The 72,089-nt window shown below is 45.5% G+C and overlaps 2 protein-coding genes and 1 pseudogene across 2 annotated transcripts; all 3 read right to left on the bottom strand.

Moving 5' to 3' along the window:
• Nucleotides 1–17,492: 17,492 nt before the first annotated feature.
• On the bottom strand, nt 17,493–18,108 carry LOC136543601 (glycine-rich cell wall structural protein 1.0-like). Its single transcript, XM_066535996.1, has 2 exons — nt 17,780–18,108; nt 17,493–17,505 (listed from the first exon to the last, which is right to left on the bottom strand). Exons 1-2 carry the CDS (start codon nt 18,106–18,108, stop codon nt 17,493–17,495), a joined length of 342 nt encoding a protein of 113 aa, XP_066392093.1.
• A 9,665-nt stretch (nt 18,109–27,773) lies between these two features.
• Nucleotides 27,774–28,118, bottom strand: LOC136543600 (uncharacterized). Its single transcript, XM_066535995.1, has one exon. It carries the CDS (start codon nt 28,116–28,118, stop codon nt 27,774–27,776), a length of 345 nt encoding a protein of 114 aa, XP_066392092.1.
• An 11,834-nt stretch (nt 28,119–39,952) lies between these two features.
• LOC136543599 (uncharacterized) lies at nt 39,953–47,753 on the bottom strand (annotated as a pseudogene).
• Nucleotides 47,754–72,089: the final 24,336 nt, after the last annotated feature.

The following is a 72,089-nucleotide window of genomic DNA, read 5'->3' as shown; positions in this document are numbered from 1 at the left end:
TGTCCATCAAGGTAGCAATGAGACTCTCAAAGACATTTTTCTACACGTGCATAGCATCAATGGCATGGGGGACCTCCAAGTCTGGCCAATAAGGCAGATACTGAAAGAAGATCGATTATTTCTTGAAAGGTATGCCTTCGACAGGAGGTGTGCTTCTATCTCTATTCATCCCATCCGGATTCTGCTTTCCATAGACGATGCGTATGTTTTTCACCATTCTGTACATGTGTTCTCTATTATGATGTCTCTCCAGAGGGGGTTCAATCTCTGGGGTGTTGTCATAAAATCTAAAAAATAATTTGCTGTGGTACTTGTGACTTGTCTTTAAGAAGTGTCGATTCCTTAGGTAAACTATCTTCTTGGATGCATCTAGGTACACCCATGTAGTACCATCCAAGCAAACCAAGCATCCCATCTTCCCTTTGATCTGTCTAGACAAAGCAAACAACGCAGGATAATCATTAGTAGTATCAAATATTATTGCTCTACATATGAAGTCCTCCTTTCGGAACACATCTTACATCGGCTCCCCATGCCTCCATAGCCTCTCCATTTCTTGCATCAAAGGCTCGAGGAACACGTCTATATCAATGCCTGGTTGTTTAGGGCCAGAAATAAGAATTGTGAGAAGGTACTTTCTCTTTTGACACAACCATGATGGGATGTTGTACATGGTCAAGATCACTGGCCAAGTGCTGTGGTCGATCATCCTCTTATTAAAGGGATTCATTCCATCGGTGCTCAAGCCAAAACGTACATTCCTTGGGTCATCGCTGAATTCTTTATGCTTCTCATTGAACCTTTGCCACTGACTACAATCAGCCGGGTGTGCAATCTTATCATCATCCACCTTGCGCTCATCATCCCACCATGTCATGAGTTCGGCTTCTTTAGGGTTTAGGAAGATACGTCTCAAGTGGTCGGTCACTAGCAGGTACCACATTACCAAGGTAGGAATTCTTCTCTGCTTTGCATCGTTGCCTAATGGAGTATCCTCTGAGGGCTGAGATTCTTGTACCACCTTTTTTGTACCCTTCTTATTCCTCTTTTTCCCCATAAAGGCTTTGTCCCCACCGTAAAGGTCATTGTTCTTGTACCGGCTGGCCCCACACCGGGGACATTTATCCAGTGACTTGAACGTTTCACCATGGAAAAGTATACAGTGGTTGGGGCATGCATGGATTTTTTCAACCCCCATTGTCAATGGACTTATGACCTTCTTCGCTTGGTATATGTTGGCGGGAACTGAGTTTGGTTGTGGCAGCACCCATGACAGGAGATGCAATAGATCATTGAAACTATAGTCTGACCAGCCATACTTAGCCTTCAGGATGAGTAGCTCAAGCACAAAACATAGCAATGTCCAATGTGTCAGACATCCCTTTTCAACACCATACACAGTCTCCTTCGATGCTTTTGTCACCCTTTCCAAATTTTCTAGACCTTTCGAGCTATTTAGTAAAATCTCTGATCCAAGGGCTCGAATCATGTCCTCCAAATCATCTTCATCCCCGACACGTGCTCCACCATCATTATTGGCACCACCTTCGTCGTTACCATCCCAACCACCGGCATCACCACCTTGTTCATTGTCAAACTCCAAATCCATTCGTGCATCAAGCTCTACTGAATATTGGGACAGGGATTCTAGAGTTTCATCGTTGTATTCCTCCTCATCCTCGTCGTTAACAATAATCGTTTACCATGATGAATCCACACTGTGTAGTCCTCAATAAATCCTCGCATAATCAAATGTGATATGATGATAGTCACATCTGTCCATGCCATACGGTTCTTACAATCTTTATAGGGACAAATAATTGTATCCTTATTCTCTGTCAATGTCATTGCATGCTTCTTTGCAGCTTCAATAAATTTATCCACCTCTTCACGGAAACCTACCTTGAACCTTAACGAACCATACATCCAAGAGTTCCTGTACTCCATCTTTTACAACAACAACAAAACAAACATTAAAGGACTACTTATTCAGATATATAAAAAAATGAATCAAATTAATAATTACTTGAGAATAATTGTATATACTTTAGATATATATGAATATAAATCAAATATAATTACATGAAGCATACAAACACACCATGGTAGAAGAAAAATTATTAATGGCCCATTTATCCATAAATAATTAAAATACATATTTGTTGATTACAATAAACAATTTCAAAGACAACAATTAGCAACAATTATATTTTACCCAATATCTTTCATGCAAACCCTAGTCCAATTTCATCAAACACAAATTTACAAAACCGAAATTAATAAAAAACCAAACCCTAGATCTAGATCTATATGCACTTGAAACATCCATAAAACTAACTAATTGTTCACTAAAATCAAGAAACATGGACCAAATAAGGGTATGATCTTGTTCCCCTCCCTAATTTACCCTAGTACATTCAAAACTTAGGTCTAATTTGCTTCATAAGTAGCTCAAGCACCATAGAAGAGAGAGAAAAGCAAAACTCTAATTACTCACTAACCAACCATTAAAACTTCAAAAAAAGTGTGGAATAACATTTTCTTACCGTCTACAACCTCTCCACCAAAGGATTTAAGACCAAAACCTTCCCCCCTTAGTAGAGCAATTTTTAGGAGGTGCCTAAGGCCTCCCCATCTTTCTTTCACGGGTTGGAGTAAGTGACCCGAGAAGGAAGAAGGTGCTGCAGTCTGCTTTATATGTGGGTCATTTGTAGGGGCGACTGGTGATTGAGCCGCCCCTACAAATCGGAGGTATTTATACGCGGGCATTTGTAGAGGCGGCTCAATCACTAGCCGCCCCTATAAATAGAAATACCAGGGGCGGCTGGTGAGTGAGCCACCCCTACAAATCCGACCCATTTGTAGGGGCGGCTCGTATGACTAGCCACCCCTGCTGTTCCATTTCTAGGGGCGGCTCCATCACTAGCCGTCCCTACAAAAAATTTGCCCCGTTGCTATAAACCATTTTTTACGTAGTGGATGGTGTATCAACTACCCCAGCCATACATACATATCAATGACCAAACACGTTGCACCTTCCATTGAATTGTAAGAGAGAGCACTGGCAAATGATCCCATCACCGTTAACACTCTTTTGACTGAACCGAACGACACCATTGTTTTGACAACATCGAAGAAAGGACTATTACCTAACTATTGAAGAAATACCTAGCTATTGATGTGACCCACTTTGGCCACCTTTGACCCATTTGCAGTGATATATGCTTTATGGTTCGAAATTTGGAACTTATCACACTTAGCTTGATCGAACCCAACGCTTACTACACATTTGCAGTGATATATGCTTTATGGTTTGAAATTTGGAACTTACCAGAGTGTGTTCATCAAAGGTCAATCACTTCATCCAGGACAACTTCTATCAGTGGCTAAAGCTATTCCAAGTGCTGCTCAAGTTGGATACGTACATAGTAACTTGAGTAGTTGAGTTTTCGTTCTAAAGATGCTTTAGTGTTTGTAGTTCCCTCATGTTTGGAATGATTGGATCTTTGCACTCCTAACTACGGGATACAGTAGCTTTGCCGAGTGCCAGGCTTTAAAACACTCGGCAAATGCTTTGCCGAGTGCAACACTCGGCATACAACACACGACATTAATTTGTCGGCAAACAGTAGTTTGCCGAGTGTTTTTTATCGCGCACTCGGCGACTAGTTTGCCAAGTGTCAATAAACACTCGGCAAAAATAAACTCTCGGCAAAAAAATATTGATGGGATGGCACGGTGATGGCGATTTTGCCGAGTGTCAGGACTAAAACACTCAGCAAACTTTCTCAACTTTGCCGAGTGTCAAGCCCAAAATACTCGGCAAAGTTTCTAAACTTTACCGAGTGTCAAGACCAAAACACTCGGCATAGTTTCCAAACTTTGCCGAGTGTCCAGCCCAAAACACTCGGCAAACTTTAGAAACTTTGCCGAGTGTCACGCTCAAAACACTCGGCAAACAAGCGCGCAACGACCAGATTTTGTGGTCACTTTGCCAAGTGTCCATTAAAATACACTCGGCAAACCCAAAACACTCGGCAAAGAAGGTTCCCAGATAACAGAAAATGGCCTCTTCGCCGAGTGTTTTGCCTTGACACTCGGCAACTCCTCTCTTTGCCGAGTGTTACACTCGGCAAAGCGACCAAGACCCCCCTTTTTACTAATCTATCATGTATAACGGACCCCTCTCAATTCACAATAAACCATGACAATTCACAATAAAACATCATCACAGTCATAATTATATGTCACATGCATAATAAACCATCATCATAATTCACAATAAACCATCATCACAAGTCACAATAAACCATCACCACAATTTACAATAAACCATCATCACAAGTCACAACTAAGTCACAATAAGCCACAAATGCAAATGCAATCACTGCGGAGGCCCTTGGAACCTCTGCGACAAATCCGGGTCTTGAGACTGATTATTTGATGTCGCCGATTGATTCTGCACAAAATAGAAGTATTCGAAACAGTGTTAGCTTCCTTTTTAAGTTGCAGAAAAATGATATATAGGTTAGTACTAACAACTCTAGCAATGTTTACTGACAATAAAACATATATATATTTTTGTTAAATTCAACATGATAATAGATTCAATTGCCTTTGCCACATTAACTGAGCCATCTAGATTCAACTGCTGCTGCCAGTTGCAACATGGTGTTAAGCACAGCTTGTTAATTTCGAGCAATTTATATAAAAAAAAACAAATCTACTTGCATCCACTAGCGAGTAGCTAGCTAGTTGGTCCATGAAAAGCAGTAAAATACTTGCAGATTTATATCAAGAAAAGCAGTAAAATACTTGCAGATGTAATGCAGTAGCTAGCTGGTCCACCAGTGAGTAGCTAGCTAGCTGGTCCATGAAAAGCAGTAAAATACTAGCTAGTCCATGAAAAGCAATTTATATAAAAAAACAAATCTACTTGCAGACACAATGAACTATATCAGCAGTAAATTTTTGCATGTGATGAAAACAACAGGCTGCAAGCAACTCCTCCTAGAATGTGGAGCTCATGCTATAGGAGACCAGCACCCACCCTGATGGCGGGAGCCTTGTGGTGTTTGCGACTGTGGATGTGGATGCCATCCAAGTGACAATGAGTGGCGAGGACCCTTCCTACATCCTCCTCCCCCTGGGCTTTGCCATCTTCCCAGCCACCAACCCTTCGCCAGCAGCAACCAGCACAAGCTCCAGCAATGGCGAAAGCAGCCCAGGTAACACAGATGAGCCTGCCAATGGCTGCCTCCTCACTGTCGGCATGTAGGTGCTAGCTAGCGTGGTGCCCTCAGCTAAGCTGAATCTCTCCAGCGTCACTGCAATCAACAGCCATGTCTGCAACGCCATCCACCAGATTACAACCGCACTCAAAGGCCAAGGCGCTGGGGTGAGCGGGTTTGAACTGGTGGCTGCTGCTGGCTCCGACTAGTAGGAAGAGTGGGAACAGAGGAGAACATGTCCATGCAGATCAAAATGCCTTCCAAGTCTGGTTATTTTTGCTAACAAATATATCGCGTGGCCTGTTGAGCCACAATATAGACATCGTCTCCTGGTAAGACGGATGATTGTCGAATTTCAACTAGCCCAAGATTAGGGGTCCATCTCACTACTGATGGATCAAACCAATGGCATTTGAATATAACTGGATTAAGAGGTTTGCAACCATGAAACATGAGTTCGTATATTTCTTCAATTCTTTCATAGTACTCGACCCCATCAAAGCATAGCGTAAAAACTCAGGTATTTGTGGTTCTTCGATTGGGTCGACTCTACTCATGGCTTGTTGTGTGAAAGCGATAGCTATTCATATCATAACCGATAAACGACTTGACCCTATAGGCATAGCCATCGACAACCTGTCTCAACTCGGCACTCATAGACGCATCAATTTGGCCCTGCAAGTTCAAGCAGGGTGGTTCGTTATATTATTCGCATGTACGAGCAACTTGTAATGTCAAACTAAGTAAGAGCTAAATTGGACTGTACCTTCTGTTTGAACCAAGAAATAAAATTGGGCATTCCATTTCCAGCACCCTCTCTGAGAAGGGTCTCAGCTTCTTGCGGGGTAGGTTCTCTTGATTCACACCAGAATTGACGATGAAATTCCCTGTACCAACGAGAAACATGGGAGTTGGACATAGAATAGTGACTACTTGAGAACAAGTTTGTTGTGAACTTACAGCATGTACGGCTCCACTTTGGATAGGTTGGTCAACACATACATCATGATAGTGTGCCACTCTTCATGTTTCAAGGTCTTGTGGGTCGCAACACTTGCACTTCCGAGTTGCCCTCAGAAAATGCTAAGGCTCGATTCATCTTCGCTGGCATTGTAACGAGGGGGTGGATTATGCACGCTAGGAAGGTTGTCAGGATAGTATTTTGTTGTGAAGTTTGACACCTCCTCCAGAATGTATGCCTCTGCAATGGATGCTTCAATTTTGCATTTATTTTTACATTTAGTTCGAAGAACCTTTTGATATCTCTCAATTGAATAGCACCAACGGCCCTGCACAGGCCCCCCATTCATGCTTCATACGGGAGGTGTAGAATCATATGCTGCATCAGATTGAAGAAGCTGGGTGGAAAAATCTTCTCCAACTTACAGAGCAACACAGGCACCATTCTTTCCATTTCTGCAACCACGGTATTAGATAACTCCTTCGCACATAGCTGGTGGAAGAAATTGCTCAACTCCGCTAGCACCTGCCAGACATGCTCAGGGACATAGCCTCGAACCATCATCGGAAGTAGGCTCTCAAGCCATATGTGGTAATCATGACTCTTGAGCCCATTGATTCGCATAGTAGCTAAGTTCACTCCCCTCTTCAGATTCGTTGCATACCCATCAGGGAACATTAACATTTGGAACCATTCTAGTACCTCCCTCCTTTGGGCCCTCGCCAGGATGAAATTGGCCTTAGGCTTTCTCCATGATTTGCCGGCTCTGGGAGGCGCCATGTTCAGCTTTGTTCTATCGCATAACCTCGCTTGATCCACTCTAGCCTTAACATTATCCTTTGTCTTATCAGGAATGTCCATGATTGTACCAAAAATTGCCTCGGCGATATTCTATTCAGTGTGCATTACATCAATGTTATATGGAAGAAGAAGATCATCAAAATAGGGGAGGTTCCACAAGCATGACTTCTGAGTCCAGGCATGTTGCTCGCCATATCCCACAAAACCACCTTCTTGTTTATTGACCACGAGAGCGTCTAACTGAGCACGAACCGCGGCTCCTGTCATCATTTGCGGAGCAGGGTCTTTAACTATGACATCTTTCGTAAAGTTCTTGATGTCTAGTCTGAATGGATGGTCAGGAGGGAGGAATTGTCGATGTTTGTCGAACGAAGAATACTTGCCACCCTTCGTCAACCAAATGAACATCAGAGAAGCCTTGCATACCGGGCATGGGAACTAGGGGAGGACACAACGGTGGGGCGGGGGGGGGGGGGGGGGCTCAAGCCCCCCTACCCATACCAGAGCAGTGGAACCCCTTGTGGAGCCCCCATGAATTTTTAGGCAAAGTTCTATAGTGTAGGGGGGCTGAGACTTAAGATCGAGCAGCAGTGTTGTTCAGCCCCCCTAAAATATTTCCTAGATCCGCCGCTGATGGGAACCTCCCGTGAACACACCAGCAGCAGAAAATCCCATATGTCGGCAAGTCATGTAGGAAGTACTGGTACCAAACATGCATCTTGAAGTTTGTCTTTGTAGCTCGGTCGTATGTCCATACCCCTTCCTCCCAAGTATGGACCAAATCATCAATCAGAGGCTCCATGTACACACTCATATTATTCCCCGGGTGTTCTAGAATTATCAACGACAAGAATATGTTCTGTCGTTGAAAGAGGACGCCAGGGGGGAGATTGAGGGGGATAACGAACATGGGCCAACAGGTGTATGGGGCAGCCACCATTCCATAAGGATTGAACCCATCTGTTGCCAGCGCAACACGTACATTACGAGCCTCTAGAGCTTTCTCACGATGAATCTCATCAAACCTTGTCCAGGCTTCACCATCGGATGGGTGTACCATCTTCTCAGGATTGTATCGATGTCCATTTTTGTGCCATGTCATCTATTTTGCGGATTCCTCGGTCATGTAAAGCCGTTGGATCCTCGGTATGAAAGGAAGGTACCGTAGGATCTTCACGGGGATTGCAAGCTACCTCTTCTGACCATCACCAGAGTCTACCTCTAGGAACCTAGATGATTCACACTTCACATAGTACTTTTCTTCCGCATACTCTTTCCTAAATAAGATGCAACCCTTCGGACAAGCATGTATCTGCTCGTATGGCATCTTAAGTGCACGAAGGAGTTTCTATGCCTCATACATGCTCTTTGGCAAGATGTGACCATTCGGGAGCAGGCTTCCAACAACTGTGAGCATAACATCGAAGGCGTCTCGACTCAAGCTAAACTAGGACTTCACGGCCATTAGGCGTGCAATGGCATCCAGTTGAGAAACCTTGGAATACCTGTGAAGGGGTTGCTGTGTCACAGACAACATGTCATAATACGCCTTTGTGGTAGCCTCTGGCTCCTCCCTACGTCCTTCATCAAAGTGTGCTTCATGATAGTCATTTAGCATGTCTCCTACCCCGACATCCCCATCATATTTTTCGATGCGTTGTCTCACGACCTCGTCTCTCCCACGATCGGCTTCACCATGGTAGATCCACCTGGTATAGTCTGTCATAAATCCATTCTTGCAAAGATGTTTACCCATGACCAGCTTGGTTTGCTGACGCGTGTTTGCACATTTGCTGTAGGGACACCAAGTGACACTAGCTCCTTTAACCCTTGCAAATGCCCGTTCCAAGAAAGCATCGGTCTTGTCAATCCATTCTTCGGTCCACGAACTCTGACTAAAGCGGCCCGTGTACATCCACTCACGGTCATCCATCCTCTATCATATCAGCGAGTAATATAAAAAATCACGTTGCATCTACACGTTCCTATACTATCTAATAGGTGAAGATAGGTCCAAATCCTACCCGAGGATGTATAGATGTGGTTAGTTTCCATGCTCTACTCCTATCTAAGACAGAATTTCGGTAGCACCTCCTCGCTGTTCTCTAGATACACGTCCTGGAAGGGAGATTATGTATCCGGAGAATAACAGGGAGATGCTGCCGAAACTCTATCACGGATCGGAGTAGAGCATGGAAACTAACCGCATCTACACATCGTCGGGCTGTCCAAAAAACGTGGACAATTCGAAATAGATACGGTTATAGATATGCAAAGATCTGTATATTTCCAACCGTATCTCTTTCGAATGGGAGACGCCTAGCTAGGTTACGTGATATACGAACATGATACAGAAAGAAGGGTCTTTTATGCCTCACTTTGCTGTCCTACAAAGTGACAAGTCGAGGACGTTGCAATAGCTTCTCCTGCAATAAAAGGAACATAATAGTGTCAAATCTAAATTTCGGCAGCACCTCCCCTGCACGGGGAGGTTTCCAAAACCTGCAACAAATAAAATGGCACGATGGCCGACAACCACATACACTCGGCAACATACGGCACGATGGCCGACAATCAAATACACTCGGCAACTGAATACAGTGATTCAAATCAACAAGATTAAATTTGATGGGCTTGATGCATAAATGTAGACTTTATAGATTACATAATTAAAATTATACAACTTTGTTTCACAATATGGTATAGGTTGTGGTCTTATAGTGCAGTTTTTCTTATCCTGTGGAAATTTTCCTGATTGTGAGTACTCGTATATCTAGCTTGGTTGTTGACTTGTCAGAACCAATGCTGAAGTCCTTTCTCAACTGTGTGCATAAATGGTTATTGAACTAATGCTCTTCCAGTGCATAAATAAAGCACTCTACATACTGAGAAAGCATGATGCACTTTCAAAGCAATACAGAGACATTTGCACCATGACAGTAAGAGTGTTTACTGAAACATAAAGCTTGAATATGCCTTTTTTTCAAAGCTCATGACTAAACCTGTATAGCAATATTGGCCATGAAGTAACAGAATCTCTACTATGCCACTTTCACACAACATGCAGTAAAGTAACTTTTGAATTACAGCAGTATTCAGAAGAAAAAAAACAGATAATATTCAAGCAGCAACATACGAACTAAAAAGGAACAGACAAGATCTGCACAAGCAAGCAGCAGCAGCAGCTCAATCTCACCTGATGCATAACAAACAGGTGGTTGATTTTGAAAGGGCCAAATGCATCGGGACAAATGTTTACTTGAGCAGCTACTTATAACTAAAGAGTAAATTTCGGGGACCAATAAACAATTACAAAACAATTACTTGAGCACCTTAGTGGACCAAATAGCTAGCCAACCTAATGTAGAACGGATGCACGCACAGGAACTAATTTAATACTCCAAAGATTATTCAATGATAGCTTTAGTAATTCACGGCAGCAGGAACCATGCTCTCTGACAATCAAAATCAACTGACTAAAAGACAGGCACGGATGGAGGGGCTGCTCTCCAACCAGATGTAGAATGGATGCACGCACAGGAACCAAGAAGGCCACACACGGCCAGGAGCAAGCACAGCTCGGTGCACGCACTCATGGTGCAGAAGCGCTCGGTGCTAGTTTGCAGCTACAGATACTGCTCGGCCAGGTGCGCACGGCTGCCAGAGAAATCAAGCAGGGTCTCCTCTGCTCGATGCCTACCTGCAGTGCGGATCGAAGAGAGGGAGAGAGGAATCGAACTAGAAAGCAAGCAACAAACAAAGAGAAAATGAAATCGAACACGAACTGCTGTACGCCACAGTCCAGGACCGAGCCTACAGGGCGCGACCAACAAGAGGTGCTCCACGCCACGCACAGGAAATTGGGGGGGGGGGGGGGGGGGGGGGGGGGGGGGAGGCGAGGGGGACACTCCGGCGGCTGACGCTGGGAGGCAGGGGCGCCGGGTGGCCAGGCCGCCGTGCGGCGGCGGGAGGGGCGTCGCGCCGGGATGGCGGGGGCTGGCGGCAGCGGCACAGGAAGGCCGGGATGCCGCGCCGGTGGTGGCGTGCGGTGCGGCGTGTGTGTGAAGGGCCGGGCGTGGCGGGGCGCGGTGGGGCGGGGGTGGCGGCGTGCGGTGCGGTGCGGTGGCGGGGCACGGTGGGGCGGGGAGGCGCCGGGGCGGCGTGCGGTGCGGCGTGTTGTGTGCGCGAGGGTGAGGGCCAGGGGTGCGGGCCACTGGGGGCATATGAAGGAGTATGCCGAGTGCTAAGATTGGCGGCACTCGGCAAAGTATATATATGCCGAGTGCCAAGATCTGGGGCACTCAGCATTGTTTTTTTTATTTTCATTACGGCCCGATACTGTACAGTGGGGCCGGGTTGACGAGGTTGTCGAGTGTCCCCTATATAACACTCGGCAACTATTCTTTTCACCGAGTGTTAGGTATAAAACACTCGGCAAAAAAGTTTATATTTCATGCTCCACCGTCCTCCTTCATAGCGTGTTGTACTAAATTTGTTACAATGTAATTTAAAAATACCTTATCAAATTCACTCAACAATGTATATTTGATTTTTCTACTAATATTAATCCATTATTTCATGCAGTTATAGCTCAAATTCAATTTATATCAATTAAAATTCTATAATTGTGGTTAATAAATTAAAATTATCAAAAGGATCCAAAAAAATTACCAAAATTTGACGTGAACCAATCTATGTTGTCTATTGCCTATACAAAAACTTTTGAAGTCAAACCCCAATTCGACCGTCACTTTGACTCCAAATCTTACCGGATCCTTCTCCAAAATCTTACCGGATCCTTCTCAACGCTACGATTCTTCTTCGGAGATGCTTCGGTTTATAAAGGTCGTACGTGACAAATTGTGCGAAAACCTTCTCAATTTTTTTTCCACAGTCTCCACGTATGATATCATGAGATTTTGACAAATCTCGTGATTTTCAGACTTCGTTTGCTTTTTTTAGAATTTAAAAACCATTCAGCCACACGTTCGTGGTCGTATTTCCTGAACAAAATGTTCGAAAATTCTTTTCATTTCCTGAGTAAGGCCCAAAAATTGACTCAATAACATGAATATGATTTCTCCACTCAATTTATTCTATTATTTGAATCACTTGCAGTTCAAATTTGACTTAAACAAAAAAAAATCCACTAAATGCAATAAATTAATTAAATATAGCAAACAGATCGAGAAATATGCTAAATTTTAACATGTAGTACCACATGTTGTATGTGGAGAGTAGAAAAAGTTTGGAGGGCAGGAGAGAAAAAAAATTATTATTTTGCCGAGTGCCAATAAAAAACACTCGGAACACTCGACAAAAATATCAGTTTACCGAGTATCAATAAAAACACTCGGCAAACCTTGTCTTTGCCGTGTGTCTCTAACGGACACTCGGTAAAGTTATAACGGCAGGGCGGCGCACCCAACGGCCGTCACATGGCCGCCGCACGCCCAGCGCACGTGCCTCTACTTTGCCGAGTGTCTGTGTTTGCCGAGTGTTTTGTACTAGACACTCGGCAAAGTTTTATTTTGCCGAGTGCTATATGTTTGCCGAGTGTTTAATTAAAAACACTCGGTAAATAGTATGTTTGCCGAGTGCCCGATGGAATGCACTCAGCAAACCCTCAGGCACTCGGCAATTCTCCTCCAGTAGTATTTAGAGTACCTCAATGTGATCTTACGGCATATGGCCAACACTAGGGGGGTCATCACGCCACTTGACTATCATGGCTGGACCATCGGGTGTTGCTCTACATGTGTGATGTTGTCGTCATCTTCTTGACACTAGTTAATTACAGCAAGACCTCCAACTTATAAAGGACACCCTCAGGTTTGACGGCACTTCGGGGCTAGCTGGATAGCTATTTATAAGATGTGTGTGTATAAATGTGTGTCCATATATAGGCATCCGACAATATAACCTGTTTGAAATTAAACAATGGACATTGCATAGCCATTTATAAGGTCGTAGTATATTAAAACAAGGGTGAAAATTAATGATATAGTGGGTCGAAACATTGATGTCAAATCTTTTATCTGAAGATGATGAAGAAGCACAGATAATTGGCTGGATGGTGAACCATTTTAAAGCGTAGGTACCACATATCAGAATGATTGAATGCAATGGATGCTTTGTAGGTGCCGCTAAACCTTTATATATTTGATACTGGCATCGTGTGCCCCTACTCGACCAAGAGGTGACAAATACACAACAGAGAAGAATAGAATAGAAGTGCACACTAGTGAAAATGTAGACATTAATCTTCTTCCTCCTTAGTCATGGAAGGCATCGGGAAAAAGCCTACCACTGTCTCATCTCATGTGCTGTTGTTCCACTGGCTTATTTCATCATGGACACTGAGCAGAGGGTGTTGGATAGATGGAAGCATGTCGACCTTGCGTGGAAAAGACTGCACGTGTGTGCTCGAGGGAGATGGAGCATGCATGATCATTGAGGCCATGAGCAGATGGTGTTGGCTCGAAAAGATTAGAGCACTCAGGCTTATACAATCCTGCTGAACAGCAGTGAATAGCCCTTGATCTAATCATCTGGGATACCGGCCAGTTGTTAACTGTGTGGATTCAGAACAGCGTGCGGCATGTGTGTTAACCACAAATATCAATGTGCATTCTGTAGTGACTGCAAAACCAATACAAAGCAATAGCAGAGCTAGAGCTAGAGCATGTTCCAATTTAGTTGTCACCTGTTAGTGTCATGGCCTCTCTTCGGTTGCACCAACGACTCGACTTCGCTATCGCCAAGGATGCCGTACAATGTACTCTCTTCATACTGAAAAAACTTGTCAATTGAGGATTCAGATTTTCTCCCACAAAACATACATCATTGTAGTACTTATTAGACACTTGGTAGGATCCACATGTGCATCAAATCAGCCCTTCTCCAATCATAGCCTTCGTAGCATTTGGAAACTAAAATACTCCAGCACTTAATTAACAGGAGCATCCATGGTCAGTTCACACATCTTTCAATCTGTCAAAGTATCCTAAAACATCAAGATTTTTAGGATGAAGGTAATACGCATTGTGGGTGAGGTGAGCAAAAGGGCAATGACTCCAGCTCCAGCTTTAGCCGCTGCCTTTCCAACCATTCATCATTCGCAACATTGGCAGCCCGGGTCAGTGCCGAACAATGACCGAGGTCGATAGCCGATCATCCAAAGAAATAAGAGCTGCTCAATGGTCCCGGCTGACTTTTAATTTCAAAAACCATTGCTGAGCTACGCCACAATGTCATGTCAGGTCATATTGTAATTGAAGTACCACAAGTAGAGTCAGTGGCAATACTGAAATTCGATAAGAACTTAGCTGCAAATACATTTACCAGAACTGTGCGCACATAACTGAACTCCTGCACTCTGAAAAGTTTCATTGTGTCCACGTCCTTTTCCAATTTACTAATGTCTTCAAAATTGATTGTGTTCCAAAGAAATTTTATAAGGAAGCCCTTCTATGAGGCATTATTGGATCTAGAATTGAAAGAAGTCCCAAGCTAAACCCATTTAAAGTAGCTTGTGGTACTTTGTAGTTTGTACATACAGATGCATGTGTGTATGCATGCAGCAATATGATCTGTTGCCATTGAAGACAAATAATGGAAACTGCATAGCTATTTATAAGAGTGTCCATTAATCTGGCGAAGAAAATTGATTCTATAAATGGGGGAACCTTGTGACAAATCTTTATATCTCAAACTAAAGGACAGATATTTTTGCTGGAGGTTGGAACCATTTCAGATCGTAGTTACGACATATGACCACCACTGAATGCCGTGGATATGCTTTAATTTGTGAGTACCATTGCACCTTGATACTGGCATTGTATGCCCGTACACGGTCGAAAGCTACTATATATACACTGGAGTGGAGAAGAATGAAAGTGCATAGTGAAAACATAGACACAAATCATCCTCCATAGGAAAGGAAGGTGTCAGGAAATAGACTACCACTGAAAAGACTCCTTATGCCGCTTTATCACTTCCATCTGCCACCTTGGGCAAGTCTTAATGGACAGTGACCATAAGATGTTGGATCAATGCAAACTGTCTAAATCTCTCGATACAAGATCACACGAGTTGAACAAGGGCCTTGGGGGCATGACCGGATACTCTAGCTAAGAGGTGGAGCTACACGTCAGTCAACGTGGGCTGGGCCTGTACCTCCCCTGTTGAGATTAAGAAAAAATAGCGATTTAATGATTCATCAGCAATGCCCAGCTATGATTAGATGAGAGACCCATGTAAAACTTGAGTCTGCAGGCCCAAAAGTTACAACTTGCAAGGTCTGCTCTGCTTGTCTCCTGACTTCTGTCATTCCGATTGAGGATCTACAGCAACAAGCAATTGCTCACCACGGCATACAATTGCCCAACGCCTCACCTTGCTACGGTCACTGTGTGTCGACGTCATCGCTCTCTGACTGGCTTGGAGCTCTTAGGTTGCCCTGCATGCTGGCCTGCTCTCCACATCTCCAGTCTCATGGTCCCCAATCCGATCCATCCTGGTGAGTGGTGATCTGGTTTACTAGTCTTCTGGGCACTCACGGTCTGCAGGCATCAAGATTCAAAATTGTTTGTTTGCTTGTTTTGTAGTAATTTTGTTCTTTGCTTCCAAATTTCCTATTTCTGAATGCTAAATCGATTAAGACGGTATATCTAGAGAATAGATGTGACTCTTATCCCAAATTTCCTAGTCCATCTGTTTTTTTTTTGTTTTACATATAATGAGTACATTTGCGTATAGGAGAAATTGTATGGTATACAGTTACGAAGATATAACTTTTGAATTCCTTGATCTAAAGGAAAGAAGAGTGGTCTTGTAAAAAAATATTATTGTTCTAGTTGTATGGGTCATAAGCTCACTTTATTTTGCTGTGTGCTTGTCTAATAGTATGGTCGCTTCTAATGTATTATACTAATATGTGAATTGTGATCGAATTATTGTTAATCATATCTATGTAATGCCACCTAGAACACTTCCACCAATTATATTATGCCTTACATGGACTTCTGTACATGTTGATTCATATTAGGCAAAATTGACATTTCCCTGCTCAGGCTTACACAACTCTTTTGAGTATTTCAAAGAATTGAGTAGTCTGTGGCCATCATCAGGGACACCAGCCGAGTATTTTTCATGTTTTGAATCCTAGAACCCAGGTGCATCTTCTCCCAATCCATGATATTATGTACAAGGAGATTCGGTGATGTATTTCTCTAGTGCTTTTGCTGGTTCGGTGTTGAATGCATATGGGTGATTTAGACACATAGATGCACCTGATCTTTAGTAGGATGGCAAAAAGGAAGCCTACATATATAAGGAATTTGAGCCTTGGCTATTGAATCAAAGGCTCCACCATTTTTCCTTTTTAAAAGGAGATCCTACAACTCTCATCTTTACTAGTTAGGTCATGCATGCCCATTTTTGTTTCCACGTCTTTAGTGATTTGTACAAAACATCCAATTACTCTCACATTGGTTTCGATCCTCGGTACTCGCGATCGCACACCATGGTCTTCGATCGGTGATGGTCCCTTAATCTTTCTCCCTTTACCTCACTCTCTCTGGCTTTTCATCACAGGTCAGATCGCAGGCCGGATCATGTGTGGTGGCACCAGATCTGGTGGTGGTTGCACTACCGGAAAACTGGACTTTGCCGAGTGCTTTTTATCGGGGCACTCGGCAAAGCAATATTTTGCCGAGTGCCGCACTCGGCAAAATAAAGCACTCGGCAAAGGTGGATTTGCTGAGTGCCAAGCACTCGGTAAAGCCTGGCTCTCGGCAAAACTGGGCTTTGCCGAGTGCCGCGGCACTCGGCAAAGATCCCACTCGGCAAAAGGTGGCCGGCCCGTGACGGCGGCCACCTGCCGTCAGATTTTGCCGAGTGCCTAACGGCTGGCACTCAGCAAAGTTTTTTTTAAAAAAAACTTATTTTGCCGAGTGCCAGCCCAAGGCACTCGGCAATTTTTTTTATTTTTAAAAACTTATTTTGCCGAGTGCCAGCCCCAGGCACTCGGCAAATTTTTTTTAAATTTTTTAAAAACATATTTTGCCGAGTGCCTCCTGGGCCGGCACTCAGCAAATCCCACTTTGCCGAGTGCCCTGCATGGCACTCGGCAATATATTTTTTTTATTTTGGGCCCAAATTTTTTTTCTGGGGCCTTGTGACAGTATTTCAAACTCTATTTTAAAATTTGGGGCAATTTTGACTTTTTTTTGATATATTTCATTAGTTTATTTTGTTTCGTCGAATTTTTCGGGATATTTCAAATTTGAACCGCAGGTACATGGAATAATGGACTTTGGTCATCCAAAAATTGATACTCATGATATTTAGGGTATGTTTAGGCCGTATCCAGGAACTCAACGAGATGCTCGACATGTTACGTCAACGAGATGCTCGAGATTTCATGTGAGTTCCTGGATACGGCCTAAACATACCCTAAATATCATGAGTATCAATTTTTGGATGACCAAAGTCCATTATTCCATGTACCTGCAGTTCAAATTTGAAATATCCCAAAAAATTCAACGAAATGAAATAAACTAGTGAAATATATCAAAAAAGTCAAAATTGCCCCAAATTTTAAAATAGAGTTTGAAATACTGTCACAAGGCCCCAGAAAAAAATTTGGGCCCAAAATAAAAAAAATTGCCGAGTGCCGTGCGGGGCACTCGGCAAAGTGGGCTTTGCCGAGTGCCGGCCCAGGGGGCACTCGGCAAAGTTGAAAAAAAACACTAAAACCCCACCGGCCCAATCCCCGCGCGACCCAACCCCCGCGCCCCCAGCCACCCGCCCGCCCCAGCCGCCGCCGCGCCCACCCCCGCCGCTGCCGCGCCCTCGCCGGCGAATCACCGCCGCCGGCAAGCCCCGCCCTCGCGCCCGCGTGCGCCCGCGCCCACCGCCGGCCGCGCCCGCGCCCTTCGCCGGCCTCGCCCGCGACCGCGCCCGTCGCCGGCCACGCTGGCCGCGCCCACCCCCGTTGCCGGCCGTGCCCCGCCCCCAGCCGTCGGCCGCGACCCATCCCGACAGCTCCCCGCAGCCCGACCCCTCTCGCCTCGGCCGCCCAGAGGTGGCTGGCTGGTGCCGGCCGGCCATTTCCGGTAGCGGCGGCCGTGTCCCGGCCGTCCCTTCTCTGGCCGCGCCGCCCGTAGGAGCAGGGGAGGTAGGAGGAGCAGGGGAGGAGGGAGAGAAGGGAAGGGGAGAAGAGGAGGAAGAGAAGAGGAGGAAGAAGGGAGAAGGGAGGAGGAAGAAGGAAGAAGGAAGAAGGGAGGGAGGAGAGGAGAAGGGAGGAGGAAGAAGGAGATGGGAGGTGGAGAGGAGAAGGGAGGAGGAAGAAGGGAGGAGGAGCCCTGGCCGCTGTCCATGCCTCGTTAGCGGTGGTGCCGTGCCCTTGGCGCCCCGCTCCCGACTTCGCCCACTGTCGATGAGCACACTAGGTTCACCCTTCCCTTTCTATTCAAATAGTGCAATGGATGTCGGCCATCGAGCCCTTGTTAGTAGTAATAGTTGTTGTATGTGGTTTTTGGCCATCGAGCCATTGTTTGTGGATGTTGGCCTTCGTGCCGATCTTTTTTGCAGGTTTTTGAAACCTCCCCGTGAAGGGGAGGTTCTGCTGAAATTTTCAATTGTCACTAATGTATTGCCTTTTTATGCAGGAGGAAGCCCCGGCGGAGGAACCTCAGTGACCCCGATTGTCTTCATCAGCGTTGCAGGTCTGCCTGCACCGCGTCGCAGCACCACTGCACCGACTCGCCACAGCCCCGCTAGCCTGACCTCACCGGCACCCTAGGTATAACCCCTCTATCCGTATCATGGTCTTAGGTCGCTGATCCCAGTTAGGCGTCTCCCGTCCGAAAGAGATATGGTCAGAGTTATGCAGGTATTTGCATATCTGCGAGCGTTTCTGTTTTGGATTGTCCATGTTTTTTGGATAGCCCGCGGATACGTAGATGGGTTAGTTTCCATGGTCCGCTCCAGTTCGAGACGGTGTTTCGACATCACCCCCATGTTGTTCTCCGGATACACACTCTCCCTTGCAGGACGTGTATCGGGAGAACAGCGGGGAGGTGCTGCCAAAATTCCGTCTCGGATAGGAGCGGAGCATGGAAACTAACCTCATCTACGGATCCACGGGTGGGATTAGGACCTATCCTCACCTATTAGAGAGTAGGGACACCGCGTAGATACAATTGATGGTGACTCATATGTGCTGATACGTCTGTTAAAGGATGGAGGACTGTGAGTGGATGTACACGCTCCGAAGAGACGAGCACGATTACGACTTGCTGTTTATAGTCAAGGTCGAAGAATTCTTACAGCATGCATTTGGCGAGAGTGCTAGAGGCCATTCTCTAGTGGTTTGTCCGTGCAACGGTTGTGACAACAGAAGAAGGAAAGATAGGTTAACCATGGGTAAACATATTATGCAGTTTGGATTTACTCCAAGCTACCACCAGTGGATCCACCATGGTGAAGCCGATCGTATCAAGGAGGAGGTGGTGAGACCACGGCTCGAGGCTTTCGATGATGATGCCGGGGTAGAAGACATGCTGGATGACACGCACCAAGCTCAGTTCGCTGAAGGACGTGACAAGGAGGAGATGGAGGCTGTCACAGATGCCTTCTACCTGATGTTGGACTCGGCACAGAGACCCCTTCATGATCATACTAATGTTTCTCAGCTGGATGCCATTGGTCGCATAATGGGGTTGAAGGCCGAGTTAAACCTAAGTCGAGAAGGCTTTGACAAGATGGTGGCCATGTGGAGCGATATGCTACCGAAGACACACATTATGCCGAAGAACTTGTACGAGTCAGAGAAGCTCCTTCTTGCACTTAAGATGCCGTATGACAAGATACATGTGTGTCCGAAGGGGTGCGTCCTATTTAGGAAAGAACACGCGGATGCAAAGTACTGCCCGAAGTGTAAATCCTCTAGGTATGTGGAGGTAGACTCAGGCGATGGCCAGAAGAGGCAGCTTAAGATCCCCATGAGAGTCCTACGACACCTTCCATTCCTGCCGAGGCTCCAACGGCTATTCATGACCAAGGAATCCGTGAAATAGATGACATGGCACAAAAACGGCACATGGTACAATCCTGAGAAGATGGTACATCCATCCGATTCTGATGCATGGAAGTACTTCAATTCGCGACATCCTCTCAAAGCAGAGGAGGCTCGTAATGTATGTGTCGCGCTGGCAACAGATGGTTTCAATCCATATGGCATGATGGCTGCACCATACACATGTTGGCCCGTGTTCGTCATCCCCCTGAATCTCCTCCCCGGCGTCTCGTTTCAATGGCATACCATGTTCCTGTCGTTGATAATCCCTGAACACCCGGGGAGTAATATGGGTGTCTTCATGGAGCCTGTGATAGATGAGTTGATCGATGCTTGGGGTCAAAGGGGTGTGGACATACGACCGAGCTACGAAGACTAGCTTCAAAATGCACGTCTGGTACCACTACTCCCTGCACGACTTCCTGGCGTACGGGTTAATGTGCGCCTGGTGTGTTCAGGGGAAGTTCCCATGCCCAATATGCAAGAAAGCTGTGAGGTTCATATGGTTGAAGAAGGGTGGCAAGTATTCGTCGTTCGACAAATATCGTCAATTCCTCCCTCTTGACCATCCATTCAGAGAAGACATCAAGAGCTTTACAAAAGGTGTCAAAGTGACGGACCCTAGACCGCGCTTGAGGACTGGGGCGGAGGTTCATGCTCAGATAGATGCTCTCGTGCCCAACGAAGATGGTGGTTTCGTGGGATATGGTTCCGTGGCTCAGATCACAATCTGAGCACTGAGCCCCTTGAGACAGAGGTGATCATGAGGCTGGGGCAAGGCAGGAAGCACGGGCAGTTGTGGATTGCAGATGGCGCCGACTCCTCGAGCTCTGCACCCTCTCTCTCCGACGTGAGGGCACGGAGCACGGCCAGAAGCCTTCCCATACGTGCACGACCTACTCCAACACTGTCGCGGGTCGACGAACTTCAGGTAATTCCGGTTTCACTCGTCGTACATTGAACGTTACACACATTGATCAGATTTGTAATACTGAAACATGTGATTGAAACACTGCAGGCCGAGCTGGCAGAGACAAGGGAGACACAAGCGCACCTGACCGCAGAGCTGGAGGCCACGAAGAAGCAGATGGCGGACATGTATCAGATCATGCAAACCATCGGGCAAGCATCGGGTGTCCAAGTGCAGTTGCCAGCTCCAGCTCCGGTTCGACACTTCACTCCTATGAGTATGAAAGTTTAATGCATTCGTGCCGTTGGGATTGTCGGCCTTCGTGCCGTTGTGATTTTCGGCCTTCGTGCCGTTGGGATTGTCGGCCTTTGTGCCGTTGTGATTGTCGGCCTTCGTGCCGTTGTTTCTTACAGGTTGGAAACCTCTTCGTGCAGGGGAGGTGCTGCCGAAATTTTCAATTTTGAGTCTAACACATGCAATCTCTTCTCTTTTGTGCAGCCTCCGTCGGCGGGTTCAAACAATCCCGCTACCGTGTCACTGGTGGCTGATCGCGTCAACCCTTCGCCGCAGTTCGGTCCTTCACCACAGTCCGGGGGGCCACACCTGCAGTCTCCGTCGCCGCAGTACGGATGTTGAACTTTGTGATGTTGAACTTGTAATAATAAACTTGTGATGTTGAACTTTGGTGCATTTGTGATGGATTTATTAAATATGCGTGTGCCTGTTACAATGGAATGTAAAAAAAATGCAATTCTCGGGGTCTTTGCCGAGTGCCATGGGCAAGTCACTCGGCAAAGATTTTTCAAAAAAAAATATATAATTTCTTTGCCGAGTGCCTTGCCGCGGCACTCGGCAAAGTATTTTTTTTAAAAAAATCAGAAATTCTTTGCCGAGTGCCTAAACAGGGGCACTCGGCAAAGAAATTATTTTTTTAAAAAAACTTTGCCGAGTGCCTGGGCAGGGGCACTCGGCAAAGTACCTTTTTAAAAAAATAATTTTTTTTTGCCGAGTGCTGGGTCGGGCACTCGGCAAAATAACCGTTAATGGCCGGCGCTGCAACGACCGAAAATATTTTGCCGAGTGCCGCCCCAAGCACTCGGCAATTTTTTTTTATTTTGCCGAGTGCCTGGATAAAAAGCCCTCGGCAAAGACCCTTTGCCGAGAAAAATTTTGCCGAGCGGACTTTGCCAAGTGCAAAGGGCTCCTTGCCGAGTGTAAAAACATTCGGCAAAGCCGCGGCCTCCAGTAGTGTTGGGCCTGAGGTGGCATGGCTGGGGATGTAGCGTAGGCGGCCTATATGATGGCAACAACCTCTACTGTGGTAATGGTGATATCCATGATTACGTGGGTGGGTTCCAAAATCCATGCAGCAAGTCTATGATGAGAGTTCGAGAGGGAAACGAACAAGATCCGTCGTGGATGGGCTTGGCGAAGGCGATGGGCAGCGGTGTGTTTAGCGATGGGCCAGCAGCCTGGCTGCATGATTTTTTATTTATTTTTTAACTGATTACTAGAGGCTGGTATTGGTGACCACCTCTGTTGTTTACCATTAACAGATGCCCTTCTAAAAATCTTTAATATACTAGAGGCTCTTCTGAAAGACTTTAATAGATAGTAGTGTGCAATGGATGCTTTGTGAGTGCCACTGCACCTTTATATATTTGATACTAGCATTGTGTGCCCCTAGTCGATTACAGGCAAACATATGTACAATGGAGAAGAATGAAATTGCAGACTAGTGAAAACGTAGACAAAAATCTTTATCCATAGGATTGGAAGGTGTTGGGAAATAGCCTACCACTAAGATGACTCATCTGTTGTTGTTCCGATCGCATCTTACATTGTAGGATGATCTTTATCACCTGTGAGCAGAGGGTGTTGGATCTATCAAACACTGTCTACCTTCCCGAGACAAGACCACACAAATCCGAACTGCCATCCAGGAGATGATCCCATACTCAAGCTTACCACAGCTCTCTCCTGAACAGTTTCCATGCAAGCATTGACTAGTCCATGGTCATCATTTGGGGCACTGGCCATTTGGTAACTTTGTATTCAGAACCGTGCTTGGTGGGTTAACCACATCTATCAACATATAGTCTGCAGTGGATGCAAAACCAATGCAACTCAGGTACACAGCAGATTGTACAGCTATAGCATATAGCATGTCAAATACTACTCGTACCAGCGGCAGCACTGGTACACGAGTGGTTCTAATTTGATTGTAATATTTGTACTACAACTTTTTTAAAACGAGGAGGAGGGAGCATATATACTTCTTCATTTTTTCCTGGTGATTGCCCTCGTGCTACCTTTGATCAGTCCATGCCTCCACCTATTATGTGTGGAACATTTATTTTCTGCTCTATACAAAGGTCATTTTATTTTCTCCATCAGAATATTTTTTTCTTTTTACCAAAACAACAAAGGGCCCTCTATGTAATTAGAGATCGAAAGAACAGGAATGTAGGAGGTGGTGTAATACACCGGCCTGTTAGAAACCTGTATAGTTGTGTATTTGGTTCATTTGTGGTTGTAATTGGTCAATTTATAATCTTTATCGTTCCAAATTTACCATTTTCATGTTGACCCTTTTACATTAAGCAAGAACAAAAATGTAAGAAAAATTGTTCTATATGTATGCGAGATTGTTACACGTAAGAAGCTACGCCCTTGTCAATAAAGTACTTTTTTTATTTATAAAGTATATGGAAAACTTTTATTATTTAATAAGTGTAAGTTAAATTAGTGGGCAACTCAATCGAAGACTCTAGCTTTTCTAAGAAACAAAACAGGAAGAGTTATAGGCCTATGCCACTCGTCTAATTTATGAGCTTTGTGTCGTGGGGTCGAAATCGCGGCAAGCATGTTGTTCGAGTCGGTGTCAGAGTACGGGATCTCCGGTTGCTCGGGTGGACTCAGGAACACAAGAATCACGCAGAGAAGACGCAACGGTTTATCCTGGTTTGAGCCAATTCGGTCCCTACGTCCAGTAGCTGTTGATCCTTATACTCAAGAGCACCCAAAATCTAGGGGGTTACAATAGAGTGTAAAGGCAGAAGATTTGGTAGGGGGGTTAGCTCGGTGCTAATCCTAAGGTTGCCTCGCCTCCGGTGGAGTCTCCCCCTCGTCGGAGAGGAAGGAGACAGCAGGATGCAGTGGAGGAGGGGTTCTCGGTGCACTCTCTGGGTTGCCTTGCTCTCGGTGCAGAGTGGAGGCAGATAGAATGGAATGTGCTGTCTAGTGATTGAATTGGGATCCTCTCCCCTCTAGGTCCGACCTTATCCCTTATATAACGATATAGGTCGGGTACAAGGCGGTTTGGGGGTTTTAGTCTATGGTCTACGTGCACCGGAGTCTAGGAGGGGCTTGCAGCGATGAGCCGTGGACCGTCGAGGTGTCTTGGAGACAAAGAAGCCTGGGTGTCGTCCGGCTACTCTGTTCTAACACTCTATGTGTCAGGGGGTGTTGGCTTGGACCGGCCTCCCCCGGGTGAGACCTTCTAGAGTCTTCTTGGTGGCGTAGGAGGTCCGCTCCGAGGGCTGACGCGCGGGCCCAGAAGTCCTCGAGGCCCCGGAGGCCGCGGGAAGCTTTGTCTTCTTATGTCACGCCCTGGACGTGACCCTATTAGAGGAGCAATTGGCAGGGGCACGCCTTAGGAGCGGCGCCAGGGAGCCCACGGGCATCGGAAGCCTAGGGCTTGTCTTCTTATGCTTGGGCCTTGGCTGGCATCATTAGCCAGGCAGGAGCCAAGGGCCAGGCCTGGTGGTGCCATAGATCGGAAGCTGCGGTCGAGTCAGGCTTGGCTGGGTCTCTTTGCCAGAGGGTGCGCGCGAGCGTGCCAGATGGGCGTAGCCCATGAGCCCCCGGGCGATCCTGAAGGGGTCGGTCGGGGAGTCTTCTTAGTTCAGGAACCATTGCACCCGAGGCTAACATACTTGTATGTTAGGATCTCATTAGGAGCCCCCGAGCCCTTCGTGGCCTCACCTGGCTTGATGGCGACGAAGGGTTAAATTCGATCTTCTAGTGACCCGACCCTCCTTGGCGGGGATGGCTTCTGCTGGCGAGCATGTTGTGTCCTGCTTGGGTCCTTCTTCTCTAGTGTGATGGATGGTGCTCGGCTATCGACGCTGAGAAAAGATGATGTTAATCCCTTCGCAAGTCCATATCGCATGGGTCTTCGACTTGAGCGAGAGTTCAGTAGACTCGTCTGGGAGTCACCGACTATAGGTCCGGGGGCGCCCTCCTTTCTGACCGAAGCCTACCGTGGGTCAGGTGATCAAGAGCGCTGGGCTCTGGCTCAGGGCCATCTGATCATCCAGAGCTCCACGCCCTTCTAAGGGCTACGATAACAAGTCCTAGTCCTCTCAACCTGGCCTTCTGGGGCTGACCCTCTACAGCCATAGATCGGGGAAGTGGGAGGTGCCGAGGCTCGGACAGAGGCCCTCATTTGTCCTGCTACTCAGTGACTCCCGACCCAACTCTAGGGAGTTGGTTGTTTTTTTGGGGATGCGCCACCTAAGAGCCCGTTGATCGAGGGGTTGGGCTGCTCTATCTGGGTAGTGGCATAGCCCTCGTGGTTGTTGTGGGGCCTCCTTGCCAGCAAAGGGGGTGGCTTCTAGGTGTGTCCCATCCGCTGAAGCCTTGCATATGGGCCATCGTGCTTGGTGGAGGAGTTATGATGCGCGCATGCCCCCGTGCCGTCCCGTCTCAACTAAGAGATGGGACGTCGGGGCCATGTGGAGCTGATCCAGTGCAGGAGGAGCTACGACACTTGGTGCGCATGGATTCAAGCCGTCGATGATAGCTGGTGGGCCTAGGGGGAGGTGGATCCCCCTAAGTCCTACGAGGAGGCATGCACGGAGTGGGTGGTGCGCGCGGTGGAAAGTGGAGCGGGGACTTGACTCATCGTCAGCAGTTCCCTGACTCTGCCTTTAGTGCATGACCGTGATCACACAACCGCCCGGAGGCATGCTGCGGGGATTGAAGGGACACCTAGCTAGTTCCCCAGGGTCCTTTATAGCCACTGATGGCTAATCGGAGGGCCCGGAGCTGCTCACAGCGCACCACCTTTGGATATAAAGGGAGGCCCCCAGGGGATGCAGTGTCTTTAATCCCTTCCTCCACCCCCTCTCTTCTTCTTCCTCAGTTCCATCTTCTTTGGTGGCGATGGCGGTGGCGATGAAGTGCGTCGCTTCCCTTCGAGTGATCTTGGTGTTGTCCACCGGGCGACTGCATCTTCAAGGGTGGAAGGACTCCAACGAGGCAGCCCCCACAACTACATGAGGTGGTAGGAGATACTCCGTGATGCTGCGCGTATCCCACTTCATGTAGGGTGGGGGGCTACCGATCTTCTCTAGTCTTCATCCACAGCGGGGTCAATGAATCCCCCGGAGGCCCTCGGCCTAGGAGCCTAGTGGCGCAAGTCCCACAGAAGGGGTCAGGATGACATCTTGTTGGGCATCCTCCTACGGAACCCCTACACACGCGCCTGAAGTAGGTCTGGGGAGGCAGGCCTTCTCTGGTGTGGTAGGTCTGTAGATGTTTTTGCCACTGTATACTATTAATCGGGTCATTCCCAATCAATGAAATGAAATTACTTTCATGTGTAATCCCATCTTGCTCTTGAGTCGTGCTCAGAGACTTGATCCCTCGTTGGGCTAGGCTGTTATGATGATGGCCTCATTGGCCAAGATCGCTGCGCCCGTTCTGCTAGCGGGTAAGTCCATGAGAACCCCAGGTTTATGGTTGTTCTGTGCCACGGTCATGTCCCCTAGAGGGGAGATCCTCGGCTTGCCGACCAAGCCACTCGTATAGTTCCTAAGCCCATCTATCAGTACTCGGGGACTCACTGCTTCCCTTGTTGGGTCACCATGAGCTTCTTAGGCCAGTACTCAGACATCATTCATCAAAATGGTCGGGGCGCTCCTGGGCGCCCTGGCTACAGTCGCGTGGGCTCACCTCCTGAACGTCCCTCACACTTTTAGTTGCTTCGAGCGACCTTGAAGCCCAGTGGGCCAGCCTTGAACCCTCAGCAATGCCCCTTCCAGGGGCCCCCGGACCGACATGCGGTGGGGTGGAATGATCCAATGAAGGATTGGGAGATAGGAAGATAGCTACAAAGAAAATGGAATGGACACAAGAGAGGGGAAAGAGGACATAGCTGGTAACGCGATGGCTGAGGCCACTCCGTTAGTGCCTTATCGATCTTTCGTCTGCTCCTCCTGCTCCGTCCGTCCAGTCCTCGCCTTGCTCAGGGGCCTTCCGCAGCGGTCCTCCTGCAGAAAAGGTCAGCAAGTGGTTAGCTTAGTCGATCTTTCAGTGTGGCCGAGCCATTGCTGGGATGGCTCGGGTCAAGGAAGACAGTGAATAGAGTAGACAGAGGTAAATGAAGCAAGAGGGTTGGGGGGTCGGGACTTATCTTGGTTTTTGCTATTGGAGAGGTAGGCCGGCGAGGGAGGTTGGTAGGCAGGCCATGGCTTGGGAGGTGTCACTTCTAGGCGGATGGCTCGGCGATGGCCTTCCCTCATGGGGAAAGGTTGGAACTCACCTAGATTAGGTTAGCCGCTTCTAGGGAGCCAAGCGCCTGGATGGAGGGGCCAGCCGAGCCACCCCTGCCGCTAGAGGTCTTGACCGCCTTGTCGATGCTCGGTCGGTCAAGCACCACCACCATCTTAGATGCTTCCTCCATCGGCGCCCTTCTTGCGTTGCGGCTAGGGCCATCGGGAGCATAGGGGCAATGAGTGTGGTTGCTTGGGTGATGCAGTCTTGCTCATAGTAGTTGGCCTACTCGAAGCTACCCTCAATGGTGATGACCCCCTTCGGGCTGGGCATCTTGAGCTTGAGGTAAGTGTAGTTGGGGATGACCATGAACTTGGCGAAGCACGGTCGACCGAGGAGGGTGTGGTAGACACTGGCGAAGTTGACGACCTCGAAGGAGAGTGGCTCCTTGCAGAAGTTGTCTAGCTGGCCGAAGGTGACATTGAGCCAGATGCGCCCGAGAGGTATGGCTTGCTTCCTCGGCATTATCTCGTAGAATGGCACCTTGCTAGGGCGTAGGCTGCTCCGAGGGATGCCCATCTTGTCGAGGGTGCTGGCATAGAGCATGTTGAGGCTACTGCCCTCATCCATCAGCACCTTAGTGAGGCACGTGGTGCCCACGATCGGGCTAACAACGAGTGGGTAGCGCCCCAGATGGGGGACGTGATTGTGATGGTCTTCTTGGTCGAAGGTGATGGTCGTATGGGACCACCGGAGCCATGTCGAGGCAGCGAGGGTGTGGATGGTGTTCACCTCCTGCTCGGTGATGCAGCGCTGCCGGTGGGACTCATGCACCTAGGAGCCCCCAAAGATCATGAGACAGCGCTCGGCCTTGGGGAACCCGTTGTCTTCCTCTTGGGCACTGTACGCTAGGTCGCTGGCCATCGAGGAAGGCTTCTAGGCCTTGCCCTATTGGCCGAGGGTGCTACGTATGTAGCCCTTCATGGTGGCGCAGTCCTTGAGGAGGTGTTTCGCATGTCGCCTATGGAATGGGTACGGGGACTCGAGCTCCTTCTCAAAGTGTTCTAGTCATGCAGTGCGCCCACGGGGCTGAGGTCTGGTGGCACGTCAGCCGCATTGACCATCTCCTCCCTGTGGCACTTCTAGTCCTTGTTCTGCTTGTCATGGTGTCGCTGGGATAAGGTGGGGTCATCGGCGCCGTCGCCACCACTAATGTGGCCGGTAGCCTTGGCTTTCTCGCTGAAGTTGGCCTAGATGGCTTTCTTACTGGTGGCATACTAGGTGGCAATGTCTAGGAGCTCCAGCATCATGCATGGGGTCTCATGGCCAAGCGCGTCGATGAGTGCCTCACGTGTCATGCCGCAGATGAAGGCATTGATCACGTCGGCATCGATGATGTTCGGGAGCTCATTGCACTTCTTAGAGAAGCATTGAATGTACTCCCAAAGGGTCTCATCGACCTTGTGCTTGTAGTTGCAGAGATCCCAGGAGTTCCTTGGGTAGGTGTAGGTACCCTAAAAGTGGCTGATGAAGACCGCACAGAGATCGCCCTAGCAACGGATGCTACTGGGCTCGAGCTGCTCGAGCCAAGCTTTGGTTGAGCTTGACAGAAGCAGAGGAAGGTACTGGATGGTGAAGTCATTGTTTGACCCCCCCGGCCTTCATGGCGAGGTGGTAGTCCTCTAGCCAATTGTCCGGGTTGGTTTCGCCGTCGTACATGGAGATGTGCGTCGGCGGCTAGAAATGCCTAGGGTAGGGGACCGCCCGCATTGCTGCCCCGAACGCCATGGGGCCAAAGTGATCAGGGATGGGGCCCTCGCCCTATCGCTCAGGGGTACAGGACTATGCCCGAGCGTGGTGCCTAGCCTCGATGGTGTCACGGACGTAACGATCATTGCCGATCTAGTGCCGCGTGGGGGGACGTCCATGAAGAAAGGTCATGCCTTCTCTCCTGTCGAGGCTTGGCGCCCTGGATCTAAGGCCGTTCGGAGCTATTGCTGGAGGTGTCACCACTTCTCCCCACTGCCTATGGGGTGTGAGCATTGGAGCACCCCCCTGTTGGCAGTGGCCGTCCTCTAGGATGGCTAGGAGAGCGCGACACGATGCCAGGAGGTTGAACTCTCGGCCTACTGCTTGAGGGCAATGCGGAGGAGCCGCTTCACCTTGTTTAGCTACTCATTGGTCTTCGGGTCTGGCGTGTCGGAGATGTCTTCCAGGCGGCAAGCGGCGGCCGCCATGTTGTAAGCCACGCAGGGGAAGCAAAGGCTGTTGGGAGCCCATGTGCGGGCACCATCATCATTGCTGAGATGGTGGACGACTTGCTGTCACGCAAAGTCCTACCTTTAGCACTCGAGGTCTGCCTCAGCGTCCTCCAAGTCCACCTGCCAAGCATGCAAGCGGTCTGCCTTCTCAAAAAAGTAGGCCACACGGCTGTGGGCACTCTAGTCTAGCGGCGTGAGCCCGGGCACCTCCTCAGCAAGATCATCGCCATCGACGTGGTAGCACATGCGTAGCGGGGCATCGTAGTCGATGTTGTCGGAGTCATACTCTGGTCCGTTCCCCGAGAGGACCTCGAGGAAGGCGCGGAGTGAGGAGACATCAGTCCCTGCTACGCTGGAGACGATGATGCTCCGCGGCGCCTCAGGACTGATGAGGTGCTCTAGCTCCAGCTGGAGGGATGCTGTCGTGTCCTATATCCCGAACGACAAGTCTGGGAGGTAGTACCAGAAGCGATCAGGCGGTGGGAGCACCTCACCAGTGGTGATCTGGTGGATGTAGAACATCTGGCATTGGTTTGACACGGTGGGGTTCAGGCCTAGGCCACGCTGGATCTGATGGGCTAGAACCTCGAGATCTGCTCCCAAGAGCCTAGGCGAAGGGGGGGGGACACCGGGGGCTCATTGCCCGCTGGCGCAGCCCATGGAGTGCACGAAGCTCACTGTAGCAGTCGGCAATGTAGGCTAGGCTCCCAAAGTTGAGGACCTAGCCTAGAGCAAAGGCATCGGCCGTGATAGAGAACTTGCCAGGGAAGCGCTCCTTGCTTCGGCGACCGTAGAGCCAGAATCGCACTTGACGCTGCCCCCTACCTGGTGCACCAGCAGTCGCGATGTCAAAGCTACGACAAGCATGTTGTTTGAGTCAGTGTCAGAGTACGGGGTCTCTGGTGGCTTGGGTGGACTCAAGAACACAAGAATCATGTAGAGAAGACGCAACGATTTATATTGGTTCATGCCAATTCGGTCCCTACGTCCAACAGCTGATGATCCTTATACTCAAGAGCACCCAAAATCTGGGGGTTATAACAGAGTGTAAAGGAAGAAGATTTGGTAGGGGGGGTTAGCTCGATGCTAATCCTAAGGTTGCCTCGCTGTCGGTGGAGTCTCCCCCTCGTCGGAGTGGAAGCAGATGGTGGGATGCGGTGGAGGAGGGGCTCTCGGTGCCCCTCTCCGGGTTGCCTTGCTCTCGGTGCAGAGCGGAGGCAGATGGAATGGGCTGTCTGGTGATCCAATTGGGATCCACTCCCCTCTAGGTCTAACCTTATCCCTTATATAACGAGATAGGTCGGGTACAAGGTGGTTTAGGGGTTCTAGTCTATTGTCTACGTGCGCCGAGGTCCAGGAAGGGCTTGTAGCGGTGTGCCGTAGACCGTCGAGGTGTCTTGGAGCCGAAGAAGCCTTGGTGTTGTCTGGCTGCTCTGTTCTGACACTCTGCGTGTCAGGGGGTGTCGGCTTAGACCGACCTCCCCCGGGTGAGACCTTCTGGAGTCTTCTTGGTGGCGAAGGAGGTTGGCTCCGGGGGCTGACTCGTGGGCCCGGAAGCCCTCGAGCCCCTAGAGGCCGTGGGAAGCTTTGTCTTCTTGTGTCATGCACCGGACATGACCCTGTTGAAGGAGTAGTTGGCAGGGGCACACCTTGGGAGCGGCGCCAGGGAGCCCCCGAGCATCGGTAGCTTAGGGCTTGTCTTCTTGTGCCCGGGCCTTGGCTGGCATCATTAGTCGGGCAGGAGCCAAGGGCTGGGCCTAGTGGTGCCGTTGATCAGGAACCCAAGGCTCAGGGGAGCCCCGAGCCCTAGGCAGAAACTGCGATTGAGTCAGGCTCGGCTGGGTCTCTTTGCTAGAGGGTGCGCGCGAGCGTGTCCGATGAGCATAGCCCCCGAGCCCCGGCCGATCCTGAAGGGGTCGGTCAGGGGGTCTTCTTCGTTCAGGAACCATCGGACCCGAGGCTTAACATACCTGTATGTTAGGATCTCATCACTTTGTTACTGTGGTTGGGAGGAACCGGTGGTTCTCCCAAAAGAAAAATTCGTAACTATTGACACTAAACATAAAATTAATTATTCAGGGGTAGTTTAGCAATTCTCTTCTTCCTAATAGAGTTAGGGTTCCCATACAGTTATCCAATTGACTCGCAGACTCACGAATAGGAATTCCCGAATAACAAATGTCTCGGTCAATAGGAGTTCATTGCTGCTCAATTCGCTGAGGAGTTCGCTCCTGCTCGTCTCGATCGCTGCCACCCACTTCCACGTAAATTGCCACCGCTCGCCTTCCTAGATTTCACCGTTGCCTGCTTCCTCGGGGGGTCACCGTCTTCCCATGGCAACCGCAGGAGCTCGCCCTTCTGATTCGTTCACCCAGAACGGCTGTGGAGACTTGGGCTGCTCCAAATCAGTGGCTGCCGTGTAGAGTGCAAGGGAGGAGTGGCAGACTTCACCGTAGCTCGCCTCCCAGGGGTCGCCTTCTTCCCACAGCTTCCTGTAGGAGCTCGCCTGCCCAGCACGGCTCTGGTATTCTCAAGACGCCCCAAAATAGGACCTGGAGCTCACTAAAGTGTTGTGTTAAAAAATTTCTATCTTCCTCTTATTGCCAGCCGTGTAAAAAATTTATGGTTAACCCACTACACTGGCGTGCATGGTTTTAGTTACATTACTTTTTTACCAGGTTGCTTGACCAATCATCAAGCATGATATCTTTCCATAGAGTGGAAATCCTCTTTGCGCTTGACTCCAAGACCTTCTATTCATCACCTCAACGAGGCATCGTTACTCCTCTTGCTCAAGAAGGACAACCAACAACCCTGTGGAGTTGGGAGACTGTTGCCCCATCAGCATCTTCCGTAGGAAAAAATTTCTCCAAGGCCCTCACCAACTATCTGGCGCTGAACTTAATGATTAGGTCGGGCCTCACCAGAGTGTGTTCATCAAAGGTCAATCACTTCATCAAGGATAACTTCTGTCGGTGGTTAAATATATTCCAAGTGGTTTCCTAGGCTCTTGCTCAAGTTGGATACATACATACAACTGAGGCCTTCAACATAGAGCACCGACAATGTGCTGGAAAAGGTAGCATTAAACATTTAATGCTCGTACAGAACTTGGACATAGCCATTGTGGAGAGGCACCATAAGCAAAAGTCACTTAGAGTGCACCTTAGCCTTGCGGTCGACCGCAAGCCAATAAAAACATAATTGAAGATCTAGAAGCACAGGAGAAAGAGAGGAGATGGGCAGATGGCCAGCGCTGTAGATGCAGAACATCAGTCTTTTCTTTTTTTACTTGTGTGTGGACCCATGCTTAAGGCTAGCCATTGCAGCCATGAACATAACTGTGGTGAATTGACACGTACAAGGGCCCATCTTATTGTCAGAGTGAACCATAAACATTGTGCATGCCCTTAGTGACTTGAGTTTTTCTATCTTAAGATAATTCAGTTCTTGTAGTTCCTTCATGTTTGGCATGATTGGATCTCCGCGCTCCTCACTACTTCCAGCACTAAGATTCTCATGAACCGTACCCCTAGTAGTTGTATTCGTCATTGTCGTGGTTTTTGTTAGGGAGATCCCCTCTCAACATTGCTCTTCCTACTTATCTTGGAGTATCTCAATGTGCTCTTAGGCCATATGGCCAACACTAGGGGATCATCACGCCACCTGACTATCATGGGATGGACCGTCGGGTGTTCCACTACATGCATGGTGCTGTCATCATCTTCTTGACACTAGTTAATTGCAGCGAGACCTCCAAATTATCAAGGAGATCGTCAAGTGGTTTGGGGGCCCTTCGGGGCTCGCTGGCTAGCCATTTATAAGATGTGTGTGTATAAATGTGTGTGCGTATAGGCATGTGGCAATATAACCTGTTTGACATTGAAGATAAATAATGGACACTGCATAGCCATTTGTTAGATAACTACATTAAAACGAGGGGTGAAAATTAATGATATAGTGCAAAACATCGATGTCAAATATTTGTCTAAAGATGGTGAAGAAGAAGCACATATATTTGGCTGGACGATGGAACCATTTCGAATCGTAGGTACCACGTATCAGCATGATTGAATTTCAAAATGTATGAAATTAAAACACATATATATTTGGAACTTTAAACGACTTCAAATAAAAAAATTAACTGCAAAGTTGTAGATTGTATTGACAACTACGGCTTTGGTATAGACCATGTGAACATGTAAGGTTGTTTAGATATTTTTTGAAGTTTTAAATCTCGAAATCTATGAGATTAAAGCAATATTTTGGAACTCTACATAGTTTTAAATAAAAAACTTCTCAACTATAAAGTTGTAAACCCCATCAGGATCTATAATTTTGATATAAAGTTTGTCTTCATCTAAGTTCGTATAAAAAGTTATGAATTATTTTTGAATGAAACTATTTTTAGAGACGGGCATCTTAAGGTGTCCACCTCTAAAGTGTCCACCTCTAAAAATCAATTTTTAGAGACGGACGCTTAGAATGGTCGTCTCTTTTAATACTGATTTCAGAGATGGACATCTGAAAATGCCCACCTCTGAAATTCGATTAACAGAGACAACCGTCCTAAAATGACCGCCTCTGTAAATCGATGACTTCCATCTCTGTAAATAATATTTAGAGGCTGGCATTTGCCTAGAGGCTGCGTGGCCACCTATGGAGACGGTCTCTAGATGTGCTCACCTTTGTGAATTAGGGAGGCTATCTACTAAAATGGTTTTTTGTGGTAGTGTTTGTGCTCAACTCCAAGACCTTTCCTCACCTCAACGAGAGTGTGCTCATTCATCCAAGGTCAATCACTTATTCTAGGACAACTTCAGTTAAAGCTTTTCCAAATGGTTTCAATTCCTAGGCTCCTACTCAAGTTTGATACGTACATACAACCGAGCTCTTCGACTTAGGCTCCTACTCCTTCTTGAGATGCTTTAGTTCTTGGAGTTCCCTTGCGTTTTGCATGATTAGAATCTTTGTGCTCCTCTCTGCCTCCGGCACTAAGATTATCATAAACTATACCCCTTGTTGTCTTATTTGTCATTGTCATGGAATTTGTTAGGGAGATCCTCTCTCAACGTTGCTCTTCCTACTTATCATGGAGTACCTCAATGTGATCTTATGGCATATGGGCAACACTAGGGGGTCATCATGCCACTTGACTGTCATGGGATGGACCATGGGGTGTTCCTTGTCGTCTTTTTGACACTAGTTAATTAGAGCAGTACCTTCAACTCACCAAGGATATTCTCAAGTGGTTTGAGGACACTTCGGGGCAGGCTGCTAGCCATTTATAAGATGAGTGTATAAATGTGTGTGCGTATATGCATGTGGCAATATAACCTATTTATTTGACACTGAAGATAAATAGTGGAGATTGCAATGCCATTTATAAGATTGTGGTACACTACACCGATGTTGAAAATTAATGGTATAATGGGTCACAATGTTGATGTCAAATCTTCATCTGAAGATGAAGAAGAAGCACAGATATTTGGCTGGACGATGAACCATTTTAAATCGTAGCTAGGTACCACGTATCAGCATGATTGAATGCAATGGATGCTATTCAAGTGCCGCTAGACCTATATATATTTGATACTGGCATTGTTGTGCACCTACTCGATCAATAGCTGACATATATACATGGGCGAAGAATAGAATATAAGTGTACACTAGTGAAAACGTAGACACAAATCTTCTTCCTCCAATGGAAGGTGTTGGGAAAAAGCCTTCCACTGTCTCATCTCATGTGCTATTGTTCTACTGGCTTCTTTCATCGTGGGCAGGTCTTAATGGACAGTGAGCAGAGGGTGTTCAATCGGTGGGAGGTTGTTGACCTTACCCAAAACTAGATTCACGAGTCTACCTGACGGAAATGGACACTTGTTGGCTCGAAAAGACTAGAGCACTCAGGCTTATATACAATCCTGCTGAACTGCCATGCAGTCTGTGGTGACTGAAAAACCTATGCAATGCAACTCTCTAATAGAACCTATTAGCACACACAGCAGTAGCAGAGCTAGAGCATGTCAAATACTACTGTAGCCACTTTGGAAGGCCACGACACTGTACCCAAAAAAAATAGTCAACAATCACATTTTTTCGTCAGCTTGGTTTAGTAGGCACTTCGTTAACAGAAGGATTAGTCAACAGTTGATGTCTGCTTGAACTGCAGTAGCAGAGCATACTATGAGTAGAAGGTGCAGTACAGGTACATGAGGATTATCTACAGACAGCGTGCCAATTTAGTTGTCACCTGTTAGTGTCATGGCCTCTTCGGTTACACCAACAACTCGACTTCAATATCGCCAAGGATGCCACACAATGTACTCCTCATACTAAAAGAACTTGTCATTTACGGATTCAGATTTTCTCCCACAAAACACGTCATTGTAGTACTTAGACACTTAGGAGGAACCATATTACATTAAATAAAAGCCTTCTCTCATCTAATCATAGCCTTCGTAGCCTTTGGAAACACTTAATCAATTGGAGCATCCATGGTCATTTCACACATGTTTCAATCTGTCAAAATATCCGAAAACATCAAGATTTTTAGGATGAAGGTAATACGCGTTGCAGGTGAGATGAGCAAAAGGGCCAATGACTCCACTTCTAGCTTTAGCCGCCGCCATTCCAACCATTCATCATTCACAACATTGGCAGCCTGGGTCAGTCTGCCGAACTATAACCGAGTTCGACAGCCGATCAGCCGAAGAAATAAGAGCTGCAATGGCCCCGGCTGCCTTTTCAAAAACCGACTGAAGGCTGGAGGTTAATATAATAGATGTTGCAGAGCTACGCCACAATGTCATGTCACATTTCATAATACTTGCATCTTGTAATTGAAGTACCACAAGTAGAGTTCAGTGGCAGTACTGAAATTCGATAATAACTTGGCAGCAAATACATTTACCATAACTGTGTGCACATAGCTGAACTACTGTCACCACAGCGGCTCAGCTAACCATTCTGAATAGGCCAATGAGTGGTGTCTAGCTGGCTTCAAACTACCAAGGTCGCTGTTGATTCTACTTTGATGATTGCCGCCATGCTAGTAGGTCAATGGTGTCGCCAATTAGTTTATTTGTATTCACAACCGCATGAGCTCAGGGTGCGTTTGGCTTGGTAATCAGGCGATTACCGTCCAGGCTTTGTAATGTTAAAACCTCTACATCCTTAATGAAAAACGTGCCTCGGCATGGTCGCTAAAAAAATAACTGAACTGCTGCACTCTGAAAAGTTTCATTATGTCCACGTCCTTTTCCAATTTACTAAATATCTTCAAAATTGATTCTGTTCCAAGAAAATTTCTAGGGCTAGCGCCTTTATGAGGTATTTTTGGATAAAAATTCAATGTCGCAAGATAAACCCATTTAAAGTTGCTTGTGTGTTTGCATGAAGCAATATAATCTATTGGTATTGAAGATAAATAATGGAGATTGCATAGCCATTTATAAGAGTGTCCATTATTCTGGCAAAGAAAATTGATGCTATAGTGGGGGCACCTTATGACAAATCTTTATCACAAAATGAAGGACATATATTTTCTTAAGGTTGGAACCATTTCAAATCATAGTTACGACATATCAGCACGACTGAATGCAGTGGATATGCTTTAATTTGTGAGTGCCACTGCACCTTGATACTGGCATTGTATGCCAATACCCGATCAAAAGCTAACACTATGTAAAAAAAGCACATCACAGACGTGCATTTAGGCACATCACGGACGCGCCTCGGCACATCTGCCATAACACATATGTAATAAGGCTTATTACAGACGCACAAAAAGCGCATCTATAACAAGCACATACTACAAACGCGTGTTACCAACACGCAACTGTGACAAACGAATACACGTCTGTGATAAGCGCTTAATAGAGACATGTGAGTATCTACACGCGTCTGCACTAAGCTCTTACTGGAGACGCGTGTTGCCGACATGCGTTCGTGACAAGATTAAGACACGTTTGTGTGAAGAACCATAGTGCAGACGAGTGTCTATTATACGCGTCTGTTGTAAGGATCCTACTACAGAAGACATTTGTAAACGCGTCTGTGTGAAGAATCATAGTGCCAACGTGTGTTCAGTACACACGTCTGTGGTAAGGATACCACTGCAGACGATATTTGTAAACGCGTCTGTAGTATGTAGCATACTACATACTCGTATTCTCTACACGCGTCTGTAGTATTTTTGTTACCACAGACTGGTCTAGGCTACAGACACGTCTGTAGCCTAGACCTGTCTGTAGCCCACACAGCACAGATATACACAGATCTCACATAAATGACACACATATATATATACACACACAAGATCACAACTGTTTATCTCAAAACTTAATTTGTTCATCACACACAGTTCACAGATTGTTCGTCACCAGGATATTCACATGTATCTCACAGCTCTAAACACATTTCACAGATTGGGCACAAAGCAGCTAACTATAGGACAGATCGAATGAACATATATACCAGGCACTTCATCATGGTGTTGTACCTGCACAAAGAAACTCGCCTTTTTCATCGATGATCTGCTACACAATAAACGAGGCAAGCTTCTCTCTAATGTCCTCAAAGTTGATTGGAGTGGACTGCACTTCAAAATCCTAAAACAGAGAAAGGTAGTCATAAGATGAAGTTGCATATGTGTATAGCCATCATCTATAAAATGAAGCTGCACAACAAAAGATGACAATATATATATATATATATATATATATATATATATATATATATATATATATATATATATATATATATATATATATGACAGTAGCAGTACAAAAAATTACTAGTAAATATATATAAGCCAGCCATAGTCTACAAAAGGATCATAGCAGATCATAGCAGCAGATCACAACAGTAGCTTCATCTTGTTCCAGATCACAACGGCAGTTTCAAAATTTGACAACAACAATATATATGACAATAAGAGAGGATCAAGGCATTCCAAGTAGATCACAGCAGCTGAGCACTAATCAATACATATATATTTGCAGTTGTACCTGAGGATCATTCAAATTGGCCTATGCCATCGCCTGCATCAAGTTGTGGGCTGCAAAGAACCCACATGTGTGGTCAAGACCTTGCTGCTGGCACTGCGAACATAGGAAACACATGGTTAATAATTGAATTGACAAAAATACTTTACAACCAGAAGTGAAGCACTACTTACTGGAATTTTGGTTGTATGGGTGAACTTCAATTTTTTCCGCCCTTTCTTTGGCTTAGGTTGGCAATTGCCAAAAGCCCTACACATACATGAGTTGTTATCAAAAATTTCTTGACTTCCAATAACATAATTAAGAAAGAAATACATGGGTCAGTAGTTGTTTAGACAATACTCACTCGTCTATCACAGATTTATAGGACTCAAATTTAACTTCTTGCTTCTATTGGAGTCAAGGTATATCACCTTCTGCCACTTTTGAACGATGATGACAGCAATCCAGTGCTCACCATAGTAATGTGCAAACATCACAAAAATTTTCTTGGTATATTTCCTTAGGCAATATTCAAGATACCCCACGCTATAACGTCTATCAGTGTTCAGTCTTTATTGACACTGGATTTGAATCAATAATGCCAACAGGCACATCTTTGGCCCTAGCTTCTACAATTAGGCATCTAGGAATAAAGAAGCATACACAAAAGCAATTTAGCAAGCAAATATATGAAGAGCATCCCTAGTTAAAAATGAAAAAGCCCAGAAAATAGATGAAATTGTACTTATAGTGTCAACACGTGAAAAAGTTCTATATCCAATCCATCAAGTTTGAAGAGGTCAGACAAGTCTTCTAATCCCACAGTGAAAAACTCAGTGTCTGCATCATGCAAAAAATGTTGTTTCTTGAACACAGCAACCATCCTAGCTGTCCTCTTCTCTTCACATTCTTTCATATACCAAGCATGAAGAGCAACACACCCAGGTTCTACCTTCTCAAGCTCCATTTCTGATAGGAATCGCTCTCCAAATTTGAAATTGGGGTTGGCCTGTGTCCATACCGAACTCCTAGGGGCACTTTTAGACGATTTGGTGGGTTTCTCCACCTTCTGCTGCTTGGCACTCACCTGCTACTCCAGTTTGCTATCACTCTTGTCTACTCTAGGCTGTTTCAGTGGGTTAGCAGGAGCAGTTATGGACTTAGCCTGCTTTGGCTTTGTTGGTGGGTTAGCTGTAGCAGTTGTGGACTTAGGCTACTCCGGTGCTTCATCAGTCTCCTTTGAAGCACTCTTTTCTATAGTAGTGCCACTCTTTGGCTTGTCAACAGTTGCACTCTTAGAGGCACTCTTCGCCTTCTCATCGCCTATCACAAAGTCCTTTAGATTGCTTTTGGAGTTCACAGGTAGTGGAGGTCTTGATAACTTTGGAGAAGAGAAAACCTTTGGTGATACCACAACCTGGCCTCTACTCCACTGGACTCTCTTGTATAGAGCTTGCCCAAGAGTTCTTATCCTACCACTTGGGCACGGACTTAGCAGTCTATCCTCATGTTCTGGATGTACATAATCAATATGTACAACGGCATAATGTTCTATTACTGGTTTTGAACATGGTTCAGTTTGCTGTGGGAACACCCGACCCCTTGCTACCTCCATCTGATAACCCCCAGGGTTGATTACTAGGCTACATGGTGTTGGCTCTGTTAGAAGGTCCAAAGTATCTAGATCTTGAGTTGCCTCAAGTTCGTCGATGTAGTCTCTTTTGACTACATCTGATGCTGAGGCACAGCTGCTCTTTCGACCACCTACTGGGCTAGGGGTGTTGGAAGGCGACCTCAAAAACACTCCTTGGTCATGCAGCATGGCCATGATATCATGTGTGACCTTCTTGGTAACTTCTTCTATCACTTGGCTTCTAACTTTTTCTTTGATGGCTTCCACATCCACATCACTTGTTGATTGCTTCCTCTTTTTGTACATGCCGATGAAGTTCGGCCAATGCTTCCAACCACTGTATCTAGACACACCACGCACACGGCCTATCTGTTCTAGGTGGCCCAAGACCTCTATGAGCACATCCTTTTCCCTAACCAGAGTGAGCCCTGAAGACTCAAGGGCTCCTTGCTTCTCTATAATTTGCTTAGATATACTTTCAGCTGAATCTTTCAACCAATTAATCTCAACACTTCCTTCTGACTTTACCAAAGTACTACATGCATGCAGCCAATTCCTTGGGCAGCCACTTAGAAACTAGTCCCAAGGATTACTGATGCCTTGGATGGCTAACTTCCTATCCTCCTGCTCCCACTTTGTGGTTTTCCATTCATACCCTGCTATCCCTAGGCAGTGGTCATGCAAGTTCCTCTCCCGAAGCTTCTTGTACTTCTCACTTCTTGTCTTTGCTTCTTCGTTGTCCTTCAGTTTCACAAACGCTACCCAATCTTCTTTTCAGAATGTATGTGTGCTTCACCATGGAATCCAACCCTTTGTTGAAGAAATTGTGTGTAATGTCACTTTTGTGGGTTCTCCAATTCTTGGCTACCATCTGCATTATCTTCTTACATGCGATAGCCTTCAGTTCTTCTAGAAACTACAACCAAGGCTGGACACACTCATCAAATATAGTCATCTTGTCTTGTTCACTTAGTGAATTGAATGAAGGCAGGACCAAGGAGATCCATTGTCTAGCAATCAGATCAACTAGACTCCTCATTCTTATCTGGGCCCTCTTCTCTCTAGGAATCCCAGTCGAAGTGAGCTCCATGACAACTAGCTCATCCTCTAGCCACCGGGTGGCTGTCCTCTTTCTTCTCCGGGGTTGACGAGGAGGTTCAGGTTGTTGTGCCTCTGCATTAGCATCTCTCTCTTCATCCTCTGTAGTAGCATCTCCCTCTTGGTCCCTTGTATCTGCATCTCTCTCTTCCTCCTCTTCATTAGCATCTCTGTTGTGTCCCTCCTCTCCACTATTAGTTGGTTCTTTGTCTTCATATAATGATGATGTCGTAGATGCATGATCCGACACCTATCAAACAAAGGTGAGTAAGGTTGTTAGTGAACATCATAGAGCACTACCATCTAATAGTAAGTAGTGTTAGTATATCACAAAGCTACATCTTACCATTCTGATAGGTCACTAACAGTAGTCAACAGCTAGCAGTGCAGACTCCATTTTGAGCACCGCATATTCATGTATGACACAAGTACAGTGAAAACAACACCAAAAATAGTGTAGGCAAAGTTTGAAATGTCATGAGATCATGTACAATTCATAATAAACAGTATTATAAGCGGTTTTTCTAATGACAACACACCTACAACTATTGTTCATCTATAAAGAAAATAAGCAGCTGTTTACACCAAAATTTGGAATGAGAGTCACAGGGACCCAGAAGCTCCTAGGATCGTATCATCAAGGGATCAATTGAGGGCAGATCAGAAATAGTTGATTCAGATGCAAAATCTAGGAATCAGCTTTCTTCGGACAGCGCCAGCAGATAACGACAGAGGCTACGCTCGACGCTAGGACGAAAACATGTTGGACTCTACAAAAAGGGAAAGATTAGAGTCCAAGTTATCTTAAATTAGGAATGTTTTCATTTTATGCCAAAGGTTGTAACAAATCATGCTCGAGTAGGATTCATGTTTAGGCTCCGGGTATAAATACCAAACCCCAGCTATTGTAAAAATCAATCAATCAATCAAATACAAGTCAATTACTTTTTTCGGCTCTGGCCACCCCTTAGGAGTAGGAGTAGAGTAGATCTCGGTGAGTTCTTCGGCAAGTATGGCTGCATCGATCCGGTCGACCTCCGCTGCTTGTTGTAAGTACCGTCATGGTTTATACCTCTGTTCGTATGGCTGCATCGATCCGGTCGACCACCACTGTGGCTCTGGTATAAGCTAGTTATCGACTCTTGCCTAATTCAAGTATGGCCTATGTTATTCTGCCTCACACCCCACTACTTGAATTGGATCAAGGTCAAGTTATCGGCTCTATCTTAGAGTGACAGTCTTTAGTACATTCATTAAGTTACCAATATTGCTTATTGCTTTCATTGTTTATCTAATTACAGCAATATCACTCTGCCCGATTGAGATTGATCTAGATCGAGCTTATATCTTGTTTAACTCATCGTTTGCTAATCTAGAACTGATCTAATCTACATCTTAAGCGATGAGTTATGTTTTTATCGGCTGTTTTGCATCAATCTTAATCGTGCATAGCGTGCGGTTAAGGCATGTTCGATCTTGAGTAGATCTATCAGTTAGCGAGAACCGTTTCATGGCCCGTCATCACGGCTTGTGGGATTCTGCCTCTCACCCCACTGTTGGCACCGTGGAGTGGAGATCGTTGGTTGATAGACCCATTCCTGAGAAGACATGACTTTAACTGTGCGATATGCCTGAATCGGCTATTTAGCCGATATCGAATGCTTTTACAAATAGTTCACATCACGAGATCGTTGAAGTAGAGATAAGTTGAAAGATGTGTTAGCCCCATGATCTTGTTATTGTATTATGGCCTGCATGATTCTGCCTCATGCCCCACTGATATTAGTAATGAGTTAGGGTCGTCGAGTCTATTGTTGTTTCTACGGCCTGCATGATTCTGCCTCATGCCCCACTAGTCATGGCGATAGATGAGATCTAACATGTTCATTAGATTTATCTTTATTAAATGATTAAGTGATGTTGAATTATTTCTTTATATAAAAAGGAGTTCGGTTACTCGTAATCATTGGCTCAGTATGGACCGATCATCATTGATATCTTATTGCCATTGATTAATATTTGTTTAAATGATGTTTATCCTGAATGATAACCGATTCTCTTCACACGACCCCATGAGCTCTAACTGACTTATTCTTATGAATATACTAGAATCGGCTATTTAGCCGATTTCCTTTCATATCGGCTCTCATAGCCGTACATTCGGGACTGTCCGGCAACACCGGCAAGTTCCGCCCTCAGTTACTGATGAACTTTCTCTCCTTGTCAATTGCAGGGTCAAATTGACTGGCATGCCTTAGGAGGATTGCGCAGGATCGACCACCCCTGCGCTGAAGCTAGACGGATCTGCTCCATCGAGCGGACCCTTCCGGCTTGCTGCGTGTGTCCTTGGCATGGAACGAAATTCTGTGTTGACACACGTTTCTGGCATGCTCGGTGGACACCACAATGGTCATGGCGGTTCACAACAACGATAGCATCCTTATGGTACATTATGAAGACCTGCCTGATGAAGATAAGGATACCATCAAGAAAGCTACGGAAGAATTTTAGAAGAAGTGTTTGTTGTCCTACACCAAAACACAGCACAATTATTTAGAAATTTCCACTACCAAGAGTTTTACTACATGGGTAGAAAGATACGGTCAAAGCTGAAGACAGGCGTTTCTTTACGAAAGCCATAGACAAGTCTGTTCGTGATGCCATATCAAGCCACAATGAAGCTTTCATTGATGCGTTTCACAACACCATGAAAGAGGTGATTCATGGAATTCGAGTTTGTTAGGTTGGATCGACTTGTTATAATATTCCAGATCCATCGACTCAAGGGACTAATCAAGTCAGTACCAGCCATCAAGAAGCAGCACTAGCTGGTAATGGTGATGTCCAAACACTTCAAGGTTCATCTGAACAAACTCTGGGTACTGCTACAAATCAGATACAGTACAATCCTAGACCATCAGTACAGCATATGCAGCAGCCGGTGGGGCAAAGTCAAAACCAAATGATCAATTTTGGCACATCAGGCCACATACCGTCGTCGGCTCAGAAGATAGCACCATCAATTCAAAGGATCCGTAGAGATATAGATCCTTATGTCTATAATTAGAGACTTCAAGCAGCAAGCCAGCAAAGGACCCAATAGATTGAGATTCCACAAGGCTATCACTATGGCACGGATTATAACACCCTCCACATGATACCAAATCCAGGATATCAAGGCACGTGGGATTTCAATCCACAGATGGGTCAGCAAGTACCGAGAAATCCAAATCTGCAAGCTGACGAGTTGCTGCTCAAGGTGACCGAGATGATGAAGAATTAGTTTGGTCTGAAGCCAAAAGGAATGACTTTTTTGTACAAACACCCATATCTAGAATGGTATGATTTGGTCGCCCTTCCTACAAATTACAGGCTCCTAGAATTTGCCAAGTTCACTAGTCAAGACGGTACAAGCACAATAGAACATGTCAGTCAGTATCTTACACAATTGGGCAAAGCGTCAGTTGAGGATGCCCATCGAGTTTGTTTCTTCTCCTTGTCCCTGTCAGGGCTAGCCTTTACTTGGTTCTCGTCACTACCAGTCAACTCCATTGCCAATTGGGCTGACCTGGAGAAGAAGTTTCATACATATTTTTAGACTGGGACTGGAGAGAAGAAAATAACTGATTTGACAACCATAAGATAGAGGACTAATGAATCGGGCACTGAATTTCTTCAAAGATTCTGAGAGACTAAGAATATGTGTTTCTCGTTGAGCTTGGCCGATGATCAACTAGCTGCTTTATCCGTCCAAGGAATGCTGCTGATGTGGAAAGAGAAACAGCTAGGACAGGAATTTCACAACTTGGGTCAATTGGCTCAATGAGTGGCAGCACTTAATAGCCAATTCTAGAGCATACACAGAGATACCTGATTCTAGAAGAGTACCTCAGTGACCGAAGCTTACGATCCATATTCAGTCGATGACGGCTATGAAGATGAAGAAGAGGTTGCTGTAGCTGAATGGAATTAGGGCAAGAAGACAGTGATGGTGCCAAATCCTTGGGGAAGAGGAGTTAAGGAGAGCTATGACTTTGATGTCACAAAATCAGACAAGCTCTTTGACTTCTTACTTGAGAAGGGCCAAATCAAATTGTCGGACGATCATGTTATGTTACCCCCTGATTAGTTGAAGAACAAGAAGTTCTGCAAATTCCATTACGCTACTTCTCATTCCACTAATGAATGCAGAATCTTCAGGCAGCATATACAGAGAGCTATTCAGCAAGGGAGGCTTAAATTTGATACACCACAGAAGATGAAAGTCGATGATAATCCTTTCCCAGGAGATCAGAACATGGTTGATGTTGGGCTGTTCAAAGGAAAAACCAAGGTCCTAACATCGACCAAATCGAGAGAAGCTAGGACTGTCGATCCTGAAATGCAAATATCGACTGATGAGTACAGAGAGATTAGAAGATGTCATGCTGAATAAAAGAGCCGATACGAGCAGAGGAAGACGTCAAAGCTGCGGTTCACATCTCGGATTCTGTTGAATAAATGGCAGTGGCAGAAGGAAAAGGATTATCAATGTTGGTTAAAAGATTAAGCATACCAGCATCAATTAGAAGAAGAGAGGTATGAAAGGGAATAAGCTGAATTACATTGGAATTGTCCCTTCTTTAGGCATTGCTGGAATGAAGGTTTGAAGTTGCCTACTAGACACGACTGTCCAGAATGTAGCAATCAATATCTGGAGTATAGGCAATCTCGAACCAACTGCCGGTCTATCAATTCTCAAGATGCATATCATCATACCAACATGGATCGGCGCTTAAAAAACAAAAGTGTTTGTGATTGGTTGGGAAAAAGAGTCATTGGACATGACTGGGCTGATCATGAAGAGGAAGGCACTGAAAGAAGATACACGTGATAGGAAGGCCAGTGGTGCCCAGGAGATTTGACGAGAAGCCAAAAGAGGAGGGTGTAGCGCCTAAGGAACAGAGAGATGGAAGAGGCTCAGGCACCCGGTAAAACTCAAGTATGGTGTACCAAGCAGATAGCTGATAAGAGGCAACCATCGGCTAATATCCAAATGGCTTTTCTGTTACCACCTGAATTTGGAGCTCTGACAGATCAGGAAGTTTATCTAGACTTCAACAAGTCAGAGTATGAAGAGATGGTTGCCAAGTTAACGGTTGTGCAACAAGCAATATTTGATAAGCCAGTCAAGCATCGGCACTTAAAGGCTTTATATATGAAAGGTTTTGTTGATGGGAAGCCAATGAACAAGATGTTGGTGGATGGAGGTGCTTCTATCAATCTTATGCCATACACCACTTTCTGTAAGCTTGGCAAGGGACCAGGAGATTTGCTTGAGACCAACATGATGCTTAGAGACTTCGGAGGAAATACATCCAAGACCCGGGGGGCAATAAACGTCGAACTGACAATTGGGAGTAAAACTCTGCTCACCACGTTCTTTGTCATTGGTGGGAAAGGATCATACAGTTTACTCCTCAGTCATGATTGGATTGCTGCATACCGTCGACCATGCATCAGTGTTTGATTCAATGGCATGGAGATGATGTCGAACTGGTTCATGCTGATGAATCCGTAAGCATCGCAATAGTCGATCTAGTCTTTTGGGAACTAGGAGATTTCGAGTGTTTTTCTGGCAAGTCATGGGAAGGAGGCTTCATTAAGATCAGCAATGAAAGCCAACAGCCGATGCAAGCAATTGGCTCTGAGAGTTTATTTTAGTAAAAAAAGGTTACGACTTCATATCGGCCATTAGAATAAAGGAAAACAAGTATTAGTTATGAGGTTTAGGCCAATGTATGAATGCTAGATAAGGTGGCGAATTCAGAGTTAATGGATTTGAAGAAGTCATGTTTCACTTAACAGGATGTTCGACCTGGGTTGATTGCTCATTCGACTTTTGATGTGAAAGTTTCTATGGTACGTTATCCTGACACCCGGGCAACATTCGATAGCCGATTCATTCTCGGCTCTAATAGCCGATAACAAAGGAGTATCGCCTCTAGTTCAAAAAATAAAAATCTTCAAAAATAGTAAAAGCCGATACAATATGTATCGCCTATAGAGCAAAAACAAAAGATAGAAATAGTCATACACAAGAGCATTGTATCGAGGTGCATCCATGGAAAGAACATGAGTCTTTGTTCATCAGGGTTACCCTAAGTACAAGCTAATCAAAGACCTTGTTCACCACATCCCGCGTGGATGTGATGTCCACTATGGCCTCAGCTGCCATGATGAATTCTTCGAGTAGGTCTTCGTGCTCCTCAGGGCCATCACCAATCAGGAAACCAACCTCCATAGTATGAAGATCGTGCCCGGTCTAGACTTGCGTTGCAGTTAGAGCCACTGATGCACCGTGGTGAACGCCGTGAAGGGCAACCTCCTGGATACGGGCCAGGATATCTTGGAGACGAATGTTGAAGGAGGAACCCCGAGCATTGACAGCGTCCACGACTGTGTTCACCGCCAGTTGGAGAGATTCCAACTATGCTGTCAGGGCTAACAATCACAAAACAAGAAAAATATCAAAATAAGAGTAATAAAAAAATCAGAGTAAGAGGCCTTCATGGAATTCATCTTACCCACCACCATGGTGTCTGATTCAGCCAGTCGCACTCGGACGGTGCTGGCCTCCTCCTCGGCCGCATGAAGGGTAGCCTAAGAAACCCCGAGGCGAATCTCCAATTGGCCGTTCTCCCAAGTCACCTCAGAATAACAATTCTAGGCCATCCTCCACTCATGAAGGTAACGCCGGGCGTCATCTCCATTATAGGAGTCAGAGGAATCCGACGATGAAGCTAGGATGGAAGATGCAGCGTCAGAAGGCCCACCGGCCCTTGAGAGGGGATGAAGGCTGTCATTCACAACAAACCTACAGGCGAGTCAGAACTATTCATCATCATGAACAAGAAATGTTGATCTCACCTCATGCGTCAAAGACGCTAGTTGATTGGCATACTCTCCTCTGGGAATTCCTCCGCCGCACGCTTACCTCGGTTATCTTCGCCGGCCATGGAAGAATGATTGGATCTATGAAAGGGAGAAAGAGAAGCACTATAGGGTTTCGACAGGCGGAGAAGAGCAGAGAAATAGTTGTGAGTAAGGATGTATTCGAGGCCAAAACCACCAACCGGTATTTGAAGACCTGAAGCGAAGGGATGGGTGCCTCGGGATGTGTAAAAGGCAACAACAATTAATGGAAGGCGAAGCGCCACTTCACTAATGCCAATGGAAATACAACACTGAGCAACTAAAAGGCAGGAAATCGAAGGGTTCTCTTAATAAAAGCCGTGTTTTCAGACTTGGTTAAACCAAGGGCCTAGATCGGCTATATCAAATCGGCTCTTTAGCCGAAGAAGGAAGCATGAGTAAACAACGGAGATTATGATCGGTTCTACACAAGATCCGCGATGACATGCAGATCTCGAGTCTAGGGCACCATGGGTCACTCTTGGTATTTCTAGTCAAATGACATCAGCTCCCATAGATTATTGACTTCTCCAGCTGATCTAGAAATGCTCTCAAAGACACACTTATGACGACCAAAAAGCGAGACAGCCGGTATGGTCGCCAAATCAGGGGAAACCTTATCGGCTCAGGCATTGCGTGCCTGGTACATTTTGGAGACGTTGGGAGGAGGTGAAGGATTCAGCAGATCAATAGGGAATATTTGAAGGAATATTAACCAAACGTTTGGATTAATACTCAACAACCAATTTGCTCGACTGACAGCTCTAATGGCCGATACCAGAAAGGTATCGCTGCTTGTGTGAAAATAGACTCAGAAGAGTAAAAGCCGGTACAATGTGTATCATCCATGGGGGAAAAGCAAGCATAAAAAAAGTAATGTGCATGGTGCCAAGACAGGAAAATTATCTGCTAAATATCACCTATTACAAACTACGGGCTGAGGAAAACCTTGCCTACTATGTCATCGGCCAAGGTATTAAAAGCTACAGAATTGGCGGCACTCATGAAATCCTCAACCAAGCGCTCCTGCTCCCCAGGGTATGCTATGTCTGGAAAACCATGGGGAAGAAGCTAAAGATTTTGGCCTGAACGGGCTTGGGCGACAGCCAACGCTGTGGCAGCGCTATGACAAATGCCCGGGAGAGCAACCTCCCTGACACGATTTGGGATGTCATGCAAACGAACCACCGGAACAGCGCCCCTTGCATTGACAAATCCCGCCGCATGATCCATAGCTGATCGAAGGCTCTCTAGTTGGGCGGATAGATCTAAAAGATTCAAAGGGGAGGTGATCAGAGTCTCAGAGACAAAATTGAAAAGAAGCAGAGGTTATGACAAGTATCTCACCCACAATTCTGGCCTCGGCCTTGGCCAACCTATCCTCCACCGAATCGACCGCAGGAGGTGATTGGCATCGAACCATGGCTAGGGCTGACTCTGCGAGGGATAAACACTCAGCGAGACTTTGGCCATGTCGATCAATGGAGGCAAGCAGATTGTCATTATCAATTCGCCTCATCTAATGGCAAGGGGGCTGGCGGCAAGCCGTCGATGAGGAAGGCCCTGAAGGCCGAATGGAGTCGGCCCTATTCCCTGAGGTAGCGGAGGCATCATGGGATATACCCTCCTGACGATGAAGGCGCTAACACGATGATGCAGACCCAATGAAGACCTTCTTAGGAAACCTCTTGCTGTTCTCCATGATCTCTAACCTACGGAAAAGCGGGAACTATGCTAAGGGTGCAGAAGGTTTGAGGCAAAGTGAGTTATCCTTAGATCAACTACCGAGGCCCGTTTATATGGCCCAGGAAGGCGAGAAGATAGATTTCGCTAGGGATGTGAGGTTGGAATCAGAAATAGAAGCGGAACGGCACTCCGGAAGTTCAGGAGACGGATAACGAAGAATTAACAGATTCAGACTTATTGCTTCCTCAAATTACAAAAGATCTGAAAAAGATTCGGAGATTTTACCAGAGATCAGCCTATCTAATTTATTTTGGATTGAAGGGAGTCTGGGCCCCAACAAGGCTAAAGTCCATCGCGAGGCGAGTTGATGTTGGCCCATTACTAACATTATGCCCAAGGAGAGAGGAAATCGCCTGCCTAAACATAAATTCAACCGATTTTTCGATAAATCAGAAAACTATGGGGAAGAAGCCTGTGGCTTTCCCAGTGGGCATTCAGTGGAGTAAACAAGGGGAAGGTGTCCACACATTTTAGCCCTTGCAAACACTAGGATAGCTTTGCGAGCATGGAGAGAAGACTCAGGTGATATCACAAGAATTCTCCTAACTGCAATAGTTGATCCTCTTGCTCGACAGGACGCTAGAATGAGCGACACAATCGCCCTATGCACAAGAATTCTCCTAACCGCTCAAGATCTACATAGCAAAAGGACAAACCACGGAGGATCCAGCGGGATTGAAAACACCTGAGGAGGCAGATAGAAGTGGAACATGGCTGAATCATTGAGTTTGCTCTCACCAAGGTCGGATAGCCATTTTTATAGCCGGCTTCGAAGGATGAATCCAAAACGCCCATGAAGCAATAATGCTCTAAAAAAGTTTTGAAGCATGGGCTCATGAGTTGATATGGACGATGATGAATAGTAGACCCCATATCAAGAGTCCTTGCCCGTGGCTACGGGCCTATTGGGAGCACGGACATGGTAATTTTGGAACAAAATTTCTTTTGTCCCAGAATTTGGGGGCATGTGTTTACACCAAAATTTGGAAGGAGAGTCACAGGGACCCAGAAGCTCCCAGGATCGTATCATCAAGGGATCAGTTGTGGGTGGATCAGAAACAGTTGATTCAAATGCAAAATCTTGGAAACAACTTTCTTCGGACAGCGCCAGCAGATAACGACAGAGGCTACGCTCGACGCCAGGATGAAAACATGTTGGACTCTACAAAAAGAGAAAGATTAGAGTCTAAGTTATCTTAAATTAGGAATGTTTTCATTTTTATGCCAAAGGTTGTAACAAATCGTGCTCGAGTAGGATTCATGTTTAGGCTCCGGGTATAAATACCAAACCTCGGCTATTGTAAAAATCAATCAATCAATCAAATACAAGTCAATCACTTTTTTTGGCTCCGACCACCCCTTAGGAGTAGGAGTAGAGTAGATCTTGGTGAGTTCTTCGGCAAGTATGGCTGCCTCAATCCGGTCGACCTCCACTGCTTGTTGTAAGTACTATCATGGTTTATACCTCTGTTCATATGGCTGCATCGATCCGGTCGACCCTCACTGTGGCTCTGGTATAAGCTAGTTATTGACTCTTGCCTAATTCAAGTATGGCATGTGTGATTCTGCCTCACACCCCACTGCTTGAATTGGATCAAGGTCAAGTTATCGGCTCTATCTTAGAGTGGCAGTCTTTGGTAGATTCATTAAGTTACCGATATTGCTTATTGCTTTCATTGTTTATCTAATTACAGCAATATCACTCTATCCGATTGAGATTGATCAGGATCGGCCTTATATCTTGTTTCACTCATCGTTTGCTAATCTAGAACTAATCTAATCTACATCTTAAGCCATGAGTTATGTTTTTATCGGCTGTTTTGCGTCAATCTTAATCGTGCATAGCGTGCAGTTAAGGCATGTTCGATCTTGAGTAGATCTATCGGTTAGCGAGAGCCGTTTCGTGGCCCATCATCATGGCCTATGGGATTCTGCCTCTCACCCCACTGTTGGCACCATGGAGTGGGGATAGTTAGTTGATAGACCCGTTCCTGAGAAGACATGACTTTAACTGTGCGATATGGCTGAATTGGCTATTTAGCCGATATCGAATGCTTTCACGAACAGTTCACATCAAGAGATCATTGAAGTAGAGATAAGTTGAAAGATGTGTTAGCCCCATGATCTTGTTATTGTATTATGACCTGCATGATTCTGCCTCATGCCCCACTAATATTAGTAAAGACTTAGGGTCGTTGAGTCTATTGTTGTTTCTACGGCCTACATGATTCTGCCTCATGCCCCACTGGTCATGGCGATAGATGAGATCTAATATGTTCATTAGATTTATCTTTATTAAATGATTAAGTGATGTTGAATTGTTTCTTTATATAAAAAGGAGTTTGGTTACTCATAATCATTGGCTCAGTATGGATCGATCATCATTGATATCTTATTGCCATTGATTAATATTCGTTTAAATGATGTTTATCCTGAATGATAACCGATTCTCTTCACACGACCCCATGAGCTCTAACTGACTTATTCTCATGAATATACTGAAATCGGCTATTAGCCAATTTCCTTTCATATCGGCTCTCACAGCCGTACATTCGGGACTCTCCGGCAACATCGGCAAGTTTTGCCCTTAATTACTGATGAACTTTCTCTCCTTGTCAATTGTAGGGTCAAATTGACTGGCATGCCTCGAGAGGATTGCATAGGATCGACCACCCCTGCATTGAAGCTAGGCGGATCTTCTCTATCGAGCGGACCCTTCCGGCTTGCTGCGTGTGTCCTCGGCACGGAATGAAATTCTGTGTTGATAGCAGCATAAGTTGTAGCCCATTATGTAGCTATAGAAAAGTAGTTGCACTAGAATTCAGTGGCTGCCTATGACAACACATATAGATAACAACATTGTAGCAGTCAGTTGTTCAAAGTTAGGCTAGTACTAGAATAGAACATTTGATGTTTTCAAGTCTAGAGGAAGTGTTCAACATCTACAGTTCAGCTAACTTCAGTCTAGTACAAGTGTTCGGCAAACATGAGGGATGATAGAACACTCATAGAGGTATGGATCAACACATGTAATTAGATCAGGGACAGAACATCTAAATTCATTTACAGGCAAACCAAAAGATTGAAGTGTTCAACATCTACATATCTATATTTCTTTAGTGATCTTTTAGAGATCAGATCACTAAAGAAATTCCATGTTAGAAGAATCTAGACTAAGCTAGCAGTGAAGAAATTTCATTTACTAGTTCCACAATACACAGACTAAGCAGAGAGCACACATCAAGCACAACTAAGCAGAGAGAACACAACAAGATAAGATCCAAGCAAGCATAAACTAAGATATTTCCATTCAGCGAGACAACCAACCATCAATCAATTAACTAGAAAAGAACAAAGAAAAGCGGGAAAGAAGACTGTACCTACGGCGGCAAGCTTGGCGTGGTGGTGGGGGCATGAAACGGTTGTGTCCAAGCAGGCGAAGACCTCACTTGGTGGTGGTAGTGCCTTGGCGCTGGCGCTGGTGACTAGCAGCAGCAGCCCTAGCCCCAGTAGGTACCAGCAGGCAAAGGCCTCGAGGAGGTTGGTGAGGAGGCCACCATCAGGAGTGCTTGAGGAGGGGATCCTGGACCACCACCGGCCACCAGTAGCCACCGGTAGACTTGACGAGCGCCTCCTTGCCACGAATGCTTGGACAGCGGGCGGATGCGGCTGTGGTGGAACCCTAGAATGCGGGGAGCGGACAAGGGCGAAGAGGGCAGAGGCACGAAGATGCGGCGGTGGTAGGGGTGGGGAGCGGACAGTAGAACCCTAGGATGCAAGAAGTTGGATGTGAATGGACTTGGGGAATGCGGGCTAAAGGATAAGAAATTTGAAAAAAAAGGTGGGCAAAAGGAAATTTCTTACTATAGACGCGTGTGGCAAAGACACGTCTGTAGCAATAAAAAAGGTCCCGCATGCCAGAAGGGCCCTACCTATCAGAGTCGTGCCTCCCCCTAAATATGCCTCCCCTATCTCTATCCCTATCACGCATACCTCCCCTGTCTCTGTCCCTCTCCGGCCAATAGGTGAGCGTTGCGGCAGCAGCAGCGGTAGAGTCAAGCTCTCTCTCCGATTCTATCTCTCTGCCTCACTCTCTGTCTCCGCCTCCCTCTCTCTCCACCTCACTCTCTGTCTTTGCCTCCCTCTATCTCCACCTCTACCACTAAAAGGCCGGTGAGTTAGGGTTGTGGTGACCATCGCCGGGGCGCCGGAGTTGGCTAATTTGATGGCGGAGTCAAGCTTGCATTTGTCTTGGGGTCCACTTCAACCGGCCATGGTGGCAGTGCCTACGATGGCCTTGGCCTGCCAGTGCCGTACCGCATATAGCCTCTGGCCCATCAACCACCGGTGGAATGCTAGTGCCAGCTAAAGGTATGTAGGTGGATCTCGTGGAGTGACAGCCAACCAAGCTGTAGATACTATAGATGTAGGTTTGCTAGGGTAAGTCTCGCTCCCCAATTTGCTTTTTTGATTAAATCTCCTATTTGCTTCAAATATGATGCTTTTTTGATGTTGCAGATGACAAAAAATTATGGCTTCTATCGTTGGATCGATGAGGAATCATTTGAATTCATGAAGGAGTTGCTGTGGGACCTGCGGGGTGCTGTGTGGAGTTTGAAGAGGGAGAGAAATTAGGCTATTGTTGAAGACCAAGACAGTGAAATGCAGCATGGTTAGGAGGTTCACAAGATGAACTAGTTCCTACAAAAGGAGCTCCTAAAGAAAGATTCAGAGCTTGAAGCTAAAGAGAGGGAGTTGCAGAGTGAGATGGTGAAGAAGGTTGAGGAGTTGGAAGCAAAGGACAAGGAGCTGGAAGCATTGCAAGCATGGTTGAGGAAGAATAATGGATGCAGTAATTTCTATGTATGTTTGTGTATTTTTGTTTCGAGCATGTTGTTTACCATTGTGTGTAATGTTAGGATGGCATGATGGCCTCCAAATCTATGGTTGATAATTGCTAATGAATGTAATGTTCTGTGGAACCTCTTCATTTGCTATGTGTAATATGAAGATGATAATGTCCTATTGCTAATTAATGTAATGTTATGTAGAACCTCTTACTTTATTCACAAAAGATGATGATCCTATTAATGTTAATGATGTTGGAAAGAGTTTGCATCAAACTGCAACACGAATGAACCATGCATCAGATTGCAATTTGAATGCATTTATTCACACTAGAATTTCTGCTATAGATGTGTGTTCTTAAAAACCGTCTATACTAATTGATTACTACAGACCCATGTAGGTTAGACACGTCTGTAGTAAATACTTAGTACAGACGCGTGTTCCCAAGACACGTCTATAGTAATTTAAAAAAAGCCGCAAAAAATTGTGTCCCACCTAGGGATCGAACTTGAGACATATAGAGCCAGAAGTAAGTGTGTTTCCATTTTGCTAAGTAAGGAGTTCGAACAAGAAGTGGTTTTAATTGGTAAAATAGGGTCCGTGTCAATTAAATTGATTGAAGATTGATGAACAAGTGTGATTTCACTTTTTAATCTCTGGCTAAAACTTGTAACTAGTCTTTCTCCCTCATACTAACTTCAAATTTGATGATTTTTCCCCTAAAATTTTGTAAAATCATGCTCTACCCATTTATTATGTTCTTGCAGCTATTATTTTTTATCATATTTTCATGTCATTGTGTTTTATCAATTCAAAATTTGAATTTTAAGAAATGGTAACTTCAAACAACATTTTGAAGTAGTAAATGAATTCACCTAAAAAAGTCATCAACAACAAAGTTGTACAATTGATCAAGATCTACAACTTTTATTTTGGCCATTTCTTCATCCGAGAAAGTGGTAGTAACATAGGAGAGATATGTAAAATTTGTGAACAATATTACTATCACTTTCTCGAATGAACAAATGACCAAAATAAAAGTTGTACATCTTGATGAGTTGTACAACTTTCATGTTCATGTGTTTTTTATATGAAATCATTTGGTATTTCAAAATGTTGTTTGAATTTGCCATTTCTTGGAATTCAAAATTTGAATAGTTCAAATAGAGTCACATGAAAAGATGACCAAAATAAAGTTGTAGATCTTGATGATCTCTACAACTTTCATGTTCATGACTTTTTCATCTGAAATCATTTGGCGTTTCAAAATCTTGTTTGAAGTTCCCATTTTTTGAAATTCAAATTTTGAATTATTAAAACAAAGTCACATGAAAAGTTTTCCAAAACAAAAGTTGTAGATCTTGATGAGTTCTACAACTTTGATGTTTACACATTTCCATTTTAGATCATTTACTGTACTAAAATTCTATTCAAAGATTTGAAATTGAATTTATCAATTTAACTACTACAGGCGCGTGTAGTAAAGGCGCGTCTGGAGTGTTTGTTACTTCTGACATGTGTAGTAAAGACGCATCTGTACTAGTGCATCCCTTCAGATTCAGATCTGAACTGGCGCGTCCCTCCATTAATAACTACTGCCACCCCGCCGCCCACTACTCACACTTGCCCTTCCCCTCGCTCACATCGCCACCCTCACACTCCACGCGCTGCGCATCCGTTCGTCTCCGTCGCCACCGCTGCCCTCCATCCCTCTCGTCTCCTCTCCACCAACACTGCCATTGGAGATGACGAGGCTCGAGAGGCACCACTGTCGAAGGGACCTAGGGACTGGGCGGTTCGTCCCTTCCTCCATGGCCGCGCCCTCGTCACCAGTGGCGGTGAAGGTGGAGGTGGAGGACATCCCAGTGCGCCCGCCGAGGTTCAAGAAGAGGTGTGGGACGGCTTCTGGGAAGAAGGTCGTGTCCGCCTGATCAGAGGCGGTGAAGAAGAAGGGCATGCACTCTTCCTCGTCGGCGATGAGTTCAGTGGCGGTGAAGCTGGCGGAGGTGAGGAGGAAGGAGAAGGAGCCGGCGAGGAGGAAGGAGAAGGAGCCAGCAGTCATGCTAGAGGTGGGCATCTCATCGGATAGTGAACCACTGGTGGGAAAGTGCAGCCACTGTTTCGACGGCTATGGGAAGACATGCCGTCGTTGGAGGCGCACCGGCTTCAAGTCCACGGTTCAAGCTCCAACCCTGGCGAGGTAAGCTCCAACCATGGCCTGCTTATTTAGGGTTTGAATCCCCATTCATGATCAATGCTTGACATGATATGCTTCCCTCTATATGCCTGTGTTTGTGTTTAAATTAGTTTTAGTTAACTAAAAGTTAGTATTTGGCATGATATGTTTCCTGCATTTTCTATTTCAGCATTGTCATACCATTCTCTGATGCATCCTTCATCACTAAAGGCTATTTACATTTGTTAGCAATTTCTAGTGTGACCTATGTTTGCACATGCTATCTGAATGTTTTAGTTAACTAAATGTTAATTCAGGCTTCAGTTATCTTATTCTAGAGTGTGAATAGATCACTGCTTTTAGTGTGAATAGAGCATTGTCAGTTACAACTGCATGTGTACCCTATATGGCCGTGTACAGGCTGGACTGCTGGAGTGTGAATTTTGTCAGTTTAGAAAATAGCCTATGTATATATATGCCTATGTTTGTGTTTAAATTTGTTTGAATTTGTTTTAGTTAACTGTAAGTTAGTGTTTGGCATATGTTTCCTGCATTTTGATGAGGAATTGCTGGTTGTTGGTTGAGCGATGCTCTCGTGGTCATTGTGGGGCTAGAATTGTGTTTGGTGGGACTGGAATTGTGTTTGGTTGATAAGTGAACTTGCCTGAGTCAATTGTAACTGTACTTGAGAATTTAATCAAAGTTATCAGTGTTTCATGTTTACTGAACACTTTTAGAAAAAATAGTTTAGGCTTGAGTTATCTTAGTTCAAAAAATAGCATTGTCAAGAATTTACTATCTTCAATTTTCAACAGTCTAACATATGAACCTTCAGTTAAGTAGAATGTGCTATCTGTCAAGCTTTGCAACAACAGTAATCAGTTTTAGTTTTAGTTTTAGTTTCAGACTTTCACTTTCATTTTTGTTTCAGCGCATGGCTACTGTCGGTGCAAAAACGTGTCGATGCGCCTGGCACACAGCAAGCCAAAATGATATGGAGATCTATCTGGCTTCAACGCAGGACCAGTCGATCCTACAAATTTTTAAGGGCGTGCTAGTCAATTTGACCTGTAATTGACAAGGAGAGAAAGTTTATCAGTAATTTAGGGTGAAACATACCGATTTTGCCCAGACAGTTCCAAGTATGCTGCTTTGGGAGCAGCGAGACGAGAAAATCGACTAAATAGCTGATACGAGAAGAAATCGGCTGTTAAGAATTGTAACGCTCGTGGGTCATGATTGATTTTATAGTAATGAATACAATGCATCTAGTTCTAATGATCCTTTCCCTTAAGCTATTAACATGTATGCATCAAAGATGCATCACTGGCTATATCAGATTTGATCAATACGTGGTGTAGAACTAATGAATTTGGTGAAAAGGGATATGCCACGCAAAGAATCAACTGTTTGATATAGACAGATCTATGAACCATCTAGATCTAACCTATTATGGTCATGAGCGGCCTTGGAACCCTTACAGAATAGATGATCACTAATGGTTAATGATGATGAACACAAATGATACTGTTGATGAAGATGTTCACTAATGGTTACTGTTTATGCTATTCATTATTCATGTTTACCTGATCATGTGTTTATGGGCTTGTGATAAACTTGTTGCTACTTAATTGCTAAAATCATGACTCATTAAAAGCTAATCACAGTTGAACCAGTGTCAGCCTTTTGAGCCTCATGAACCCCATGTTATATTTGTTGAGTACGACATGTACTTACGCTTGCTTTACTTTTTAAATCTTTGGAAAAATCCCGGATGGATACCAGATTGCTAGAGTTTAGAGAAATTAGGCTTGTGATCAACCACTCAGTTGCCCCTGTGGAATTAGAGTCTTTACCCGAAGAACGGAGTTGTCTTTCCACTATTTGTTATCTAAGGTTATGTCCTTTATACTAAGTATGTTATATATTAAGCATTGTCTATTGATATTATCTTTATTTGTAGCTATATGTGAGATTTGACTTTCTAGGCTCACATATGGTGTGTATCTGGTTTTGTCCTTAAAACCGGGTGCTACAGAAATCTTCCCAACAACTACAACAACAACAAAGCCTTTAAGTCCCAAACAAGTTGGGGTAGGCTAGAGTTGAAACCCAGCAGAAGCAATCAAGGTTCAAGCACGTGAATAGCTATTTTCCAAGCACTCCTATCTAAGGCTAAGTCTTTGGGTATATTCCATCCTTTCAAGTCTCCTATTATTGCCTCTACCCAAGTCAACTTCGGTCTTCCTCTGCCTCTCTTCACGTTACTATCCTGGCTTAGGATTTCACTACGCACCAGTGCCTCTGGAGATCTCCATTGGACATGTCCAAACCATCTCAACTGGTGTTGGAAAAGCTTTTCGTCAATTGGTGCTACCCCTAATATATCATGTATATCATCGTTCCAAACTCGACCCCTTCTAGTATGACCGCAAATCCAATGCAACATACGCATTTCTGCGACACTTATCTATTGAACATGTCATCTTTTCGTAGGCCAACATTCTACACCATACAACATAGCAGGTCTAATCGTCGTCCTATAAAACTTGCCTTTTAGCTTGTGTGGTACCCTTTTGTCACATAGGACACCAGATGCTTGGCACCACTTCATCCACCCTGCTTTGATTCTATGGCTAACATCTTCATCAATATCCTCATCTCTCTATAGCATTGATCCTAAATATCGAAAGGTATCCTTCCTAGGCACTACTTGACCTTCCAAACTAATATCTTCCTCCTCTCGAGTAGTAGTGCCGAAGTCACATCTGATATACTCAGTTTTAGTTCTACTAAGTCTAAAACCTTTGGACTCCAAAGTCTCCCGCCATAACTCCAGTTTCTGATTCACTCCTATCCGGCTTTCATCAACTAGCACTACATCATCCGCGAATAGCATACACCAAGGGATGTCCCCTTGTATGTCCCTTGTGACCACATCCATCACTAAGGCAAATAGATAAGGGCTCAAAGCTGACCCTTGATGTAGTCCTATCCTAATCGGGAAGTCATCCGTGTCTCCATCACTTGTTCGAATACTAGTCACAACATTGTTGTGCATGTCCTTAATGAGCCTGACATACTTCATTGGGAGTACGAGCTAAGGCGAGTGGCCTAACTATGTGTGGCCCCCTCATCCCCTCCAACCATGTGTGGCCCTACCATCCTTCAATGCAAGGCAGTGCATGGCCCCACTACACACCTCCATGCAGACGTGGCCCAGTCTCCTCCCAGCTAAGGCGAGTGGCCTAACTACCCGGGACGGTGGCTCCAACCCGGACCTATGCAAGGGCCAAGTGGGCATGGACGGCAGGTGAGGGCATGCATGAAAGCACAGGGGCTTGGTGAGCATGGAACATAGCAGGTGCAAACCCATTTTTTCACAAAATATTCGTCTTTCCCCACTAGTTTGAAACTAGCAGTGATGAAGTTCTTCATGACCACTAACTTTCACTGTTGAGGCATGAAACCAGCAGTGAAAATGGTGTGGGGGTACAACCCCAGATACCCACGGCAGACCACATGGGCTGCGCCCCTAGGGGCGGCCCAGCCCATAAGACATAGCCTTGCAGGGCACGACTCTACTCGGCGCCTTCCGCAAGACATGGGGAAGATATCCTAAAGATGCTACCATGATTTGTTAGGATACGTATGATCCCATGATGCTTATAATCTATTATTACTTTTCGGTTATCTCTCAGATCTAACCAACTTGTAACCCTGTCCCCTGGACTATATAAGGCAGGCAGGGACCCCCTCCAAAATCACGACATATCATACGATAGATAATACAAACCAACAGACCACAGGAGTAAGGTATTACATCATACTGATGGCCTGAACCTGTATAACTCGTGTGTCTCTATTGCCTTCTTGTTCTTGATCACGCGCTCCTCTACCGATCAATCTACCTTCGTGGCATGCCCCTCGGAGGACTGCTGATGATATTCTATCGATAGTTGGCGCGCCAGGTAGGGGTGCGCGTGCTGTTTCCTTATCGAACAAGATGGCTTTTTCCACAGGCTCTTCGTCCCTCCCGTAGCCCGACCAGATCTTCACGGTCGGATCCATCTCATGGGTCATCAACACTGATAGAGTCGGAGAGCTCCTTGAGCCGGTATAGATCTGTTCTACGCCGACCACCCCCGCTCCTGCGACTACAGATCTGATCTTAGAACCACTTCCGAGGTCGCCTTCATCGACAACTCGCCGCCCGCTTCCTCGCTACTAGAGGAGGTAGATCAACAACGATGATCTGATCATATCCATCGATTGGGTCGATCTGAAGCTCGCCGATTGCCTCTCCATTGCCGAATCAGCTCTGGACACTATGGTTTAGTGCCGACCACCCTGCCGTACGCATCTATCGGAAGCCGCTCGGCAAACTCCGGGGGTTATGGTCCTGCCCTACGGGCTCGACAACACCGCCGCTACATACCAACATGCCCTGAGGGACAAACTCGCCAACCAGGTAGGGGATATCCATCCTCTTGCCGACCAGATCGCCGATCAGCTCCCACCAATAGTCAACATGCTGCATGCAAGCCGAGGCCCTAAAGCATCCCTCCAAACCATCCTAGAGGAGAATCTGGACTTCGAGTCCCAGGGCTCCACCGAGACCCTCGCTGAAACCTTCACCAAGCAACCCCCTCTCCCGCCTTTCTGGGGTGGCGCGATCTTCAATGTCAGCATCGACAGCCCCCCAGAACGGCGAAACCGATGAGGAATGCGCCGCTCGTGAAAACATGAACATCAACCGTGCATAGCACCGCGAAAATGAGCGTGCCCTTGCGATGGCCGAGGCTGCTCGTGACAACCAATTCGACTCACAAGGAAGGCCACTCCATCGCAACCTCGACGAAGATTTTCTCCGCATTGACGGTCATGACGTCTTCAAGACTCCAAGCACCAATCTGGCGGTGGCCGCCTGTTGATGCAAAAGTGATCTGCAAACACAAAGGGCTAATACCCGAATCGATATCCAAAGCGTGCCAGTCGATTTGACCTGCTAATCGACAAGGATGAAGACACGAACACTTTGGTCCTGACAACAGCGATACGCCCGGAAGTCACGGCCAAGAGGTGCTCACACGGAACTCGAGAATCGTCGAAGGTCGCACTGAAGCGATACAGCTCGCCGAATCAATGAGAACTCGTAAAAAGGAAAAATATGCAAATTGACGAAGTCGCCGAAAAGTAAGTAGATGCACATAGGAGTAAAAAGTTGGTTTTGATATTGATTGATATTGTCTATTACATTGCCCCTTACTCCATATTTATACCCTGATCTAAAGAGACACAACCAAACACAACTAGGACACCAATCCCATATCTAAGGAAACACGTGACTCTTACACGAATCATAACCTAACAAATATAGAAAAGGAAATCAACTCCTATCTACTTCCCTGTCCGCCTCAATTACGATGGAAATCTCACTGTCCTCCTTCCCATCGGCATATTCCCTGCTTCGTCGGCAGTAGTCTTCAAGTCTTCCTTCATCGGCATACTCCCTGTTTCATCGGCAGTAGTCTTTAAGTCTTCCTTCATCGGCATACTCCCTGTTTCATCGGCAGTAGTCTTTAAGTCTTCCTTCATCGGCATACTCCCTGTTTCATTGGCAGTAGTCGTCAAGTCTTCCTTTATCGGCATACTCCCTGTTTCATCGGCAACAACTCCTCCAACCTCATCGGCAACGCCCGAGTCCAAATCAACCTTTCCATCGATCATCACCAACTATCGGCAACCATTTTTACAAACTGGCTCTCATTGGCTATCAAAGTATTCAATAACTTTCCCCTTGCCGATTGGTCCACTCCGATTATTTTGACACGTGCAAAAAACGGTGTCAACACATGCCCCCCAATTTCGGAGTATAAAACCATTAATGCTCCGAAATTTTCTCCAGATAACGCTTGCCTTTGCCCAATTACCGTAACTCATTCCCCAAGCCAAAACTTGATTTGTTATCAAATCCAATCAAATCTAATCTTGATCCACGCACTTCAGTAAATATCGCACAATCGCCAACCACTCTTGCCTTGATTGAGATACCAAAACAACAACCCATCGGCAAGATCTTAACATGATAATGCTGCCATTTTAAGAATTAAAATATCATGTATCAATATCCCTTCCAAGTCATGATTACTTGTTATCAACTCATCTGTACAATCCCCTGATTATCGCGCGAATAGTTACCATATCCCCCTGCACCGCCTTGACCTATATGCGCGCGTCATAGAGATAAGTCCAAAATACCCTTATTCTGGCCGGCTTATAAATAGATTTCTCCGGAACCCTCATTCTCTATCTTCAGCCTCCAATCCCTGGCATTCTCTCTCTCCGGCGGCGACTCCGACGAACAACCGCGCGACCTCAACCAACAAGAACCCTTCTCCGGCGCTAACTTCAAGTTCTCGGCTCGTATCTCCACCTTCCTCAAGACAATGGCCATCAACCTCGACGTCCCCGCGGTTCGCTCCACTTCCACTACCTTTTACTTTGATCTTTTTGCAAATTTATTCAGTTGGTGATTTTTCCTTTCTTCTGTCTTCTGGATAACCTTAGGAACTGCGCAACAAATTAATTATCCCAACCGATCAGCCACACGTCCAATGCCTTGGACCAATGGGCAACCCAGATCCAACCGATCTGATCAACGCAGAGGTTAACAGAATCCCCTTTAGAGCCCAAAATTTCTCTCTGAACTTGTGGAAAGACACATTCCGATCTTGGCCCAAAACCACCAAAGGGTGGAAAGATTGGTATTTGAGGGTTAATAGATCGATGCAAGTATACTGGGCAGAACGAAAGTTAGACCAATGTATCAGGCTCTCTATTGCCGATATGCAGAAAAATGAATCAATGATAATTGCAGCTGCTTATTTCTGGTCAGATACGACCAATACTTTTATGTTTGGACATGGCCCAGCTACCCCTACCCTTGCCGATGTCCACATGCTTACTGGCTTGGACATCTCAACTGCCGATGAAGGCTCCATCTATGGTAGAAAGCCTGAATATAGAGTGAATACCCGTAACATCGGCGGTTGGACAGGATATATTCAAGAATACCAGAAAACCGGGACACCTAGCCAGAGGGAACATGCCACATTCCTGAATATGTGGTTAGAAAAATTTATCTTCTGTGGTCGATCAGTAGGACCAACCAACGCCTTCCTCCCTGCAGCTGAACTTCTGGCTAATGGCGTAAGGTTTCCTCTTGGCCGATACCTTCTGAGCTCCACTTATCATCTTCTTCACCAAGTATCTCAGAAACTTCTGCTTGGCGAACCCATCGGCAACCTGGGAGGCCCGTGGTGGTTCATCAACATGTGGCTGAATGCCCATATGCACAAACGTTTGCAATGGGACTTTTTTGCTCAACAATTCCCACGAGAAATTGCCGAAGATTATGTGCTCGGGGATGATGAATCGGCAACATGCTCACCCCTCAATTTTGGTGAAGCCATAATTGTCCTTCCTGGAACAGAAGCCAACGAAGACCAAATCGGCAGATTCTTTCAAAGCTTCTATAATGGTCTTTCTCGTGATCATAGGGCCTGGGTGCCTTATATCGACGAAGAAAACAGATTCCCCCTTCTTTTCAACTTTGCCGATGACACTCTGAATCAAGATAATGAGCTCATGATGGCTATCATCACTCCCAGGGCAATTCCAGTAAACACATTCGGCAGCGGGAAAAACACCAACATTACATATGAATTTTACAACCCATCGGCAGTATCCCGCCAATTGGCTTTTGGGCAACTGCCAATCAAACTCTGCTTTGCCGATGTGATCAAACCCAGGGAAACAATCACCTGCGGAACAGACTGGAACAAGGTAGTACAACTTTCTCCTGATGCCGATACCACAGATGTTGATATATCCACCTGGACACCAATATCTTTCATCACCGAGTCATACAAGCAATGGTGGCGAGAGTGGAAAGAGCAACTGTTCGCGACTTCTGCTCACACATATCGGCACATGATCGATTCTGAATATGCCATCCCTGACGACGCGGTAAGTTTCTTTGAACTCCCTTCTGCTTTTCCTTTCATTTATCAATAACTGACTCCCTTGTAACAGGTTAACCACCCAGCACCATCGGTGAGCAAAAGTGGGAAACCCTTCAATCTTCGGCCTATTTCCCCAACATCGCCGATCGGCTACAACGCTCCCACCTTAGCCGCTTTGACCCACCAGAAGATTCGTACCAAGACCATCACTTCTAAGTCCAAATTGGCTATATCCAGGGCTACTCCATCGGCCGCTGCTACAACCTTGGTCAAAGCCTTTAAGGTAACAACCTTGTTTATTTTCACTTATGCCAATCACAAACTATATTAACCTTAATCATCAGGGGGTAAGAGCTGCTACTGGATCATCATCGGCAATTCCGCCGATATCAAGCACCACTCCTTTAGAGGTAGCTTCTTGACTTTACATTTTATCTGTTAAATATCATATCTCACACTTGTTTTACAGCAACAATTGGGTACATCGGCAAACGTACCAGATGCCCAAGCTTCACAACCAACAAGTGTCGATGCCCCCCAGCCAATCGTTGCCGATGTCCAAGCAAAGCGCAAAGCTTCAACAGATACTGAAGCACAGCCAAAACGACAAAGGTCTATGCCGATCCCTACATCTGCCCCAATGTCATCGGTCATCATACCTCAAGAGCCTACCACCGATGAAGTCACAGAGGATATCCCATCGGCAAGCTCAGCCGATCCACACGACATACTCCAGGTTGCTTCCTCCAGTCAAGCACAGGAAATTGCCTTGAAACAGGTAAACCGATCAACCTATCTGATTTTACAATACTCATACTTACCCCTGATTGATCTCCTTGTCTTTCTTTCAGGAACAAGATTCCCCGAACAGCCTATTTTCCTTTGCCATTGACATTTCTGACGACGATGGAGAGGAGACAAGTTCTTCCCTTGTACTGGGAACAATATCGGCAGAAACTAAATCCAAGTTGGAAACCCTCCTGAACTTGCTACAGCAAAGTACCGTCCAACTGGTAGATGACTCGGACCCCGCAAAGGCAATTTTCAAAACAATTCGTGGCCAGGTCCCTGCCGATGTTGAAGAAATACTCTTCCCAGCAGCTCACTTAGAAAGCCGTCAACTGCAATATCAACGGGCTGCTCAGCGCATTGCCGATAGAGCAGCTCAAGCTCAACTTAAAGGAGAGATGCTACAACTGAAACAAGTCGCTGATGAGAAGCACAAGGGCATCGTCAACTTGCAGACTTCGGGTGCTGCACTTAAGCAGAAAATCTTGGATCTATCGGCAAGGAAGGCAGCTCTATTGGCTGAATTGAAAGAAATTGATGCAGCCTTAACTCATGCTCAACAAGAAGAAAGCCAGCTACCCAATGTCGTCAAAGCCCTTCAGCAAGAAAGAGATATCCAAGCTCGCAAAGCTTTAGCCATGAAGAAGAAACTCAAGCCTGTGGAGGGTGCTGCCGATGACGATATCAAAGAAATGGAAGAAGCCGACCAGATTCGCCTGCGTGCGATATTAGCTATCCAATCCTTGCTGAACGTGTAATCTTATTTATTGTATCGGCACTTTATGAGACATTGATACCCTTGCATAATTCTTAGCCGATAGTACTGTTATCGGCACTTATACTTTTATGCATCTGTCCAGATACTAGGGTAATATTTCTTTAAATATTTTCCATTTAACGCTCTGGGAAACACAACCCCTTCGAGGGTTTCTAAAATATATGCATTACCAGGAATAGACTGATTTATCCGATATGGACCTTCCCAATTAGGAGACCACTTTCCAAACTTTGAACTTTTAGTCCCAATCGGTAAAATCAATTTCCAAACCAGATCTCCATCGGCAAACTCTTTTACTTTCACCTTCTTGTCATACCATCTAGCTACTCTTTTCTTATTTTCTTCAATACTAACTAAAGCCCTTAACCGATGACCCGCCACATCTTCCAACTCATCTTTCATAAGAGTATTATACTCATCGGCTGTTAGCTGATTTTGAGAACGTATTCGTCTAGAGCCAACCTTAATTTCCCAAGGCAACACTGCATCGTGTCCATATACTAACTGATAAGGCGTTACTTTGGTTGCACCATGGCATGACATCCGATATGACCACAAGGCTTCATTTAATACTGTATGCCACCTCCTAGGATTTTCTTCAATTTTGCGCTTAATGAGTTTGATGATCCCTTTGTTAGAAGCCTCAGCTTGACCATTAGCTTGAGCATAATATGGAGAAGAATTTAAAATTTTAATTCCCATACCTACAGCAAACTCATCAAATTCTCCTGATGTAAACATAGTACCCTGATCGGTAGTGATAGTCTGAGGAATACCAAATCGGTAAACAATATGCTCTTTCACAAAATCAATCATATTGACCGATGTCACCTTCTTTAAAGGGATTGCCTCAACCCACTTTGTGAAATAATCGGTAGCAACCAGAATAAATTTATGTCCTTTACTCGATGGCGGATAGATCTGACCAATGAGATCAATAGCCCATCCCCGGAACGGCCATGGTTTGATTATAGGATTCATAGCCGATGCAGGCGCTCTTTGAATATTACCAAACTTTTGACACCCCTGGCATCCCTTAAAATATTTAAAACAATCTTCAAGAATAGTCGGCCAATAGTACCCATTCCTTCTGATCATCCATTTCATCTTGAAAGCCGATTGATGTGCCCCACATACTCCTTCATGAATTTCACCCATCAAGCTTTTCGATTCATCATTGCTAACACATCTGAGTAAAATTCCATCTATAGTTCGATAATATAATTCATCATCGAGGAGCACATATTTGGTAGCTTGGAACCTTATACGTCTCTCAACCTTTCTACATGGATCCTTTAAATAATCGACAATCTCTTTCCTCCAGTCATCGGTATCAACTACCGATGTTAGCACTTCCTGAATAGGCTGATACCCTGAAGCATGCTGAGCTAGTCGATTAGCTTCCCCATTATGCAATCGAGAGATATGTTCAAGACGAAAATCTCTAAATCCTTTCAACAATTGCAAACATCTTTCATAATACGAAATCAAAGCTCCACTTCGGCATTCATAAATTCCAGCTAATTGATTTATAACTAGCATAGAATCGCCAAAGATTTCAACAACATCGGCACGTATCTCCTTCAGCAATTCTAACCCCTTTATCAAGGCTTGGTATTCAGCTTGATTATTTGTCGCTGTAGCAACAATCGGCAACGAAAACTCATACTTCTTTCCTTGAGGTGAAATTAACACAATGCCGATACCCGCTCCTTCACCACATGTGGACCCATCGAAGAAAAGTGTCCAGGGAGCAATCCCCAGAGAATCCACCGTATTACAATGCTGAGTGACAAAATCAGCCATCACTTGCCCTTTAACTGCCTTAGTTGATTTGTAGCGTAGCTCAAATTCTGATAATGCTAAAATCCATTTGCCGATTCTACCACTTAATATCGGCATTGACAGCATATACTTGACCACATCGTCTTTGCATATGACCGTACATTCGGCAGATAACAAATAATGCCTTAATTTAACACAAGAAAAGTATAAGCACAGACACAATTTTTCGATAGCCGAATACCTCGTCTCAGCATCCACTAATCTTCTGCTCAAATAATAAATAACACGTTCTTTCCCTTCAAATTCTTGAATAAGAGCTAAACCGATAACTGCATCATCAGCTGACAAATATAACCTGAAAGGCTTCCCATGTTGAGGTGGAACTAGCACTGGAGGATCTGATAAATATTTCTTAATTTCATCAAGGGCTAATTGCTGTTCAGCTCCCCATACAAATTCTTGATCAGCTTTTAATTTAAGTAGTGGGCTGAAAGCCTTGATCTTACCCGACAGATTAGATATGAATCTTCTAATGAAATTAATCTTACCGATCAAAGATTGCAATTCAGTCTTATTGGCAGGAGCAATCACCTTGTTAATTGCATCAATAGACTTCCTACTGATTTCAATGCCCCGTTGATGCACCATAAAACCCAAGAATTGTCCTGCCGATACACCGAATGCACATTTATTAGGATTCATCTTCAATCCATGCCTCCTTGTGCACTCCAGTATCTTTCGCAGATCGGCTAAATGTGCTGTGATATCTCCAGACTTAATCACTACATCATCAATGTAGATCTCCACTAATGTGCCGATGTACTCATGAAAAATAAAGTTCATAGCCCTTTGATAAGTAGCACCGGCATTTTTCAAACCAAACGTCATGACTATCCACTCGAACAACCCCACATGTCCTGGACATCTGAAAGCAGTCTTGGGAATATCCTCCTCAGCCATGAATATTTGATTGTAACCTGCATTACCATCCATGAAGCTAATAATTTGATGTCCAGCCGCAGCATCAATCAACAAATCAGCAATCGGCATTGGATAGCCATCCATCGGTGTGGCTTTGTTGAGATTCCTGAAATCAATACAAACACGAAGTTTTCCATTTTTCTTATAAACAGGAACCACATTAGAGATCCACTCTGCGTATCGACATTGCCGAATAAACTTTGCTTCAATTAATTTAGTTATTTCGGCCTTAATGTCAGGAAGTACATTAGGGTTGCATCGGCGCACTGGCTACTGATGTGGCCGAAATCCAGATTTGATAGGTAACCGATGTTCAACTATCGATCGGTCTAACCCAGGCATCTCAGTATAATCCCAAGCAAAACAATCTTTATATTCTTTTAACAAATCTGTCATTCGCTGCTTACACTTAGAATCTAACTTAGCACTAATAAAAGTAGGCCTCGACCTATCACCATCACCGATATCTACTTCTACTAAATCATCTGCCGATGTGAACCCTTGGCCTAATTTCCCATCATCGGCAAACCTATCCATTAAAACTCCTCTTCAGAACCGACTGCTTGGATCGGTGGAATTTCATAATCAGCAACTCTAAGGAACTCTTTTTCCCAAGCTTCTCCTGATATGCATTTAGTTCGCTCATAAGTATCTGATTCTGCCGATGCGATGATATAAGAAGAATCACCAGGGACGACCTCAATCTTATCCCCAATCCACTGCACGAGGCATTGATGCATTGTAGAAGGAACACAACAATTAGCATGAATCCAATCCCTCCCTAGAAGCAGATTATATGCACCCTTGCCGTTGATAACAAAGAACGTCGTTGGCAAGGTTTTGCTGCCGATGGTCAATTCAACGCACACTGCCCCTTTAGCCGGTGACACATTGCCTTCAAAATCTTTCAACATCATATCGGTTTTGGTCAAGTCTTGCTCTCCCCTACCAAGTTTCCGATACATCACATAAGGCATAATATTAATCGCAGCCCCTCCATCAATAAGTACCTTAGACACAGGCTGCCCATCAACTCTGCCCTTCACAAATAAAGCTTTAAGATGCTGTCTCTCGTCATCGGTAGGTTTCTCAAAAACAGCCATCATTGGATCTAGTGTTAGCTGAGCCACTTGATCAGAGAGAACAACTTCTTCCTTATTATCAGATATTGCCAGAAACTCCATCGGCAACATGAATACCATATTAACATCTGCCGATGGACCCTTATTTTTGTGTTTTACCTGCCACTGCTGATGACCAGGCCTTTCATTGGAGGAATTTTCCTCCTGGTATAAATCCTCCTGACGCTCACGTTGCATCCTCCTTCTCTGCGTCTTTGTCAGACCCTCTGGGCACCATCGAGGAAACTTGGTCTTCCAAACCGGCTGATAACAAGTCCTAGTTGATTCTACGCGACGTATATTAGGGTCCCTGTAGAATATTTCCTCATCGGGAACTCTTGCGTTTGCCATCTCCTCAAGCTCCTCTTGATTCCTTGGAAAATATCCAGCGCGTTTACCAAGCCTCTCATGTACACTAAGTCTGCCCCCCAGCCGATCATGCACTGATGCTCTGCCTCTGATCGGCTCGTTGATAGACAAACCCTGATTACCACGTTGAAACCTCCTTTCTGAACGATTGACTCCGTAATAACCATTACACTCAGGGCAATTTTCAACAGTTGGCAATTTAATACCTTCTTCCCAGCAATGGATGAAGAACGGACATCTCCAATGATCTTTATGTCGATTCCACTCTTCCTGATGTCTCATTTCTTGCTGTTGCCGATATCGGTCATTACGTTGATGCCAACCCTCCTGCTGCCTTCGATGAGTAATCACAATGCCAGGTCGAGGAGGTTTTTGGAACTACTGCTTTCTCCTAGCAAACCCTTGCTTTTTGCATCATCGGTAGTTATCCGATGTTGGGGGTCTACTGACGCGTTTTTCTCAGCAGCCTCTGACGTCAATACCTTGGTCTTTCCTTTGGCATCCAACATATTTGCTGGAAAAGGGTGTTGATCAATTTTCATCGGCTTCTGGGTCTTGGAAGTACCAAACTTAATTCTCCCAGATTCAATAGCCGATTGTAACTGTTGCCTGAATACCTTGCACTCATTTGTACTGTGTGAAGTTGCATTGTGCCATTTGCAGTACAAAATCTTCTTCAACTCTTCTGCCGATGGGATCACGTGATTAGGTGACAGCTTAATTTGGCCCTCTTGAAGCAGAAGATCAAATATTTTATCGGCCTTGGTGATATCAAAGGTAAACTTTTCTGGCTCTTTTTGACCAAAGGGACATGATATCGGCTTTTTATTCTTAACCCACTCAGCTAAGCCGATAACTGGTTCTTCATCAGAGTCAGAATCTCCTACTTCTTCAACAAATGATACCTTTTTACTCCAGTTCTTTTTAGGTTCAAAAACCCTAGTATCTTGATCAGAGATCCTTTGCACAAGATGACTGAGGCTTTCAAATTCCTGAGATGCATATCTGTCCTTAAGATGTGGCAATAACCCTGGAAAGCTAAATC

The sequence above is a fragment of the Miscanthus floridulus genome, chromosome 3 (genome assembly GCF_019320115.1).
Source record: "Miscanthus floridulus cultivar M001 chromosome 3, ASM1932011v1, whole genome shotgun sequence".
In the NCBI taxonomy this organism is placed as follows: Eukaryota; Viridiplantae; Streptophyta; class Magnoliopsida; order Poales; family Poaceae; genus Miscanthus; species Miscanthus floridulus.
The sequence above is the reverse complement of the archived record's forward strand: the minus strand, read 5'-3'. Positions and strand labels throughout refer to the sequence as shown.

Excerpts from the sequence above, each read along its gene's own strand:
- LOC136543601 (XM_066535996.1), bottom strand. The coding sequence starts at position 18,108 with ATGGCCGGCCGGCACCAGCCAGCCACCTCTGGGCGGCCGAGGCGAGAG.
- LOC136543600 (XM_066535995.1), bottom strand. The coding sequence starts at position 28,118 with ATGGATGAGGGCAGTAGCCTCAACATGCTCTATGCCAGCACCCTCGAC.